Source organism: Poecilia reticulata, unplaced genomic scaffold (genome assembly GCF_904066995.2).
Source record: "Poecilia reticulata unplaced genomic scaffold, P_reticulata-male-v2 Scaffold_68, whole genome shotgun sequence".
NCBI classification, from domain to species: Eukaryota; Metazoa; Chordata; class Actinopteri; order Cyprinodontiformes; family Poeciliidae; genus Poecilia; species Poecilia reticulata.
The window spans coordinates 11,316-81,504 of record NW_027675166.1 but is presented as its reverse complement, the minus strand read 5'-3'; the positions used below and the strand labels follow the sequence as shown (position 1 = coordinate 81,504).

Genomic DNA, 70,189 nt, shown 5'->3' with positions numbered 1-70,189 from the left:
TATTCTTGAAATTGTAACACATCATGAAGTTACAAATCATTTATGACTGTATTGCAAAGAAAACTGTTTTTTATTCATTATTACTGACAGCATTGAAAATATTGGTAATTTTAAAACTTATACCAATATTTGCATTATTGGTCTTCAACTCCCAACATGGCTCAGAAAATCCACAGTACTTAATGTTTTTGTAACAATATTTTAATTAAAATGTGTGGATGGAACATACAGGGTGGAAAATCAAAGTCTTTGATTTTAAAATCTGATGATTTTTATTATTAGTTGCAGGATTGGCTTTTTCAAGTCAAAGTATAGGTAGAGTATTTGTCCTGGCTCTATTTGGAAAGAACATGTGATATCTATATGACTTAAAATTATTTCTTTTCACCCTAATTTCTTCCTTATTTGGTTCATGAACATAACAGGGTGGAACTTTTCTAACTAATTCACCTGTAGCTCTTTATGTGGTCAACATTTAGCTAGCTAACATTCAACCGAATAACAAACTTTTAGTGACTAAATCTAACATTATGTTTTTTAAATTCTACTGAATAACATTTTCACAATCTTTCCTAACAGGGTGGACATAACAGGTGGAACATAACATGGTGGAACTTTCTAACTAATTCACCTTTCTTTATGTGGTCAACATTTAGCTAGCTAACTTCAACAAAATAACAAACCTTTAATGACTAATCTAATATTATGTTTTTTTAATTCTACTGAATAAACATTTTTCACAATCTTTCCTAACAGCGTGGAACTTTAAGCTTTACATATACAGGTTTAACATATTTAATAAGAAAAAGTACAGAGATGGTGACAGTTGAAGCTACTTTGTTTTCCATGGTTGAATTCACATCAGAACCAATTGATGTCACTTACATTAAATGGTTTTTATGGAATTTTAGACTTTTTGAAGGCAGAATGAAACATCTAACAGGGTGGAAAGTTAGTACTGGCACATGTATAATAAGAAAATATCAAATGTGAAAATAGTTTCAGTAGATTAAATTGCATATTAAAATAAGTGTTAGTCCAGTCAATCAACTTATTGAAGAAAAACATAAATATAAATATATTTTATAGTTTAAATGTCATGAAAGTCTATTACGCTGCACTGGGGACACATGAAATTGAACATGTCATCAACAAAAAGGTGTGTAAAGAAAAATTATATTTAAAAGGCATTTTGTTTATATTTGAATAATGGTAAACATCTAATCCATCCATCCATCCATCCATTTTCTGCACCCTTTCCCTTAGTGGGTCGGGAGGGTGCCCATCTCCAGCTGGCAGCAAACATCTAAATGTATAATTAAATACTTTGTTGTACAATTTGGCACATTTTACAAAAAATAATTGTAAGCAAAACATGGGGACATGGAATGTTGCCAAAAAAGAATCAACTTACATATTTTAAATAAATCTTATCACATTTTGAACTCATGACCAAATCTGCTGCATTTTTAAAATTGTAACTGTTACATGTCATGAACACACTTTTAAATTGAACACAATTCCTCAATATTTTAATTAACTTTGCCATGACACTGCCATGTTGCTACACATCTGGTATTGATTTCCTTATTAGTGAGAAGACTGGCATCCTTATTAGTGAGAAGACTGGCATTGCATGCAGTTCACCAGTACTCCATAATCTGGTGTGTAACTTGAAACTGCAACTGTGAGTGCATCTTTCAGATGTGCATCAGTGAGACATGTTTCTGTATTTGTTCTTGATGAAGTTCATGTCAGAAAACGCTGATTCACAGAGATAGGTTGAACCAAACAGGCTGGTAACCTTCATAGCTGCTGTGCATACACCACTGCACCATCAATTTTACTTGACTTTCAACACCAGCGGGATCTAGTTTTAAATTGTATGTTTTATTTTTAAGCTGTATGTTTTAATTTTTTTATTATGTTGTGTTTTAATGTACAGCACTTTGTATCAGCTGTGGTTGTTTTAAAGTGCTTTGTAAATAAAGTTGGTTTGGTTTGATTCCACTTAACCTACAGGGCTAAGTGGAATCAAGTTATAATGTAGCTGTCGCATTCAGTCTTCAGTTGTTTCAGTGGCTACCTGTATTAGATGTGTGCAAGTTTTCCTGCCGTGTTGCCCGTACTGGACTGTGTTTGAGCTTCTCTTTATTAAATTATAATAAACATCATCATCATCACCTGGGTCTCAGTGTTCATCCTCACCACCAACAACCACAAATCATGACAGTTTAAGTTTTGGGAGAATGTATGTGCATCTGAACAGCTTGATTGATACTTTATCTTGTCACTTGTGTTGACATTAGCTGCATTGTGTTTACAGCAGCGCTCCCTGGTGCAGCCCACAACATCTCATGCAGATTGGCCAATGTAGAGATGAGATACAGCTGTTTGATTAACCTAGGGAGTGAAGTGGAGTCAAGTTATAATCTAATCTTTAGAGGCCACCAAAGTCGATCATAGAAAATCTGGTGCAAATTGGATGAAGCCTGGTTGATTTAGAGACGATCGTAGACATGGCTGGCATTGCTATTTGCTAATAAGGCATGCCCACATGCTTCAGCTAGCAGCCAACATACACAGAGTTCATCATCATGTCATTTTATATCAATTTGCACAGCATTGAACCCATTTGAGTCAGAGTAAAAGACTTCCGGCAGACAAAAACAGGTGACTTCCTGTTGGAGGGGGCGTGGCTAAGGTGATGTCATCATATGACCTTGTGAATGTGATCAAGGCTGGCCAATAATGAGACATGGAAAGTCTGATGAAGTTGTCACTTTTCCTGTAGAAGTTATTGCATTTTAGTATTTCATGGCACAAAGCCAAAGTTTGACACTTAGCCACGCCCACATGCTTTGATGTACGAGAATTCTTTTGATAACTTTTCATCTTCAATGTCTTAAGTGTGTGCTGAGCGAGTTTGAAGTCTGTATCTCAAAAGCTGTAGGAGGAGTTCGATCAGATGCGACGTCTATGAAAAACCGGAAATGGCGGCTTTGATCCAAAATGGCCGACTTCCTGTTGGGTTTGGACCATGGCTCCAAGAGACTTTTTTGTACATCCTGACAAGATACACATGTGTACCAAGTTTCATAATTCTAGGTTAAAGCATGGCTTGGGGCTGATGATTTAAACTCTTCTAGGGGTCGCTGTTGAGACATTAGGCCACGCCCACCAAATATTGCACTGGATTACTGTCCGGAGTTGGATAAGGATCCATCTCAGTGAGTTTGGTGCAGCTGGACTCAAAATTGTGGAATACAGAGCCAAACGTAAGGACAGGTATATTCGCCACGCCGCCACGCCCACCTGCTGCATCCAAAACAAACAGCGTTGGAAACCATAACACACCAACATGTCTTCTGTTTGTGGACACAGTTTCATGTTGATTAGGTTAAAGAGGTCAGATAGGGACCGATCAAAATAAAACATGACACTTCCTGTTCTAAGGGGGCGTGGCTTATGTGATCTCAAAATTTCACAACTGGGTGTCATAGGTCATCCAAAGGTGATCACACACAGAAAGGTTGGTGGCTCTGTGAGTTTCTTTGTAGGAGATATAACTGTTTATTATTTTATGGTGAGTCAGTGAACTTTGACCCCTAGTATCACCCCTTCAGCATGCACGAAAACTCACCGTTTTGATAACTTTTAATCGGGCATGCCTTCTGAACCAATTGACCAAGTTTGAAGCCGTTCCATCAAAAGCCCTAGGAGGAGTTCGATCAAATGCGACGTGTGTAAATGGCCAAAATGGGGTCAAATCTGAACTTCAATCCAAAATGGCCGACTTCCTAGGATATTGTACTATGATATAATTGTAAATTCAGAGTGCTTGGGGAGCTCTACAACTGTAGCGAATTTCAAGTCTCTACGATAAAGTAATGAATAGGAAAGGGTCTTTTGAAAATTTCTAGGGGGCGCTGTGAGCCATTTTTTTGCGATTTTTGCGTAGACCTTAAATACGTAAATTTTTCACAGTCTCTATGGGCCACAATTTTGGTGAGTTTTTGAATATGTTAAAGCCCCCAAAAAGGCAATTCATTTGAGGCGAGAAAAATAAAAAAAATAATTAAAGCTCCGCGGAGCCTCAAGCGGCCCGAGCAGCCAAGCGCCGCTCCGGCCTATAGCCACCGCGGAGGACCCAGCACCGCCGCTCGCCTTGCACCGCGTACCCTTTCGCAAAGTTGAGGCGCGCGTCCGCCAGGCAGTTCGCACCGTTTACTTCGGCATGGTTCCTGGCGACACACCACAAATTAGGTGCAGATCGGTCGATGTAGAGAGGAGATATTGGTGACGGGATAAACCTAGGGGGCGCTGAAGAGTAAAATCTCAATTCAAACCTGATGGGCTCTTTAGCATTGAACACAGCTCAAACGTATCCAGTTTGGTGCCAATCGGAAGACGCGTGTGTGATTCAGAGACAGTTGTATGCATATGGTGAAGAACAGACAGTTGGCCACGCCCCATGAGTCAGAGTTCATCCTCAAGTTCATCATCAGCTCATATTATGTCAGGTGGTAGAAGAATAATTCCATATGTATTACTCAGTAAAAATAAGACATACAGTAGAAAAAACAGCTGAAATTCCTTTAAAAGTGGGCGGAGCTAAGGTTCCGTCATCATCTGACCATGGATGAATGAGGGTTGGTCAGTAGTGAGACATAGGAAGTCGGAAGCAGCAGTGACCTTCTATGTGGAAGTTATGTCACTTTGATGTTTTATGGCGAATAGTCAAAGTTTGGCACTTAGCCACGCCCACATGCTTTGACATACCAAAATTCCTGTGATAACTTTAGACCTTTAATGTCTGAACTCTCTGCTGATTAGTTTGAAGTCTGTATGTCAAACGCTGTAGGAGGAGTTCGATCAAATACGACGTCTGTGAAAAACAGCAAATGGCGAATTTAATCCAAAATGGCCGACTTTCTGTTGGGTTTGGACCATGGCTCCAAGAGGCTTTTTTGTAGGTCCTGACACGATACACATGTGTACCAAGTTTCATAATTCTAGGTTAAAGCATGGCTTGGGCTGATGATTTAAATCTTCTAGGGGGCGCTGTTGAGACATTAGGCCACGCCCACCAAATATTGCATTGGATTACTGTCCGGAGTTGGATAGGGATCGATCTCAGTGAGTTTGGTGCAGCTGGACTCACAATTGTGGAATTAACAGCCAAACGTATGGACACGGCGTTACAGGTATATTCGCCACGCCGCCACGCACACCTGCTGCATCCAAAACAAACAGCGTTGGAAACCATAACACACCAACATGTCTTCTGTTTGTGGACACAGTTTCATGTTGATTAGGTTAAAGAGGTCAGATAGGGACCGATCACAATAAAACATGACACTTCCTGTTCTAAGGGGGCGTGGCTTATGTGATCTCAAAATTTCACGATTGGGTCTTGTAGGGCATCCAAAGGTGATCACACACAGAAGGTTTGGTGGCTCTGTGACCTTCTTTTTAGGAGATATAACTGTTAATTATTTATGGTGAGTCAGTGATCTTTGACACCTAGTATCACCCTTTCAGCATGCACGAAAACATACCGTTTTGATAACTTTTAATCGGGCATGCCTTATGAACAAACTGACCAAGTTTGAAGCCGATCCATCAAAAGCCCTAGGAGGAGTTCGATCAAATGCGAAGGCTATGAACGGCCAAAATGGGGTGAAATTTGCAAATTCAATCCAACATGGCCGACTTCCTGTTGGACATGCACTATGAGAACAATTATAAATTCTGAGTGGCTTGGGGAGTTCTACAAGTGTACCAAATTTCAGGTCTCTACAATAAAGTAACTGAATAGGAAAGGGTCTTTTGAAATTTTCGAGGGGCGCCGTTGAGCCAATTTTTTTGCAATTTTTGCGCGGACCTTAAAATACGTAAATTTTTCACAGTCTCTATGGGCCTACCAATTTTGGTGAGTTTTTGAATATGTTAAAGCCCCCAAAAAGGCAATTCATTTGAGGCGAGAAAAAAAAAAAAAAAAAAAAAAAAAAAAAAAATAATAAACATTTGAAAAACAATAGGCCTTCGCAGCGCTTAGCTGCTCGGGCCTAATAATTTACAGCACGATTACAATAGGCCTTCGCAGCGCTTAGCTGCTCGGGCCTAATAATAAACATTTGAAAAACAATAGGCCTTCGCAGCGCTTAGCTGCTCGGGCCTAATTAAAGCTCCGCGGAGCATCGAGCGGCCCTCGCAGCCAAGTGCCGCTCGGCCTATAGCCACCGCGTGTTCCCAGCACCGCCTTCCCCCAGCCACCGCTGATGCTCTGACGGAGCAGCCGAACCCGCCCTCCTTGAATTTACTCAGTGTGTCATGTTTGGCTTTTCTCACAGACAAAGCACATAAATCTGTTGCTGATTTGCTGCAGTGAATAGATCAGGGGTCACCAACCTTTTTGAAACTGAGAGCTACTTCATGGGTACCGAGTCATATAAAGGCTACCAGTTTGACACGCTCTTCTGAAATAACAAATTTACTCAGTTTGCCTTATACATTATCAGTAATGATTAATGATACTGATCCATGAGAATACTCATCCACAAGAAGGCACTGTTCACGTTAATGATTTCTCACAACAATTAGCAACAAAAACAAGGTGGGAAAGAGATATCAATATTCAGCACTTTATCTCTTTTAATCTCAGTAATTGTGTGATTCTTTTTTGCAGCAACATTTCGGCCTCAGGATTTTTGAAAAAAAGTATTGTTTTAAGTTTTAAATATTTTGTTACAACACTGACATGTTTAACAATAAGAAATTAATAATGGGCAAGCTCAGGATTGGATAAATTAATTATTACATGTGGGTTTTTTTCACCATTGTCTCTGAATGTGTTCCACCCTGTTATGAACATTTAGATATGGACCACAAATAGTTAAACATTTAAATTTTGAAAAATAATGACATTTCTTACATAGAGTTTTTCCCTTTTACTATATAATATGTTTTATTCTTGAAATTGTAACACATCATGACGTTACGAATCATTTATGACTATTGTAAAGAAAAATCTGTTCTTTTACTCATTATTACTGACAGCATTGAAAATATTGGTAATTTTAAAAACTTATACCAATATTTGCATTTATTGGTCTTCAACTCCCAACATGCTTCAGAAAAATCCACAGTACTTAATGTTTCTGTAACAATATTTAATAAAAACTTTTGTGGAATGGAACATAACATGGTGTATTCTCCAATAACAGGGTGGAAAATCAAAGTCTTTGATTATAAAATCTGATGATTTTAATTATTAGTTGCAGGATTTGCTCTTTGAAGTCAAAGTATATGTAGAGATTTTTTCCTAGCTCTATTTAGCAAGAACATGTGATATCCCTGTAGTGGATTTTTCCATGACAGGTACTCATTGTTCCCCTCACAAGAGTCAATGGGGGTAACTAGTGAAATGAAAACAGACAAATGGCAAAGACATCTGATAATACCTCAGACTACTCTGCAACTCTATTCCATCATCTCAAAATTTTTTAATTGACAAAGTTATTTCTTTTCACCCTAAATTCTACCTTATTTGGTTCAAGAACATACCAGGGTGGAACATAAGAGGGTGGAACTTTTCTAACTAATTTACCTGTAGTTCTTTATGTGGTCAACATTTAGCTAGCTAACATTCAACCGAATAACAAACTTTTAGTGACTAAATCTAACATTATATTTTTTAAATTCTACTGAATAACCATTTTTCACAATCTTTCCTAACAGGGTGGAACATAACAGGGTGGAAAATAACATGGTGGAACTTTTCTAACTAATCTACCTGTTTCTCTTTGTGTGGTCAACATTTAGCTAGCTAACATTCAACCGAATAACAAACTTTTAGTGACTAAATCTAACATTATGTTTTTTAATTTCTACTGATTAAACATTTTCACAATCTTTCCTATCAGGGTGGATCATAACAGAGTGGAACATAACACTCTGGTATGTTCCAAACAGGAATTCTAGTTATAGGTAGATGTCTAACTAATCTATCTGTAACTCTTTATGTGGTCAACATTTAGCTAGCTAAACTTCAACAAAATAACAAAACTTTAATGACTAATTATAATATTAGGTTTTTTTAATTCTACTGAATAAACATTTTTAACAATCTTCCTAACAGGGCAGAACTTTAAGTTTACATATAAAGGTTTGACATATTTAAAATAAGAAAAGTACAGAGATGGTGACAGTTGAAGCTTAATTTGTTTTCCATGGTTGAATTCACATCAGAGCCAATTGATGTAATTTACATTAAATGTTTTTTATGGAATTTTAGACTTTTTGAAGGCAGAATAGAAACATCCTAACAGGGTGTAAAGTTAGTACTGGCACATGTATAATATGAAGAAAATATCAAATGAGAAAATAGTTTCAGTAGTTTAAATTGCATATTATAATAATGTTAAGTCCAGTCAACCAACTTATTGAAGAAAAACATAAATATATATATATATAATATTACAGTTTAAATGTCATGAGGAAATCTATTACGCTGCACTGGGGACACATGAAATTGAACATGTCAGTCAGCAAAAAGGTGTGTAAAAAACAAAATAATAATTAAAAGGCATTTTGTTTATATTTGAATAATGGTAAACATCTAAATCCATCCATCCATTTTCCTGCACCCTTGTCCATTAGTGGGCAGGGGAGGGTTGCTGGTGCCCATCTCCAGCTGGCGTGAAAACATCTAAATGTATAATTAAAATACTTTGTTGTACATATTTGGCACATTTTAGAAAAAATAATTGTAAGCAAAACATGGGGACATGGAATGTTGCCACAAAAAAAGAATCAACTTACATTTTTTTAAATAAATCTTATCACGTTTTGAACTCATGACCAAATCTGCCGCATTTTTAACAAAATTATAACTGTTATATGTCATGAACAATCTTTTAAATTGAACACAATTCCTCAATATTTTAATTGAACTTTGCCAAGACACTGCCATGTTGCCACTGAGATCTGGTATTGGTTTCCTTATTAGTGAGAAGACTGACATCCTTATTAGTGAGAAGACTGGCATTGCTTGCTGTTCACCAGTACTCCATAATGTGGTGTGTAACTTGAAAGTGCAACTGTGAGTGCATCTTTCAGATGTGCATCAGTGAGGCATGTTCTGTGTTTGTTCTTGATGAAGTTCATGTCAGGAAACGCTGATTCACAGAGATAGGTTGAACTAAACAGGCTGGTAACCTTCATAGCTACTGTGCTTACACAGCAGCTATTACTTTCAATACCAGCGGGATCTAGGTTTAAATTGTATGTTTTAATTTTTTATTGTTGTGTTTTAATGTACAGCACTTTGTATCAGCTGTGGTTGTTTTAAAGTGATTTGTAAATAAAGTTGGTTTGGTTTGATTCCACTTAACCTACAGGGCTAAGTGGAATCAAGTTATAATGTAGCTTTCACATTCAGTCTTCAGTTGTTTCAGTGGCTACCTGTATTAGCTGTGTGCAAGTTTTCCTGCCGTGCTGCCCGTACTGGACTGTGTTTGAGCTTCTCTTATTAAATTATAATTAACATCATCATCATTATCATCACCTGGGTCTCAGTATTCATCCTCACCACCAACAACCACAAATCATGACAGTTTAAGTTTGGGAGAATGTATGTACATCTGAACAGCTTGATAGACATTAGCTACATTGTGTTTTCAGCAGCTCTCTCTGGTGCAGCCCGCAGCATCTCATGCAGATTGGATATTGTAGAGAGGAGATGCAGCTATTTGATTAACCGAAGGGGGAAGTGGAGTCAAGTTATAATCTAATGCTATTGGGTCTTTAGAGGTTCACTGAAGTCAGCCATAAATATCTGGTGGAAATCACATGAAGCCTGGTTGATTTAGAGACAATTGTAGAAATGGCTGGTATTGCTATTTGCTAATAAGGCACGCCCACATACTTCAGCTAGCAGCCAGCATACACAGAGTTCATCATCATGTAATTTTATATTAATTTGCACAGCATTGAACCCATTTGAGTCAGAGTAGGGTAAAAGAAAGACTTCCGGCAGACAAAAACAGGTGACTTCCTGTTGGAGGGGGCGTGGCTAAGGTGATGTCATCATATGACCTTGTGAATGTGATCAAGGCTGGCCAATAATGAGACATGGAAAGTCTGATGAAGTTGTCACTTTTCTTGTAGAAGTTATTGCATTTTAGTATTTCATGGCACAAAGCCAAAGTTTGACACTTAGCCACGCCCACATGCTTTGATGTACGAGAATTCTTTTGATAACTTTTCATCTTCAATGTCTTAAGTGTGTGCTGAGCAAGTTTGAAGTCTGTATCTCAAAAGCTGTAGGAGGAGTTCGATCAGATGCGACGTCTATGAAAAACCGGAAATGGCGGCTTTGATCCAAAATGGCCGACTTCCTGTTGGGTTTGGACCATGGCTCCAAGAGACTTTTTTGTACATCCTGACAAGATACACATGTGTACCAAGTTTCATAATTCTAGGTTAAAGCATGGCTTGGGGCTGATGATTTAAACTCTTCTAGGGGCGCTGTTGAGACATTAGGCCACGCCCACCAAATATTGCATTGGATTACTGTCCGGAGTTGGATAGGGATCGATCTCAGTGAGTTTGGTGCAGCTGGACTCACAATTGTGGAATTAACAGCCAAACGTATGGACACGGCGTTACAGGTATATTCGCCACGCCGCCACGCACACCTGCTGCATCCAAAACAAACAGCGTTGGAAACCATAACACACCAACATGTCTTCTGTTTGTGGACACAGTTTCATGTTGATTAGGTTAAAGAGGTCAGATAGGGACCGATCACAATAAAACATGACACTTCCTGTTCTAAGGGGCGTGGCTTATGTGATCTCAAAATTTCACAATTGGGTCTTGTAGGGCATCCAAAGGTGATCACACACAGAAGGGTTGGTGGCTCTGTGAGTTTCTTTGTAGGAGATATAACTGATTATTATTTTAAGGTGAGTCAGTGAACTTTGACCCCTAGTATCACCCTTTCAGCATGCACGAAAACTCACCGTTATGATAACTTTTAATCGGGCATGCATTCTGAACCAACTGACCAAGTTTGAAGCCGATCCATCAAAAGACATAGGAGGAGTTCGATCAAATGCGAAGGCTATAAACGGACAAAATGGGGTGAAATTTGCAAATTCAATCCAAAATGGCGGACTTCCTGTTTGACATACACTATGAGAACAATTATCAATTATGAGTGTCTTGGGAGTTCTACAAGTGTACCGAATTTCAAGTCTCTACAATAAAGTAACTGAATAGGAAAGGGTCTTTTGAAATTTCTAGGTGGCGCTGTTGAGCCAATTTTTTTGCAATTTTTGCACGGACCTGAAAATACGTAAATTTTTCACAGTCTCTATGGGCCTACCAATTTTGGTGAGTTTTTGAATATGTTAAAGCCCCCAAAAAGGCAATTCATTTGAGGCGAGAAAAAAAAAATAAAAAAAAAAATAATAATAATAAACATTTGAAAAACAATAGGCCTTCGCAGCGCTTAGCTGCTCGGGCCTAATAAACAGCACGATTACAATAGGCCTTCGCAGCGCTTAGCTGCTCGGGCCTAATTAAAGCTCCGCGGAGCCTCAAGCGGCCCGAGCAGCCAAGCGCCGCTCCGGCCTATAGCCACCGCGGGGGATCCAGCACCGCCGCCCGCCTGCCACCGCGTACCCTTTCGCACAGTTGAGGCGCGCCTCCGCCAGGCAGTTCGCACCGTTCACTTCGGCATGGTTCCCTGAGGACACACCACAAATTTGGTGCAGATCGGTCGATGTAGAGAGGAGATATTGATGATGGGATAGTCTAGGGCCGCTGTAGAGTAAAATCACAATTCAATCCTTTTGGGCTCTTTAGCATTGAACACAGCTCAAACGTATCCAGTTTGGTGCCAATCGGAAGATGCATGTGTGATTCAGAGACAGTTGTATGCATATGGCGAAGGACAGACAGTTGGCCACGCCCCCATGAGTCAGAGTTCATCCTCACAGTTCATCATCAGGTGATATTATGTCAGGTGGTAGAAGATTAATTCCATATGTATTACTCATTAAAAATAAGACATACAGTAGAAAAAACAGCTGAATTCCTGTTAAAAGTGGGCGGAGCTAAAGTTACGTCATCATCTGACCATGAGAATGTAATGAGGGTTGGTCAGTAGTGAGACACAGGAAGTCTGAAGCAGCTGTGACCTTGTATGTGGAAGTTATGTCACTTTTATGTTTTATGGCGAATAGCCAAAGTTTGGCACTTAGCCACGCCCACATGGTTTGACATACAAATATTCCTGTGATAACTTTAGACCTTTAATGTCTGAACTGTCTGCTGACTGAGTTTGAAGTCTGTATGTCAAACGCTGTAGGAGGAGTTTGATCAAATATGCCGTCTCTGAAAAACAGCAAATGGCGGTTTTGATCCAACATTGCCGACTTCCTGTTGGGTTTGGACCATGGCTGCAAGAGACTTTTATGTAGGTCCTGAGAAAATACACAAGTGTACCAAGTTTCATAATTCTAGGTCAAAGAATGGCTTAGGGCTGATTATTTAAATTCTTCAAGGGGGCGCTGTTGAGACATTAGGCCACGCCCACAAAAAATCACACTGGATTCCTGTCGAGGGGCCCACAAGGATCAATCCTAGTGAGTTTGGTGCAGCTGGGCTTTAAACTTTGGAATTGAAGGCCAAACGTAAGGAGACGGCATTAAAGGTCACTTCGCCATGCCGCCACGCCCACCTGCTGCATCCAAACCAAACGGGGTTGGACACCCTGACACACCAACATTTCTTCTGTCTGTGGACAGTGTTTCATGTTGATTAGGTGAAAGGGGTCAGATAGTGAACGTTTGCAGTAAAACATGACACTTCCTGTTCTAAGGGGGCGTGGCTTAGGTAAACTCAAAATTTCACAACTGGGTGTTGTAGGGCATCCAAAGGTGATCACACACATAAAGTTTGGTTGCTCTGTGAGTTTCTTTGTAGGAGATATAACAGTTAATTACTTTCTGGTATGTCGGTGAACTTTGACCCCTGGAACGACCCCTTCAACATGCTCGAAAACTCACGAATTTGATAACTTAGAATCGGCCATGCCTTATGAACAATCTGACCGAGTTTGAAGCCGATCGATCGAAATCCCTAGGAGGAGTTCGATCAAATGCGACGTCTGTAAACGGCCAAAATGGGCTCAAAATCGGAACTTCAATCCAAAATGGCCGACTTCCTGGGATACTTGCACTATGACATTAATTGTAAATTCTGAGTGTCTTGGGAGCTCTACAACTGTACCGAATTTCAAGTCTCTACGATAAAGTAAGTGAATAGAAAAGGGTCTTTTGAAAGTTTGTAGGGGCGCCCTTGAGCAGTTTCTTGTGCGATTTTTGCGGTGACTTTAAAATACGTAAATTTTCACCAGGTTATATGAGCCCGCTAAGTTTGGCGAGTTTTGAATATGATAAAGCCCCCAAAAAGCCAATTTACTTTACGGAAGAAGAATAATAATTTACAGCACGATTAGAGGCCTTCGCAGCGCTTAGCTGCTCGGGCCTAATAAACAGCACGATTACAATAGGCCTTCGCAGCGCTTAGCTGCTCGGGCCTAATAAACAGCACGATTACAATAGGCCTTCGCAGCGCTTAGCTGCTCGGGCCTAATTAAAGCTCCGCGGAGCCTCAAGCGGCCGGAGCAGCCAAGCTCCGCTCCGGCCTGTAGCCACCGCGGGACCCAGCACCGCCACCCGCCTGCCACTGCCTACCCTTTCGCACAGTTGAGGCGCGCCTCCACCAGGCAGTTTGCACCGTTCACTTTGGCATGGTTCCCTGAGGACACACCACAAATTTGGTGCAGATCAGTCGATGTAGAGAGGAGATATTGATGATTGGATAGTCTAGGGGGCGCTGTAGAGTAAAATTACAATTCAAACCCGTTGGGCTCTTTAGCATTGAGCACAGGTCAAACGTATCCAGTCTGGTGCCAATCGGAAGATGCATGTGTGATTCAGGGACAATTTTATGCATATGGCGAAGGACAGCCAGTTGGCCACGCCCCCATGAGTCAGAGTTCATCATCACAGTTCCTCATCAGGTCATATAATGTCAGGTGTTAGAAGATTAATTCCATATGTATTACTCAGTAAAAATAAGACATACAGTAGAAAAAACAGTTAACTTCCAGTGAAAAGTGGGCAGAGCTATGGTTGCGTCATCATCTGACCATGAGAATGTAATGAGGGTTGGTCAGTATTGAGACATAGGAAGTCTGAAGCAGCTGTCACCTTGTATGTGGAAGTTATGTCACTTTGATGTTTTATGGCGAATAGTTAAAGTTTTGCACTTAGCCACGCCCACATGCTTTTACATACAAAAATTCCTGTGATAACTTTAGACCTTTAATGTCTCAACTCTCTGCTGACTGAGTTTGAAGTCTGTATCTCAAACGCTGTAGGAGGAGTTCGATCAAATATGATGTCTCTGAAAAACAGCAAATTGCGGCTTTTATCCAAAATGGCCGACTTCCTGTTGGGTTTGGACCATGGCTCCAAGAGACTTTTTTGTAGGTCTTCACAATATACACAAGTGTACCAAGTTTCATAATTCTAGGTTAAAGAATGGCTTGGGGCTGATTATTTAAAATCTTCAAGGGGGCGCTGTTGAGACATTAGGCCACGCCCACAAAAAATTACACTGGATTCCTGTCGAGGGGCCCACAAGGATCAAACCTAGTGAGTTTGGTGCAGCTGGGCTTTAAACTGTGGAATTCAAGGCCAAACGTAAGGAGACGGCGTTAAAGGTCACTTCGCCACGCCGCCACGCCCACCTGCTGCATCCAAACCAAACGGGGTTGGACACCCTGACACACCAACATGTCTTCTGTCTGTGGACACAGTTTCATGTTGATTAGGTCAAAGGGGTCAGATAGTGAACGTTCGCAGTAAAACATGACACTTCCTGTTCTAAGGGGGCGTGGCTTAGGTAATCTCAAAATTTCACAACTGGGTGTTGTAGGTCATCCAAAGGTGATCACACACAGAAAGTTTGGTGGCTCTGTGAGTTTATTTGTAAGAGATATAACAGTTTATTACATTCTGGTGAGTCGGTGAACTTTGACCCCTGGTACGACCCCTTCAGCATGCTCGAAAACTCACGAATTTGATAACTTTGAATCGGCCATGCCTTATGAACAATCTGACCGAGTTTGAAGCCGATCGATCAAAATCCCTAGGAGGAGTTCGATCAAATGCGACGTGTGTAAACGGCCAAAATGGGCTCAAAATCGGAACTTCAATCCAAAATGGCCGACTTCCTAGGACAGATGCACTATGACATTAATTGTAAATTCAGAGTGTCTTGGGAGCTCTACAAGTGTACCAAATTTCAAGTCTCTACGATAAAGTAAGTGAATAGAAAAGGGTCTTTGAAAGTTGCTAGGGGGCGCCCTTGAGCCGTTTCTTCTGCGATTTTTGCGAGGCCTTTAAAATACGTAAATTTTCACCGGGCTCTATGCGCCCGCCAAGTTTGGTGAGTTTTTGAATATGATAAAGCCCCCAAAAAGCCAATTAATTTTGCGGAAGAATAATAATTTACAGCACGATTTCAATAGGCCTTCGCAGCGCTTAGCTGCTCGGGCCTAATAATAATTTACAGCACGATTACAATAGGCCTTCGCAGCGCTTAGCTGCTCGGGCCTAATTAAAGCTCCGCGGAGCCTCAAGCGGCCCGAGCAGCCAAGCGCCGCTCCGGCCTATAGCCACCGCGGGGGACCCAGCACCGCCGCCCGCCTGCCACCGCGTACCCTTTCGCACAGTTGAGGCGCGCCTCCGCCAGGCAGTTCGCACCGTTCACTTTGGCATGGTTCCCTGAGGACACACCACAAATTTGGTGCAGATCGGTCGATGTAGAGAGGAGATATTGATGATGGGATAGTCTAGGGGGCGCTGTAGAGTAAAATCACAATTCAAAGCCGTTGGGCTCTTTAGCATTTAGCACAGGTCAAACATATCCAGTTTGGTGCCAATCGGAAGATGCGTGTGTGATTCAGAGACAGTTGTATGCATATGGCGAAGGACAGACAGTTGGCCACGCCCCCATGAGTCAGAGTTCATCCTCACAGTTCATCATCAGGTCAGATTAATTCCATATGTATTACTCAGTAAAAATAAGACATACAGTAGAAAAACCAGCTGAATTCCTGTTAAAAGTGGGCGGAGCTAAGGTTACGTCATCATCTGACCATGAGGATCTAATGAGGGTTGGTCAGTAGTGAGACATAGGAAGTCTGAAGCAGCTGTGACCTTCTATGGGGAAGTTATGTCACTTTGATGTTTTATGGCGAATAGTCAAAGTTTGGTACTTAGCCACGCCCACATGCTTTGACATACAAAAATTCCTGTGATAAGTTTAGACCTTTAATATCTGAACTCTCTGCTCACTGAGTTTGAAGCCTGTAAGTCAAACGCTGTAGGAGATCGATCAAACACGACATCTCTGAACAACAGCAGATGGCGGCTTTGATCCAAAATGGCCGACTTCCTGTTGGGTTTGTACCATAGCTCCAAAAGAGTTTTTTTAAATCTTTACAAGATACACCAGTGTACCAAGTTTCATAATTCTAGGTGAAAGCATGGCTTGGGGCTGATCATTTAAAAAAATCTCGGGGGCGCCGTAGAGTGAGATCACAATTCAATCCTTTTGGGCTCTTTAGCATTGAGTACAGGTCAAACGTATCCAGTCTGGTGCCAATCGGAAGATGTGTGTGTGATTCAGAGACAATTGCATGAATATGGTGAAGGACAGCCAGTTTTCCACGCCCCCATGAGTCAGAGTTCATCATCACAGTTCATCATCCTGTCGAGGGGCCCACAAGGATCAAACCTAGTGAGTTTGGTGCAGCTGGGCTTTAAACTGTGGAATTGTGCCTGTAACGTAAGGAGACGGCGTTACAGGCAGTGGTGGAGCCAGAGGGGAGGCTAGGGGGGCTAGTGCCCCCCCTGTCATCTGATTGGCCCCCCCAGTTGCCTCACCTGATGATTTACATGTAACAGCGCCAGGTTATTTCTGCACATTATTTGGAATCATTCTAAGCCAACCTAATATCTAAAGAAGAAAAACAATAATAATTAAAGCTCCGCGGAGCCTCAAGCGGCCCGAGCAGCCAAGCGCCGCTCCGGCCTATAGCCACCGCGGGGGACCCAGCACCGCCGCCCGCCTGCCACCGCGTACCCTTTCGCACAGTTGAGGCGCGCCTCCGCCAGGCAGTTCGAACCGTTCACTTCGGCATAGTTCCCTGAGGACACACCACAAATTTGGAGCAGATCGGTCGATGTAGAGAGGAGATATTTATGATGGATAGTCTAGGGGCGCTGTAGAGTAAAATCACAATTAAAACCTTTTGGGCTCTTTAGCATTGAACACAGGTCAAACGTATCCAGTTTGGTGCCAATGGGAAGATGCGTGTTTGATTCAGAGACAGTTGTATGCATATGGCGAAGGACAGACAGTTTTCCACGCCCTCAGCTGAATTCCTTTTAAAAGTGGGCGGAGCTAAGGTTACGTCATCACCTGACCATGAGAATGTAATGAGGGTTGGTCAGTAGTGAGACATAGGAAGTCTGAAGCAGCTGTGACCTTGTATGTGGAAGTAATTTCACTTTGATGTTTATGGCGAATAGTCAAAGTTTGGCACTTAGCCACGCCCACAGGCTTTGACATAGAAACTCAGTCATTCAAACTCAGTCATAGCTGACTGAGTTTGAAGTCTGTATGTCAAACGCTGTAGGAGGAGTTCGATCGAATACGACGTCTGTGAAAAACAGCAAATGGCGAATTTAATCCAAAATGGCCGACTTTCTGTTGGGTTTGGACCATGGCTCCAAGAGGCTTTTTGGAGGTCCTTACACGATACACAAGTGTACCAAGTTTCATAATTCTAGGTTAAAGAATGGCTTGGGCTGATTATTTAAAATCTTCAAGGGGGCGCTGTTGAGACATTAGGCCACGCCCACGAAAAATCACACTGGATTCCTGTCGAGGGGCCCACAAGGATCAAACCTAGTGAGTTTGGTGAAGCTGGGCTTTAAACTGGGGAATTCAAGGACAAACGTAAGGAGACGGCGTTAAAGGTTACTTCGCCACACCGCCACGCCCACCTGCTGCATCCAAACCAAACGGGGTTGGACACCCTGACACACCAACATGTCTTCTGTTTGTGGACACAGTTTCATGTTGAATAGATGAAAGGGGTCAGATAGTGAACGTTCGCAGTAAAACATGACACTTCCTGTTGTAAGGGGGCGTGGCTTAGGTAATCTCAAAATTTCACAACTGGGTGTCGTAGGTCATCCAAAGGTGATCACACACAGAAAGTTTGGTGGCTCTGTGAGTTTATTTGTAAGAGATATAACAGTTTATTACATTCTGGTGAGTCGGTGAACTTTGACCCCTGGTATCACCCCTTCAGCATGCTCAAAAACTCACGAATTTGATAACTTTGAATCGGCCATGCCTTATGAACGATCTGACCGAGTTTGAAGCCGATCGATGGAAATCCCTAGGAGTTCGATCAAATGCGACGTCTGTAAACGGTCAAAATGGGCTCAAAATCGGAACTTCAATCCAAAATGGCCGACTTCCTAGGATAGTTGCACTATGACATTAATTGTAAATTCTGAGTGTCCTGGGGAGCTCTACAAGTGTACCGAATTTGAAGTCTCTACGATAAAGTAAGTGAATAGAAAAGGGTCTTTTGAAAGTTTCTAGGGGCGCCCTTGAGCCATTTATTGTGCGATTTTTGCTATGACTTTAAAATACGTAAATTTTCACCGGGCTCTATGCGCCCGCTAAGTTTGGTGAGTTTTTGAATATGATAAAGCCCCCAAAAAGCCAATTTATTTTACGTTAGAATCATAATTAAAGCTCCGCGGAGCCTCAAGCGGCCCGAGCAGCCAAGCGCCGCTCCGGCCTATAGCCACCGCGGAGGACCCAGCACCGCCGCCGGCCTGCCACCGCGTAAGCTGTCAAATAGTTGAGGCGCGCGTCCGCCAGGCAGTTCGCACCGTTGAGTTCGGCATGGTTCCCTGGCGACACACCACAAATTTGGTGCAGATCGGTCGATGTAGAGAGGAGATATTGGTGATGGGATAACCTAGGGGGCGCTGCAGAGTAAAATCACAATTCAAACCTGATGGGCTCTTTAGCATTGAACACAGGTCAAACGTATCCAGTTTGGTTCCAATCGGAAGATGCGTGTGTGATTCAGAGACAGTTCTATGCATATGGCGAAGGACAGACAGTTGGCCACGCCCCCATGAGTCAGAGTTCATCATCACAGTTCATCATCAGCTCATATTATGTCAGGTGGTAGAAGATTAATTCCATATGTATTACTCAGTAAAAATAAGACATACAGTAGAAAAAACAGCTGAATTCCTGTTAAAAGTGGGCGGAGCTAAGGTTACGTCATCATCTGACCATGAGGGTTGGTCAGTAGTGAGACATAGGAAGTCTGAAGCAGCTGTGATCTTGTATGTGGAGGTTATGTCACTTTCATATTTTATGGCGAATAGTCAAAGTTTGGCACTTAGCCACGCCCACATGCTTTTACATACAAAAATTCCTGTGATAACTTTAGACCTTTAATGTCTCAACTCTCTGCTGACTGAGTTTGAAGTCTGTATCTCAAACGCTGAAGGAGGAGTTCGATCAAATATGACGTCTCTGAAAAACGACAAACGGGGCTTTTATCCAAAATGCCCGACTTCCTGTTGGGTTTGTACCATATCTCCAAAAGAGTTTTTTGTAAATCTTAACAAGATACACCAGTATACCAAGTTTCATAATTCTAGGTTAAAGAATTACTTGGGGCTGATTATTTAAAATCTTCAAGGCGGCGCTGTTGAGGCATTAGGCCACGCCCACAAAAAATCACACTGGATTCCTGTCGTGGGGCCCACAAGGATCAAACCTAGTGAGTTTGGTGAAGCTGGGCTTTAAACTGTGGAATTCAAGGCCAAACGTAAGGAGACGGTGTTAAAGGTCACTTCGCCACGCCACCACGCCCACCTGCTGCATCCAAACCAAACGGGGTTGGACACCCTGATACACTAACATGTCTTCTGTCTGTGGACACAGTTTCATGTTGATTAGGTGAAAGGGGTCAGATAGTGAACGTTCGCAGTAAAACATGACACTTCCTGTTCTAAGGGGGCGTGGCTTAGGTAATCTAAAAATTTCACAACTGGGTGTCGTAGGTCATCCAAAGGTGATCACACACAGAAAGTTTGGTGGCTCTGTGAGTTTATTTGTAAGAGATATAACAGTTTATTACATTCTGGTGAGTCGGTGAACTTTGACCCCTGGAACGACCCCTTCAACATGCTCGAAAACTCACAAATTTGATAACTTTGAATCGGCCATGCCTTATGAACAATCTGACCGAGTTTGAAGCCGATCGATCGAAATCCCTAGGAGGAGTTCGATCAAATGCGACGTGTGTAAACGGCCAAAATGGGCTCAAAATCGGAACTTCAATCCAAAATGGCCGACTTCCTAGGACAGATGCACTATGACATTAATTGTAAATTCAGAGTGTCTTGGGGAGCTCTACAAGTGTACCGAATTTCAAGTCTCTACGATAAAGTAAGTGAATAGAAAAGGGTCTTTTGAAAGTTGCTAGGGGGCGCCCTTGAGCCGTTTCTTCTGCGATTTTTGCGAGGCCCTTAAAATACGTAAATTTTCACCAGGCTCTATGCGCCCGCCAAGTTTGGTGAGTTTTTGAATATGATAAAGCCCCCAAAAAGCCAATTTATTTTACGTTAGAATCATAATAATAAACAGCACGATTACAATAGGCCTTCGCAGCGCTTAGCTGCTCGGGCCTAATAATAAACAGCACGATTACAATAGGCCTTCGCAGCGCTTAGCTGCTCGGGCCTAATAAAAATATATGAAAAGAAAATGTATAAAACTTTATATAAGTCCATGTGATGACATAAATAAATAGATTTAGATCAGGCACGATACCAGCCTTCTTTCTCATAAAAACAAGCTGATATGCTTCTCCTGGGTGTTTCAGTTTTGCTGTGCTGTTGTGCAACTCAAATGCTAAAGTACTTCATACCTGGTGGTGATGGTAAAACACCAATAAGTAATTTATTGATCCTTCGCAAAAAAGAGAAAAAACTGAAGAAGGGCTGACAATGTTCTAGTTTGGAGCAGAGGTTGGGTTGGAGTTTTTTCGTTGTCCGTCAATGAAAAAAATCATTTTATTTCCAATTTGCAGTCATCCAATGAAACATTGATTATTTCTCTGTTAGAACGTTTTTGAAATCAGGTAACATTTGACGAAATGACGTGATTAGAAGATGGCAGAACTCTTATTGTTTCCTGATCCCGCATCACTTCCCTCAGCGGGAGAAAAACTAGCAGAAGCAGATCAGCTGCGCTAGGAGCTCCAAAGTCTCTGGTCTGTTAAAGCGACCAGATCAGAGATGATTCTCTGACTGATATTGTTCTGAGTCTGATTAATAATGAGCTCCATGATGTTCTCTGTGTGTAAAGTTGAAATTCTTTGAGCACCAAGTGGTCAGCTGATCACAGTCTGGACAGAAACCAGCGGACTGCTCTCTGTTCTTATCAAGACGAGGTGAGGAGGGAATCTGGCATATTAACTAGGTTAAGTTTTTACTGGTTTTGTTTTTAAAACACCATTAACGTAATCAGTGTAACTATATATTGTATATTTTGCATTTTGTCATCTCATGTGTGATTAATTGGAGCATTTATTGTCCAGTGCTCTGCGCTTGTTTCTGCTTAACGGATCTGCACTTTAATTTCTTTCCTCTCTCAACAGTCAGCTGTTATTCCTCTACTTAAACTACAATAAGTAGATCACATTCTCTTTAGGTTTTCTCTGTGTGCTCCAAACTCATTATATGTAAACTCATTAGAAGCCTGAGCACCATCAGGCAAATAATTCTGGTCCGACCCGAACTATTTGTAGTTTTCAAATTACCTGTCAAAGCAGAGCTTCCTAACCAAGGTTTCCATAACTCTTCAACATGCTGTCAGCTCCAGGTCAGAAAGATGCATTTAGTTCAGTGTCCATGAGATGATATTCAGAAAGGATCTTTTATTTGATTGATTTTAGTTTCCTCTGCGATGAACTCTTTGTGTAAAGTCTATCATTTCTCCATGTGCGCCAGTCAAAGGTGTTAATTATAACATGTGAAATGACAGAGGGACTTAAAAACTAACCAAATATTCAGTTTGGTTATTTTTTTAAATAACCAAACTGGCCCCCCTTTTTGACCCCCCAACTTTAAAAGTCTAGTTCCGCCACTGGTTACAGGTCACTTTTCCACGCCGCCACGTCCGCCTTCTAAATGGAAAACAAACGGGGTTGGAATCCGTAACACACCAACATGTTTTCTGTCTGTGGACATAGTTTCATCTTTATTAGGTCAAAGTGGTCAGATAGGGATCGTTCAGTGTAAAACATTACATGTCCTGTTCTCAGGGTGCGTGGTCTAAGTGATGTCATCATTTCACCATTGATTATTCTAGGTGACCGGATGATGATCAATCACTGAAAGTTTGGCGTCTCTGAGTTTTTGTGTATGAGTTACAACAGTTTTTTCCAGTGGAGCATAGCACAAAATAATAGTTTTTACATTTCCAACTTTTTCCAAATGCTCAAAATTAACTTATGTAAAACAATAACATGCATGGAGTATATTCTGTGTATTATTTAGTCAGTTTCTCATCTGATATGCACCTCACTATTTCACTGGTTGTAGTTGGATCAATAATATGAGGTTCATGTCGTAAGGGTTAAAGCTAAAGTGGGCGTTATTAAGACAGGACAGACATAAAATTTATCCAGTTAAATTAGGGAAAGGGGCCGCGTATTTCTCTTAGTACCGCCCATTTGAGTTTTTGATCTATATATTCTCAGAGTCTCGACGGACATTTTCTTTTTCTTCAAGAGCAAAAGAAGTAGGTGTTTTATGATATTATTTGTACAACAAGCTAAATTTTTTATTGTGTTTCGTCATTATATTTGTAATTTATATATGTTCTTATTCTTAGAAAATGGAAAGTCCTTTGAAATTGCCTCAGTTGACGGACCCGGATTTGAAGGCCGTGCAGAACGCTGCACAGCTAGCTTGTGTAAGTATAGTAGTTGTTAATAAATGTTAAAAAAGTATCGGGTTTTGAAGGGTGTGTAGTTCGATTGATAGGTATTGTTATTGGATATAAAACATGCATTTTAAGTTAGAGACTGCCGTAAATTTGGTCATATGTGTACTACGAACGTTAAATGAAGGGGGAGGGAGTGCCCTTATCAGGGTAGATTTTCTGATGAAATAAATGCAGAATGTTTCGAATTTCAAGCATCATGTGCGTTTAGTATTAACGTAGGCTTACATTTCTTTTATGTAACACTTACTTCATTTGAAATTAAGTCTTAAAATTTTTTATTGATATTGCATAAATATACTATTACTATATTTTGTTCAAGGCATTTATGAGAGCACAATGCACTGCTTTGCTCTAACCTTCCTAAATATCACCACGACAGTAAATGTAATGTAAAAATTGATATGTAATATACTATTTTCGTTTTTATGTAATTGTGATAAGAAAAAGTGAAGCAAAAAATAATACGTATCAAAACAGAAAACAGTTTGTGTGCATGACTGTGCATTGCTGGCTCATAGAGTCATCGTTTTTTCCCTTGGATTGGAAGCTCTTTTTATCTTAGTATGCCCGACTTTATGTTATTCTTATATCAATTTGATACAGTAAAGGCTTTTGTACTTTTCATATTTGTGTCCTCTATTGATGTTTTCAGTAGTTACAGCTGTTTAATCCGTTAATGCGTCGTAAATTGTTTTTCCTAGCCGCTTTTAAATGCAACACGAGCCTTCGTGTTGTGTGTATACCGGTGTTGCTATAGAGATTTTCTGCTGCAATGTAGTTATGCAGGAGCTGCTAGAATTATGTAAACAAACCAGCATAATGCCAAGAACTATGCAGTTTCCTCCGAAACTAACCGACTAACTTAAGTAATGGTGGATGCAGGTAATGTTAGCTTAATTAAGTTCAGCTAATATTAATGCAGCACCTTAAGCTTAACAACTAGCATGTAGGCTACTGATGTTGTTCTGTATGATCAACGTAGATAAATTAATAAATTAGTGATATTTTTAAATAGTTTATTTTATTTTAATGTCATGTAATTTTATGTAATTAATGTTTGGTTCATATTCTTGAAGTTATACAGGTTGTTTTGGTGAAGTTTTCCTATTATTGTAATTGTTTTAGTGATGGAAATTGAAAATAGTACCCTTTTTTATTATTCAATATTATTTTGTATTTTATTGAGGGCAGGTGTTCATGTAACATACTTGTAACTTTGCTGGTGTGATTCATGGCATATATACTTATACTGTTTACCACATTATGGTATTTTTGTTTTTGTATTCCTGATTAGTTTAAATGGATTACAATGTTTCTTCATAGCACAGTCTTACATTTTCCCCTTGTTTTTGATTTCTGTTATAGAATTTAAGCTTGTCCAAATTTTATAGATTTGATTGCACTGTATTATAATATTAGTCTGCATTAGCAAAGAGGAATTGTTTTGAATTTTAAATTGCTTTTCATTAGTCCAAATTATGTTAATTGAGATTTTTTATTTGAGGAAGAAAAATAAACTATTTTTCAATAGTTTATTAAATGCAGTTTACCAATTGTTAGAAAGTTATTGTAGATGATATTTGATCAATGAAAGTATTTCACAATCACTTGTACTTTTCAATTATGACTGTTTTGAAATTTACAATCATGTGTTTTGTTTTGGTCACATGCATGATGGAATGATAATTTCCACATCAACAAAGGGACATTGTAGCAGCTTTAAGTAAAATTATTTCCTTTTTTATACACATTACAACTGCAGAATTAGTTGTCATGTATTTAATATGTGACTGTCTTCTTCAAATATTTGTAATTTTTTTGTTTCAATTTTTAAGTTTTCTTTTGATGTTTTCTTTGCTTTAAACTTGTTTAGAAACTAAGAATGCTTGATATGAAGCATTTAGAATGATGGAATATTTTCCATATCAGTTCAATAAGATTTATTTATGGTGCTGTTCAATTAAGTATTAGTGTTAATTGTAAAATATGTTTAAGAGTGATTTTTTTTCTCTTACAGTATCATTGTAGCGACCCGACAGCTTCTCGGGAGACTGTAAAAAGAAGCATACATGAGGCTTTTCAGCTCAGTCTGGAAACTCTGGAGAAAAAGGCGAGGCAGCTCAGAGCCACAGAGAAAAGGGCCAATTTTCTGCAGACACAATTTGAAGATGTGTCTAAAAAGTTGATGGCTGCAAATTTGAAGATAGACATTTTGGAAGGTTGTTCCACTTTTTACACTGAAGGTAGGTATATTTATAATATATCATTTAAAAGGGCAATTCCACTTAATTTTTCACTACAGTCTGTATCTTTAATCCACTCTATTTTAAAAACTACTACACCTAAAGACTTGAAACTTTGATAGGATTATTCTCTGCTTCAACCGGAATGAATAAAGCCATGCTTGTGATTTGTGAAACCTCTTTCACAAATCATTTTGATTGAAGCTTAGAATAAACGTGTCCAAGTTTCAAGTCTTTAGGTGTAGTAGTTTTTAAACTAGAGTCAATTAAAGATGCGGACTCTAGTGAAAAATTAAGTGGAGCTTTTGGAAGCTAAAATGGAAACCAACTTCAGCTTTGTTCATTTTAGCAGATAGTTTGCATGTACATTTTGTGAGGCTTCTTATCAGAGCATTCTAGTTTTCTGCACATTCTTCCTGCTAAGTTGTTATTTTGTAAGATATTTGTGCCATAATTTGAGAACCAATACTTTCAATTTGAAAGCAAGATTGTATTTTTTTTATATTATATATATATATATATATATATATATATATATATATATATATATATATATATATATATATATATATATGCTTGTATTCCAAACTTTCTTTGTGTCGTTTTGCAGAACTTTGTGCTCATCATAAAATATCCTCTGCTTTCTTTTTGAACAAAGGTGTAATGTTGTGTATTGGGTGTCTTTGTTTCCTTCTAACGTGTGTACCTGTGTGTTGATTGCCATAAATGAAGAGTATACAGTTTCAGGTTGGCTTGATATTATATCATCACTTTGTTGTAACAGAGTTTATTAGATTTCTGTTATCATCAGTAGNAATTGATGTTGGGTATTTAGTTTATCATGGAGCAGAAAGCAGAAGCTATTGTTTCTTCCTACATCTATTGAGTGGTGCAGGTTGCCACATTCACCCATTCACAGCTTAACTGGTGCTAAAAGGAAACATGCATCCAGTACACTGTTTTTGATTCACTGAACGGTTGTCAGGTTATTGTGTTTTTTTTTTGTTTCAAAAGCAAGCAGAAAATATTTTGTAAGTAAGTATGAGTAGGAGGTTGAGGAGCAAGGTTTGAGTCCAAACACTACAAGTTTTGAGATGAAATATATGAAGTCCTCCAGGTGCTCCAGGTTTTTCTTGCTGTCAGTTTAACTTTGTTTTCTAAAATTCTCCTTTGGTGTGTTTATGATTGTGCTTCCTGTCTGTGATGCACTGTGACAGACTTTCTAGGGCATATCAGTATTTTCTAGTCATTTATTGCTCATGGTGTGGATTGTCCTAAGAATTTAATTATTTTACTATATTCAGTTTGAAATGCTAAATGTGTTTTGATATTTTTTTTCATGTTAAAATCTTTCAGAAAAAGAAGATGCTGTCACTCAGACAGAGGAGCAGCCAGCTGGGGAAGAGGAGGAAAATATGAGCTGGGCGGACGACAATTGATTTCTTTTTTTTTTTAAGTTCATGTCTTTTGTAAAAATATTTTTACATTTATAAAGATTTTAGTTTGTTCATTTTTTCCAAATATTTTTATTAAAGAAGAGTTTTACTTTGTTAATGGATTAATTTTACATTTTTCTTACATGATAAAACAAGAAGACACTTCTTGTGGTAAAGGTACTCTTCTGTGAAGTTGAGTTAAAATTTAATGGAAGGACTAAGTAGAATTTTAGCAGACAAAATTTTGATTCAACTCTCTGTTCTCTTACAACAGAGCTGAGTTGTAAGGGAAGATTTTAGTTGTATTCTTGTTATCTATTTTTACTGTTGAACAACATGGATGATGGCTAATTGTGTCAATCCCAAGAACCAACATCAGAATTTATTATAGCAAGGATTTTGAGGAGAGAGAGGGTTGAGGATTATGGTGTAGGAACATCTGGAAAGTTACATCCAATACACACATAACAAGCAAGAGGGTAAGACACAGAAATAACTTTCTGAATGAATAGGCTGTTCTCAGAGTGCTGTATCAAGACACCTCAGTGGGAAGGAAAAGTGTGGCAGGAGATGCTGCACAATGAGAAGAGGTGACTGGACCCTGAGGAAGATGGTGGAGAAGGTCCGATTCCAGACTTTGGGGGAAGCAGTGGACCGAGTCTGGAGTAGAAACATTAAGAGCCACCGAGCACAGGCGTTTGCAGGAAATGGGCTACAGGTGCTGCATTCCCAGGTCAAAGGTCAAGCCACTTTTGAACCAGAAACAGGCAGAAGCGCCTGACCTTGGCTACAGAGAAGCAGCACTGGACTGTTGCTCAGTGGTACAAAGTACTTTTTTAGGATGAAAGCAAATTTTGCATATCATTCGGAAATCAAGGTGCCAGAATCTGGAGGAAGACTGGGGAGAAGGAAATGCCAGAATGCCAGAAGTCCAGTGTCAAGTACCCACAGTCAGTGATGGTCTGGAGAGCCATGTCAGCTGCTGGTGTTGGTCCACTGGGTTTTATCAAGGGCAGGTCAATGTAGCAGCTATCAGGAGGTTTTGATTAAATCTAATTCTTAATTCAGATATATGTAGAAATATAATTTGGAGTATTCATAATTATGTTTAAGATGGTTTAAGTTATAATAATCTACATTTCTCTTGTAACATGACAGAAGAGGTGGTATTATTTGAGATATCTTGAAATGAATAGTAACTTAAAATGAAATGTAAGAAATCTTTAATTATTGTTTTTACTAGTTGTAATGTAAATTCAAATATCTTAACCTTTTTGAATAGTAAAAATTTACTCTTTTCTAGAATATAAATTTGTAGAAATCAATAATTCCAGATACTTACAGAAAATCCCATATATGTTAAAGTGGTTTGCCATAAAACAACATTCTGCAGGCAACTGTTTGGATAGCTTAATGGCAGCACAGAGGGATTTACAGGTCATTTTTAATTTAGATATTAAAAATGTAATTACAACTAGTCATATGCATTTTCACATGTTTTAAAGAAAAATTTATTATTTTTTCAAGTCAAAATGTATTTGTAATTACTGATACTTAGACTAAACCGAATTTATGTTAAATTGGCTTGCCATAAAGCTTAACATTCTGCAGGCAACTGTTTGGACAGCTTACTGGCAGCACATAAAAGCTTAAATGCAACTCTTAATTTAGATATTAAAATGTAATTGTGAATAATCATAAGTATTTCGAGTTATTTTAAATAAAAATGTAGTTTTGTATAGTCAAAGTGCACTTTTAGATATCTGGAATATAATTAGTTATAGTTGGACAAAACAGAATTTATATTAAAACGGCCTGCCGTATCGATGTTTATGCTTTTATCTTCAGAGATGGCGCCGAGCCACTGCGTAAGACGTAAACGTCCCACGACGTCATACGCAGTGAGGTTGGTTCCAAAGCGGTCATTGGTTGAATTACATTCATCTTTGTATCTTTTAAACCCATTGGTTGATTGGCTTCTCTAACGTTCTGCGGACAGTGAATTGAATCAGTCTTTCACAGACCCACTTTCAGCACACTTGCCGTACTCAGAGTTTCAACCAACCTTCCAAACGCCAGGAGACGTGTATTGGAACAGCTATCAACCATATTCCGCTGATTCACTGATTGCAGGAAGCTATTTCCGTCGAGGTAAGTTTTTTAAATATGTTTTATAAAGACGTTATGACTGTGAGTTTGTTAAAATACAGCTTTTTATTATGGTCAAAATATGAGGTACTGCACAATTATGTAGCCTTAGTGTAGCTATTGTCATTTCTGCTGCTAACGTGAATAATTATAAGCCTGGAATAGTTCCCAAACGTTACGTTACGACCTGGACTGATGGTAAGCTTCCCGCGTGAAAATATGTTTCACCTGTGTCGGGAGCGCGCTTTGCAGCCAGAGGGGCAGATCGTTAATTTTCATGGTGCTGATCGATTTTTCTGTAAAACAACTCATATTATCATGTCAAAGTTGTAACATTTAGTTTAATGGGCAGCTGCTATTTAAAAAAGAAGCAATAACAGATTTGTAAAATAACTAAATGAGGTCTTGTGTGGAGGTCTTCTAAAGCCGTTTTCGCACATCACGGAACGGGTTGAAAGTAGGACCGACCGTCTTTGCATTAGAACTTCCGATCTGGTTCCACCGAACTCCTTGGAACCACAAGAGCTGAGGTTCCAATCGGACAGAACAAGCGGGGCTGCTTAGAATCAGCAGCTAATTGGTTTACAGCCAGTCGTAGGTTGTTTTGCAGTCAGCCGTTGATCGGGTCCAGCTGGCTGTCACTAAACTGTTCTTACTGTATTTTGTAAAGAGCGCTCTTTTTAATTCATTAATTAATATTTTTATTATTATTTTTAATTTGCGATGAATTCTTCTCAATATTCTGCTGTTACTTGGTCCTATGATGAGATATTTTTTTCCTCCGCTCGCTTACTCCCTGATGAACAAATACAGAAGCTAGATCGGTCAACAAGCAATCAGTTTTCCGCCGCATTTTTTTCCAGAGTTATTACGGGAAACCATATATTTTAGCTGACTGAAATAATCTGTTACCCCTCTATTTCATAGGAACAAATTAATTTTACAGCAAGTCTTTAACTTTGTTTATTCCTCTCATCAATAAGTCCAGACAATTTAGTAACATTTGCTCTTTATTTACCAGTTATGAGGAGGTAACCATATATTTTAGTTGCCTGAAATATGTTCTACCTAAAAAAAATTAGGCTATTTCAGGTGGCTAAAATACTTGGTTCACCCTCATAACTTTGTCAAATAAAGAGCAAATGTTTTCAAACTTGCATGATTTGATGTTAATGATGAAAGGAATAAACACAGTTATATACTTGCCCTTAAAGATGTACTTTCATATCTGCAGAAATGTGAAAGGTGTACTCACTTTTATGATGCATTATAAAATGTATATTGCTATGATTATCAATAAATATGAATTCTTTCCACTGAATTCTTTCATGTTGAAATGTAGATGCCTCGAGGAAAGTCCCATCGCCGATCCGAAGCTGCAAGAAGAAGGGTAGAAGCAGTTCAAATTGGGCGTGTAGGGATACCCAATGCCTCTAGTGATTTTGTTTCACGTGAGTGTTTAATTATATTATTTTAAATTGAATGCCTTATTTCTATGTCACTTGAAGTATCCAGAGTACATATTTTATATTAATTCTTATATATTCTTTCATTTATGTTTTTTAATAGGGTGTGGCACCGGCTGGCGCCATTCTGTGAATAAATGGCCAGCTAGTGAAGTGACCAATCACTGTCACAAGCTGGTCATTCCTGAGGGTTGCCCTGATAAGAAAGTAAGTACAATCTGCAATGATTTCAAATAGAATATGTAGGCATAGTTTTTATGTTTCTGTGTTTTGTACTATTTTAGTTTGTCCTTCTCATCGGAGCATCCATTTGCGGTCCTTTGCGGACGGCATTGTTAAGATGCCAAGTGGCTGCTTACAGTTTGGCTTCATGTCTACCCCTGGAGCCTGTGCAGCTGACTTGCGTCTTGAGGTAATGAAAGCCAATGTACCTCGGGAGCCTGACGCTGTCTGCATCATGGCTCCGTCAAACAACCTTACGGCCAGTCGCCATCCAGAAGAAGCCGGACAGGAATTTGAGCGGTACCTGTTGACCGTCTGTAGTCGTTGGCCTAAGGTGGGCACTGTTGTTGATTAAAAACCAGTGTTTCTCAATCCCAGTTCACAGATACCACTGCTCTGCATGTTTTAGAAATTTCCCTTCTGCTACACATATAAAGCATGCAGAGCAATAGTCTTTGAGGACTGGAATGTAGAAACAGTGATATAAACATCAACTTTTTAATTATTTTCCTAGGTCTTTTGAATATAAATTTCAAAATCGGTTATTTATTCTAGGTGTTTTGTACCGGCTTTGTCCCCCGCTTGACTGAGTCCAGAGAGAAGCAGAACTTGTTCCAGCAAGAATTCCACCGCAGGTCGGCAAAGCTAGGTAGGTAGTAAAATATTGATAATTATGTCTTTGGTTGGTAAATGTATTGCAACTTTTTTCATTTTATCTTTGGTGATTTGGTGTTTGCAAAATGTAATTTTATTTTGTCATTATGTTTTCAGGGATTCCCTATTTTTCCACTGCTGACCACTTTCCTCTGGACCGTCTCACTCTGTGGTGCCATGATGGCGTAAGTACATTTTCATTTTAAACACGGTAAGCAACAAATTTGCATTAATATGAAGTGTTAATTTGATCTCTGATTACTGTTTAAATGTGCAGATCCACCTTAGCGATGACCACGGGATGCACATCCTCAGGAATCTGATTTGGAATGCTGGCTATCAGTTCCTGGAGTTGTCAGCACCAAAGCCACTGGTGCAGAGTCAGGCAACTCGTCCGTATAAACCGAGGTTTGTGCCCCGTGTGGTAGTGAAGGGAGTGGAGAGTCCTCGTCATTCTCCTCCTTCTCCACACCCTTCTGAGTGGAAACTCGTGAGATCCGGCAGGAAGGTATTGATCTTTTATTGGCTTGCAATGAAAGAAAGGTGTTCCTTTAACTATTGATAGTCATCATAAAAGTCTAATATGTGCTCTACCTTTACAGAGGAACCACTCGGGGGAATTGGACTCTTTCTCTGATTCACCCAAGAAAAGAGTGGTTCATTACCAAGTTTGTGAAGCTTGTAGCTATTCATGAAATGTAATTTTCAATTTCACTGGTATCTTAATAATTCAAATTTTGCTTTTATAGAGCGATGGGACTCCTGTGGTTTTGAAGGAATGTTTCATCCAATTAAATCCTGTCCGTTTCTCACCTGCTATCTTGGTTGCCATGGAGACAGTCTCTCCATCGGCTCTTCCAGATGTTCACACAGGCACTGAGGTAATTTGCAGAATACTCCAACTGCTAACATTCTTAGTGTTTTATTTTATAAATAACACAAACTGCCAATATTCTTTGCGGTGTTGTAGTCAAAGCCTGTGGAACATAAACAGAAACCAGCTGTCCCAAAGAGAAGGCGTGTGACACGGGAGGTTTGTACAAGCATAAGCTAATTTATCATTTGTAGTACAGATTATTTTATTTAACTGTTTCTTTATTTTTCTTTTAGGTTTCAGTTGCGTCACGTGTGACTTCTGTCAGAGGCGTTGAATGTGTGCCGCCTGAAAACACTGTAAGTGTTTTTCACATTAAGGTTAAATGTGTAATTTAGAATGAATTACTAAGTGTTTTATTGAAAACATTTGACATTGCATCTTTGTTGATTTTGTGCCAAATCAGCTTGATATGTTTTTTGTGTCATTTATTTGTAGGTCAAGCTTACGCTGCAACCTGCTTGTCCTCGGGAGGCGTCTGACTGTCCTGATGTGGGGTGCGTCTGTCCTTTGGAGGTTCCTGCTGGCCAGGGGGTTTGTATAATGTGTTCCACAGTGTGTATTAATAAATAAAAAATGTTGCGTGAGTGTTGTTCTTTTCAGTCTCCAATTTTCATAACGTATACAATTTTCTAATTTTTGACATTGCAAATATTGTTGGAAGTTTATTTTATTCTTTTGCAGTAACAATTTGGTATCTTTCCTGTTGTAAATACTGAGTTAATGGATCAGAGGAGGTGGTATTTTACTGTAAATGAGTGGTTCAAAGCAAAAACAATGTTGTTAGCTTCTCTGCTTGCATGGATATTACATCCAAGAGCTACATAGACTGTGTACAATTTCCAAATCTTTCTTAGAAGTTTTTTTTGACAAAACTCTTAGTAACATCATTGGAGTTTTAACATTAATACTTTAAAAGGAATTTAAATAGAATCTACTTCAATTTTATTGTTTTCTAGGTTTTATAAAAAGAATAATAAAAGTATCAAAATAAATACAGACAGCAGTAAAAATAATTAAATTTCTCTACAGCACCCTCAGATGGTTCACAGAAAATATAGCAGGTTATGTAATCTCATGGAAATCCATAAGTGTGCAAAAGAACTAGTTTAAAATTTATTTACTTAATTCTTAACATTTTAGTGTAATACAATTCAGAGCAAAAATAATGTGTTTACCTTTTCTGCTAGCATGAATATCTAGAGGAAAAGTATTTTTGAATTTAGCATCCTGCAAGTAACATAAAGGTAATTTGGTGGGATAGCATGCTAAATGAGTTTCAGTATTATAAAAAATCCTCTTCATAGATTTGTAATATACATTATATTTGGCAGAGAAGCAGATTGCATGAATTACCTTTACCAAATGAGGATGTAGAGATGTTATGTTTTTCACATTTTCACTCTAGATGCCTGAGATGGGTGACTTCAAGTGCACACAGACATCACCCAAAGGTCAGGCTGCTAACCCCGTTGTTTGCAGGTGTTCAGAGGGGTTTCCACCGTCTCTTGTTCCAGGGACATATCTTGGTACTAATCAGACTAGTCCTGATACCTTGATGTCATGTAGTGTTACAGCAGCCATAAAACACCACATTTCTCCCATTTGTACCTGGAAGACTGCGAATGTAGATGAAGTCCGAGTAGAGGGTCAGAAGTTGGCAGGATATATTGCGCGAGAAAGACCAAGCACAGGTTCAAAACCAGAGTTGTGCAAGCTGGTTCAAAATCAGGCTATTTTTGGTCGACATTGGAAAGTAGGTCTTGGTGATATGGTAAACGGGACATTTGATCTCAACCAGGAGGGGGAACTGTATGAGCTATTGCAAGTGTATTTAATGAGAAACGGAATGTGTATCTTTGGTCTTCGTGATGCAACCACCTTGGTCATCCAGCATGGAGAGTACTTTGCTGTTGCGGATTTTGGAACACGGAATTCAGAGGGTTTAGCATCAGAATCTGGCACGCCTGTTGTCGTATTTAACACGTGTTTAAATGATTTAATGGTTCACTTGAACAAACTTAGGGAATCATTACATGCAACTGAGTTTTCACTCTGCGGTATTTCTGTCAAAGAGCTGTCCAGTAACATGGACACATCTGGAGCACTGACTGAGGACATGCACGCAACAGATGCGTGCCATGCTTCCAGTAGCCATGTTGCATCAGTCAGTGGGTCATTTCATCAGGGCGATGCTCGTTTTACATATGGCGGACTTCAGTGTGCAGCCATTAGTCTTGTTGCTTTAACAAAGCACACACTGAAAAGCGTTTGTTCATGGAATGCTGACATACTGGACGATGTACTGACTGTAGGTGATAAACTGTACACATCTTTGCATGACGGGAATTTAATCAGTACTGGACATGAGCTTCTTTGTATTCCAGACTTGCCTAAAAATATTAGTGTTGATGGACAACATTTTGAATGTTTTTATGGAAATTATGCTTCTGGAGATGTTGATATAGTAGAAGGAGAGTTAATTGACAATGGTGTGTATGCTACTCTCTGGGATGGATTGAGTAAGATCTGTGGAAGGTATGAAACATGCTTTGTGACATTATGTGGGAGTACTTGTGCCCTTATCGGTCATAATGGACGTTATGCTCTTGTAGACTCCCATGCAAGAAACCACGAGGGGATGATAGATGCACATGGGAAGAGCGTTGTTCTCCACTTTAATTCTCTTGATGATGTCTTTGCTCATCTTACCAGGTTTTCTGGTGAACTGAATGTACATCCCAGGGTATTTGAGATCAGTGGAGTTGAAATTGTTCAGATTGACTCAAGTAGCAGCACATGTAAACATGTAGCTGCTGTTCCAAGTAGTAGTCCTCTTTCTGAACAGAGCCATGTGGATATGCAGGATTCTTATGTAGAGCATCCATTTGTTCTTCAAACATCAAACGGGGATGATGGTGATGACAATGTGTGGGTATTTTACAAGATAACCAAAAAACTTTACTATTTACTCCTCTTTGTGAAGGTAATGCTAGAACTCTGTGTAAGAAATTCAAAATAGACTTTGAAGAACATAATTGCCAAAAAGTAATATTGCGTGGGCCTTTGGGAAATGTGTGTAAGACTAAAAATATTGTAAATGACGGTAACAGTTTTTTCAGAGCTGTAGCTTATGCACTTAGTGGTTCTGAGAAAAATCACCGTAAAATTAGACTTGCTGTTATTTCACACATGACCAATAATAGAGAAGAATGTGAAAAAAGTTTGACTAAATATTTTATTTCTGTGACAGAATATGTTAAACAGTCACAGATGAAGTACGTGGGTCACTATGCTACTGAAATTGAGTTTAAATCTGCCGCCAATATGTTAGGATTGGATATATGTGTATTTAATGGCACACAGTGGACCAAATATAGTTCAAACAATTGTAATTTGACCAATGAAGCTATATATTTGCAGAACCTTAATGAGCATTTTGATGCTGTTATTTGTGCAAAGCAGGGTGATAAAGACTCTTGCTTTGAACTTTGTGAAGAAAATGTTTTGTTAAAAACCCAAGACATTCATACAAGATCTTCACAAGGTAAGAAAAATGCAAAGCAAACCATTTTAAGCAGTAAAGGAAATTACAGTTTTTCAAAGTATTTAAATCATAAAAGGAATGTGATGGAAATCATTCAATATAAAAATCAATTAATATTTAAACAAAAGAGAAAATCTAATTCCCAGAAAACATATACAAATAATTTACTCTATAAGGAAAGGAAAAAAAACTTGATTAAAATTAAATACAAAGAAGATGAGTCTCATCGAATAAAACTTAAGCAAATGAGTATTGCAAAATATAAAGAAGATGAGAGTCATCAAGAAAAACTAAAGCAAATTAGTAGAGTTAAATATAAAGAAGATGAGAGTCATCAAGAAAAACTAAAGCAAATTAGTAGAGTTAAATATAAAGAAGATGAGAGTCATCAAGAAAAACTAAAGCAAATTAGTAGAGTTAAATATAAAGAAGATGAGTGTCATCGAGAAAAACGTAAACAAATTAGTACTGCTAAATATAAGGAAGATTAGTCTCATTGAGTAAATCTTAAACAAACCAGTATTGCAAAATATAAGGAAGATGAGTCTCATCGAGTAAAACTTAAGCAAACCAGTATTGCAAAATATAAGGAAGATGAGTCTCATCGAGTAAAACTTAAACAAACCAGTATTGCAAAATATAAGGAAGATGAGTCTCATCGAATAAAACTTAAGCAAATGAGTATTGCAAAATATAAAAAAGATGAGTCTCACAGAGAAAAAGTTAAGGACTTCAGTAGAAGGCAAAACCTTGATCCTGAACATAAGATACGTGTAAAAGCAGCTGTAAATCTAATGAGATGGGATATTAAAGAAAAGTCCAAAGAGTTTGATTTTGTTGTTGAGCGATTTTTGGATAAAGTAAAAGAGGGGCCCAATTTTGTGTGTTGCGTATGCTTTCGGTTGTTATTCAAACATCAGGTGTTAAATTGTTGTAAAGATTCCTATAGGAAAACTAAAGAAATGTTTTTAATTGCAGATAGATGTATACGTGATGATTATCTGCATAGATGTAACAGCGCATGCATATCACAATGCAATCTTAAAACCTGTCGAAATAAATTGTATATATGTTATTCTTGCCATTATAAAATCAGCAGAGGTCAAATGCCACCAGAAAGTTCATGCAATAATTTGACAGTTGATCCCATCCCACATGAGTTGGCATGCTTGAATACTCTGGAGCAACATTTAATAGCTTTACATATACCGTTTATGAAAATGTTGGCGTTGCCGAAAGGTGGGCAAAATGGAGTGCATGGTCCAGTTACATGTGTCCCTGCAAATATTGTTGAAACATGCAGTTTGCTACCTCGTAGTAATATGGAGGGGTCTTTGTTACCTGTTAAGTTAAAGCGTAAATTGACGTATAAAGGTCACTATGATTATCAGTATGTTGACACATTACATGTCCAGGAAGCTCTTTGGTACTTGAAACATTGTAACTTTCATTATAAAGATGTAGAGTTCAATGAATCTTGGATCAATGAGTTTTCTCCAGAAGAAAATAGTTCTGTTTTAAAGAATGAAAGTGTTAAAGAAGATGAGGACATGTCCATAGATGAAAATGATGATGACCTTTTACATGACAGACAGCAACACTGCATGTTTCAGGACAGTTGTCTTATGCCGGTAGATATAGGCCAATAAGCTTTGGATGTGTATGTTGATAATGTGTTAAATGTAGTGCCAGGTGAAAATAATAACCCTATAAAACTGCTTTCAGATTGTACCAATGAAGCGAAATGTTTCCCTGTATTGTTCCCATCTGGTTTTAACACATACCATGAAAAGCGGCAATATCGTTTGACTTTGAGTCGTTATTTTAATAACCGACTTCTTCATGCCGATGGTAGATTTGCGCGTAATGTGGAATATATATTCTTTGCACAGTACATGTCAGAACTGGAACAGGTTGTCTCTAAAGTGTCAATAGCTTTACGTAAAGGCACAAGTTCTACATCTCAAAATATGACTGAGGTTTTGAAGGATGAAAACTCGTTAAATAAGTTGTTGGAATTTGATGAGGGATATCGCTTCTTGAAACCCATTCGAGGCACACCTGCTTTCTGGCAGTCGGCTCAACGCGACTTGCTAGCTTGTGTTAGAATGTTGGGAAAACCCACATGGTTTGCCTCATTTTCTTCTGCTGATATGAGATGGACAAATCTACTTTATAGCATTTTAAAGCAGGAAGGGCGAACACAGACTTTGGAACAGTTGCAGTGGGCAGATAAGTGTGAATTGCTGCGTCGTAACCCTGTTACTGCTGCCAGAATGTTTGATTTTAGATGGCATGTTTTTGTAAAGGAAGTTTTAATGTCTCCTGCAAATCCAATTGGAAAAATTGAAGACTACTATTATCGTGTAGAATTCCAGCAGCGTGGTTCTCCCCATTGTCATTGCCTTTTTTGGATTTCTGGTGCTCCAATTCTCGACAAGAACACAGATGAAGAGGTTACTGCATTTATTGATAAGTATGTTTCATGTGAAATTCCAACTGAAGAAGATGCATTGTTTGAAGCGGTTACATCTGTACAGCAGCATTCAAAACGACATTCAAAAACTTGTAAGAAGAAAAAAACTGTCTGTCGTTTCAATTTCCCACGGCCTGCATCTTGTCGAACCTTTATTTGTCGCGGTGAAAAATATCATGATCCCGTTGAGACTTGTACGTGCAATTTGGATAAAACGGACGATAAAGCACATTGCGTATGTAAGGATAAAACTAGGAAAAAAATGGACAGAGATGTAGCAAGTGAGATTTTAACAAATGTCAAGAAAGCAATCTCAGATGAGAACTGTCCATACAGTACTGTTGAAGAAATGTTTAAAGCTTTGAATATAAATCAAGATTTATTTGAAATGGCATACAAGCGATCCAGTAGGAATACTCATGTCGTATTGAAAAGACAAATTAACGAAATCTGGATTAATCAATATAGCAGGCCGCTGTTAATAGCCTGGAATGCAAATATTGATATCCAGTATTGTGTTGATGCGTATGCTTGTTGTGTTTATATAGTCTCTTACATGTCCAAAAGTGAGCGTGAAATTGGCCTTCTTTTGGGAAATGCACAAAGAGAAGCAGCCAAAGATGGAAATGTTAGTGCTAAAGAGGCTTTAAAGAAACTTGGTAGCGTGTATTTACATAACCGGGATGTTTGTGCGCAAGAAGCAGTATACCGACTAACCAACATGCATTTAAAGGAGTGTTCTCGGAAAGTTGTTTTTGTTCCTACGGGTGATAATGTCACAAAAATGAGTTTACCAATATCTATTTTGAGACAAAAAGCTGCATCCCAGGATCTTACCTCAGAAGACATGTGGATGACTGGTATGGTTGACCGGTATAAGAACAGACCAAATGATGGTGTCTTTTCTGATATGTGCCTGGCTAAGTTTGCTTCAGAGTATCGTGTTTTGACCAAAAATGAAAAGTGTAGAAATTCAGTAAAGTTGAATAAGGATTTTGGGTTTGTTGCAAAAAGAACTCGGACAAAACCAGCAGTTGTTCGATATGCACGTTTCTCTGAAACAAAACAGCCAGAAAAGTTTTATCAAAGCATAATGCAGTTATTTCTGCCTTACCGCTTTGATAGTGAACTTAAACCTGCACATTGTGAAACCTATGGTGACTTTTACAGGACTGGTTTTATTGGATTTGTTGATGGAACAAAACATTCTGTAAAGTCTGTTGTAGATTTAAATAGGAGTGAATTTGAGTTGGAATCTGATCATTTTGAGGCTGTTGACAATGTTACTGGGGATGTAATGCTGGAAGATGCATGGGCTGAGTTGTGTCCTGAGGTTGAATTGGAACGCTTGGAGTGTGTTGAATTAATAAAAGAAAGAACAATAGATAATGATGGTCATGAACATATTCCTGATTTAAGTTCTAACCGTAAAGAAATGTCAGTATTTGAGAAAAAGCAAATTAGTAGATCTGAAGGCCTTGCATTGATTAGATCTTTGAATGAAAAACAGTTTTCTGTTTTTTATCAAATACGGCAGTGGTGTTTAGAGAAAGTTAATGGAAAAAATCCAGAACCATTGCACATATTTATTACGGGGGGCGCCGGTACAGGGAAAAGTCATTTAATCAAAGCAATTGAATATGAATCCAAACGGTTATTGTCCACTGTGTGTAGGTTTCCTGATAATACATGCGTATTACTCACAGCTCCCACTGGCATTGCAGCGTATAATTTAGAAGCGACAACAATCCACACCACTTTTTCTATTGGAAAGGATGTACGTCTACCGTATACTCCTTTGGGCGAAGATAAAATAAATTCCTTGCGTGTAAAATACTGTGATCTGCATCTTCTTATTATAGATGAAATATCAATGGTTGATCACAATCTCTTATCATATGTCAACGGTCGATTGCGTCAGATTAAACAAACCACGAATGTCTATGGCGGTATCAGTGTCATAACAACAGGGGATCTCTTCCAACTCCCCCCCGTTAGAGGGAAGCCGATATACACGGAGGGTGTTGCTACAAATATATGGTCAGAGTTATTTCAAATTGTAGAATTAACTGAAATTGTGAGGCAAAAAGATGCTGTATTTTCTCAACTGCTTAACAGGATGAGAACTCGCTCCAAAGATAAACCAATCCTTGCTGATGATTTAAAGATTTTAAAACGTTGTGAAACAGGTGAGGTTAGGTCAGCCTTGCACATTTTTGCAACTAATAACCAAGTAAATGAGCACAATATTAATCGTTTATATGAGATTTGTCCTGAATTTTTAAGGATTGGGGCACAGGATTATGTAAATGACAAAAAAACAGGAAAACTGAGGTTGTTAGACGGGAGTCATGTAAAAGCTTCAAATACTTGTTTATCGGAAGTGCTATTGCTGGGTAAAGGAGCACGTGTTATGCTGTGTAAAAACGTGGACATTAGCGATGGTCTGGTTAATGGTGTCAGCGGTACTGTTACAGAAATATTAATACCAGAAAAGGCAAAGTTTCCCAAAGTTATCTATGTTAAATTTGATGATGATCGAGTAGGCATGAAGAAGAGGAAGAGCCGTGTCAACACATCATCAGATTTGGCTGGATCCACACCTATTGAACCTGAGGAGGACAGAGCCACTGTTAAAGGTGGCTTGCGGCGGCAATTTCCTCTCAAGTTAGCATGGGCATGTACTGTACACAAAGTTCAAGGAATAACTGTTGATGAAGCTGTTGTTTCTTTTAGTAAAATATTTTCACCGGGACAAGCTTATGTCGCTGTAAGTCGTGTTAGAAGTCTTTTAGGTTTGACGATTCAAGATTTTTATGAAAAAAGGATATATTGTAAAGATGACATTGCTGTTGCTCTAAAGAGTATGACGCCCCTTTCGAGTGGATCTTTTCGGTTGGATAGATTTAAAACATCTCTTTTTACTGTATTCTTGATGAATGTGCAAAGTTTAAATCTGCATGTAAAAGATTTGGCCTGCTTTACAGAACACTGGAAACCTAAATGTGTTACTGTCACAGAAACATGGTTGTCTTCAACCCAAACGGATACAGTAATGATAGATGGTTATAGTTTTTCCAACCGCCCACGACATTTGTCATATACCAGAATGCATCCTGAATTGATTGCATTGCAAGACCAACAGCATGGTGGTGTTGGCATGTATTGTGCACATGATGTGGAATTTGAAATTCTACCACAACCAGAGCTAAATTTGGAATGTTTAGTATATCGGTTTTGTCGTTTTAACATGGTCCTCGGGGTGATTTACAGACCACCATTATATCCTTTGTCACTATTTAAGAAAAATTTAGCAAAGTTACTTGATTGGCTTGAGAAACAAAATGACACAATAGCACTGATTGGAGATTTTAATGATGATATTTTGAAGTCATCAAGTATATCAAAATTTGTTTCTGATAAAGGATACCAACAAATGGTTGGGGAAGCAACCACTGAAAAAGGTACTTTGATAGATCATGTTTATATTAAATCTCAGATATATGAAGTTGAGGCAGTAGTTGTGCCAACATATTTCAGTGATCATGAGGGTATAATGTGTGGTTTTACATCATCATAATTTTAGTAATCTGAGGGTGTAATGTGTGGTTTTAAGCTGTTGTAATCATGTAACATAATGAACATTAAAAAAGGTTTTGTTTTCTTGATTCGAATGAACATATTTATAAGACATTGAAAATGTCAATATATTATGAAATTTTATTTATAAAATATAAATACAATACGTTATTAGTGAAATATTTCTATTCCAATCTATTTAAAAGTATAATAGTAGTTGTTAAAGCATCTTTATGTGAAAAGTTAACAAAACCTTTGTAGTTATTTAAAATTAATTTACTTTAAGGGTTTCGTTTCTTGCATTAAGACAGCATTTTTGAAAGTAGACAGTTAAAGTGTTGGATACATACCCAATCTAATAATGAGACATTAAGATTACATGATTTTAGCAATTGGTATATTGTCATTTACATTGATATCTCATTTCCCATTGGGATCAATAAAATATTATGGAAATTCAATAGTTAATATATATGTTTATTATCTTTGAAGCTGTTCTTAATGCAGGGTTTGCTTTACCTTGTCACATAGCACAAAAAAAGCAAAGGCAGGTGTAATGGTACTTCCACTTGGAACAAGGTTCGATTCCTTGAGCTGCCCTACTATTTGTGCTGACAATTTAAGGTAAAAGTATGAAACCTCTTATGCTTTCTTCATTTTCTTGAATTTTTTACAAATGTAGTTTTAGTTTTCTTCAATTTAAATATAGTATTTAAATAGAAAAATGTGAGATCTTTAAAGCTCCTCATATGTTAATATAAAAAAAATGTGTTGGGAACTTGGGTTTTGGGGATTGTTCTCTGCTGTTTTCTGTAGTTATCCACAAGATGCAGCCAGGGGACCACAATTACCTGGAGGATGGACCTTACTCCTGAACCTTTACACAGCTGTAAGTTCTTTACTCCCATCAGTGTTAAGTATAAGAGAAGCAGTCTGCTACCACGTCAGTGCCTGAGTGTTAACCTATCTAGGTACCTTGCACCGCTCTGAGTTTTTATGTGACATCACATAGAAAATCTGGAAATTTAGTTCTCTTGTGGAATTCCCCTGTGGCACCCTGGACCATTCCCTTTTTGTAATTTTTGCATCTCAGCTTCCAATCCAGTAAGCTATCCAGTGTGGTCATCAGATTCCTCTGAAAAACAGCAAATGGCGGCTTTGATCCAAAATGGCCGACTTTCTGTTGGGTTTGGACCATGGCTCCAAGAGACTTTTGTAGGTCCTGACACGATCCACAAGTGTACCAAGTTTCATAATTCTAGGTTAAAGCATGACTTGGGGCTGATCATTAAAAAAATTCTAGGGGGCGCCCTAGAGAAATTAGGCCACGCCCACAAAAAATTACACTGGATTCCTGTCGAGGGGAACACAAGGATCAAACCTAGTGAGTTTGGTGGAGCTGGGCTTTAAACTGTGGAAATAAAGGCCAAACGTAAGGAGACGGCGTTAAAGGTCACTTCGCCACGCCGCCACGCCCACCTGCTGCATCCAAACCAAACGGGGTTGGACACCCTGACACACCAACATGTCTTCTGTCTGTGGACACAGTTTCATGTTGATTAGGTCAAAGGGGTCAGATAGTGAACGTTCGCAGTAAAACATGACACTTCCTGTTCTAAGGGGGCGTGGCTTAGGCAATCTAAAAATTTCACAACTGGGTGTCGTAGGTCATCCAAAGGTGATCACACACAGAAAGTTTGGTGGCTCTGTGAGTTTATTTGTAAGAGATATAACAGTTTATTACATTCTGGTGAGTCGGTGAACTTTGACCCCTGCTACGACCCCTTCAGCATGCTCGAAAACTCACGAATTTGATAACTTTGAATCGGCCACGCCTTATGAACAATCTCACCGAGTTTGAAGCCGATCGATCAAAATCCCAAGGAGGAGTTCTATCAAATGCAATGTCTGTAAACGGCCAAAATGGGCTCAAAATCGGAACTTCAATCCAAAATGGCCGACTTCCTAGGATAGTTGCACTATGACATTAATTGTAAATTCAGAGTGTCTTGGGGAGTTCTACAACCGTACCGAATTTCAAGTCTCTACGATAAAGTAAGTGAATAGGAAAGGGTCTTTTGAAAGTTTCTAGGGGGCGCCCTTGAGCCGTTTCTTGTGCGATTTTTGCGAGGACCTTAAAATACGTAAATTTTCACCAGGCTCTATGCGGCCGCCAAGTTTGGTGAGTTTTTGAATATGATAAAGCCCCCAAAAAGCCAATTTACTTTACGGAAGAAGAATAATAATAATTAAAGCTCCGCGGAGCATCGAGCGGCCCTCGCAGCCAAGCGCCGCTCGGCCTATAGCCACCGCGTGTTCCCAGCACCGCCTTCCCCCAGCCACCGCTGATGCTCTGACGGAGCAGCCGAACCCGCCCTCCTTGAATTTACTCAGTGTGTCATGTTTGGATTTGCTCACAGACAATGCACAAAAGTCTGTTGCTGTTTGGCTGCAGCGATTAGATCAGGGGTCACCAACCTTTTTGAAACTGAGAGCTACCTCATGGGTACTGTGTCATATAAAGGCAACCAGTTTTACAGGCTCTTCTGAAATAACAAATTTACTCAGTTTGCCTTATACATTATCACTAATGATTAAAGATTCTCATCTATGAAGAAACTGATCACGTTAATGATTTCTAACATTAACTTTAAGCTTTACATATACAGGTTTAACATATTTAAGATAAGAAAAAGTACAGACTGTAACTGTTGAAGCTCACTTTGTTTTCCATGGTTGAATTCACATCAAAACCATTTGATGTCACTTACATTAAATGGTTTTTGTGGAATTTTAGACTTTTTGAAGGCAGAAATGAAACATCATAACAGGGTGGAAAGTTAGTACTGGGACATGTATAATATGAAGAAAATATCAAATGTGAAAATAGTTTCAGTAGATTAAATTGCCTATTAAAATAAGGTGTATTCCAGTCAATAAACTTATTGAAGAAAAACATAAATATAAATATATTTTATAGTTTAAATGTCATGAGGAAGTCTATTACGCTGCACTGGGGACACATGAAATTGAACATGTCCTTCAACAAAAAGGTGTGTAAAGAATAAAATAATATTTACAAGGCATTTTGTTTATATTTGAATAATGGCAAACATCTAAATCCATCCATCCATCCATTTTCCTGCACCCTTGTCCCTTAGTGGGGTTGGGAGCGCTGCTGGTGCCCATCTCCAGCTGGCATGCAAACATCTAAATGTATAATTAAAATACTTTGTTGTACATATTTGGCACATTTTACAAAAAATAATTGTAAGCAAAACATGGGGACATGGAATGTTGCCACAAAAAAGAATCAACTTACATATTTTTAAATAAATCTTATCACATTTTGAACTCATGACCAAATCTGCTGCATTTTTTACAAAATTGTTACTATTACAAGTCATGAACACACTTTTAAATTGAACACAATTCCTCAATATTTTAATTCAACTTTGCCATGACACTGCCATGTTGCCACTGACATCTGGTATTGGTTTCCTTATTAGTGAGAAGACTGGCATTGCATGCTGTTCACCAGTACTCCATAATCTGGTGTGTAACTTGAAACTGCAACTGTGAGTGCATCTTTCAGATGTGCATCAGTGAGGCATGTTCTGTGTTTGTTCTTGATGAAGTTCCTGTCAGAAAACACTGATTCACAGAGATAGGTTGAACGAAACAGGCTGGCAACCCTCATAGCTGCTGTGCATACACCACTGCACCATCAATTTTACTTGGCTTTCAACACAAGCGGGATCTAGTTTTAAATTGTATGTTTTTGTTTTTAAGATTTATGTTTTAATTTTTTTATTATGTTGTGTTTTAATGTACAGCACTTTGTATCAGCTGTGGTTGTTTTAAAGTCCTTTGTAAATAAAGTTGGTTTGGTATTGTTTGATTCCACTTAACCTACAGGGCTAAGTGGAATCAAGTTATAATGTCGCTGTCACATTCAGTCTTCAGTTGTTTCAGTGGCTACCTGTATTAGATGTGTGCAAGATTTCCTGCTGTGTTGCCCATACTGGACTGTGTTTGAGCTTCTCTTTATTAAATTATAATAAACATCATCATCATCATCATCATCATCATCATCATCATCATCATCTGGGTCTCAGTGTTCATCCTCACCACCAACAACCACAAATCATGACAGTTTAAGTTTTGGGAGAATGTTTGTGCATCTGAACAGCTTTATTGATACTTTATCTTTTCACTTGTGTTGACATTAGCTACATTGTGTTTACAGCAGCGCTCCCTGCTGCAGCCTGCAACATGTCATGCAGATTGGCCAATGTATAGAGGAGATACAGCTATTTCATTAACCAAAAGGGTGCAGTGGAGTCAAGTTATAATCTAATCTTTAGAGGTCCACCAGAGTCGATCATAGAAAATCTGGTGCAAATCACATGAAGCCTGGTTGATTTAGACGATTGTAGACATGGCTGGCATTGCTATTTGGTAATAAGGCATGCCCACATGCTTCAGCTAGCAGCCAACATACACAGAGTTCATCATCATGTCATTTTATATCAATTTGCACAGCATAGAACCCATTTGAGTCAGAGTAAGACTTCCGGCAGACAAAAACAGGTGACTTCCTGTTGGAGGGGGGCGTGGCTAAGGTGAGGTCATCACATGACCTTGTGAATGTGATCAAGGCTGTCCAATAATGAGACATGGAAAGTCTGATGAAGTTGTCACTTTTCCTGTAGAAGTTATTGCATTTTAGTATTTCATGGCACAAAGCCAAAGTTTGACACTTAGCCACGCCCACACGCTTTGATGTACGAGAATTCTTTTGATAACTTTTCATCTTCAATGTCTTAAGTGTGTGCTGAGCGAGTTTGAAGTCTGTATCTCAAAAGCTGTAGGAGGAGTTCGATCAGATGCGACGTCTACGAAAAACCGGAAATGGCGGCTTTGATCCAAAATGGCCGACTTCCTGTTGGGTTTGGACCATGGCTCCAAGAGACTTTTTTGTAGGTCCTGACACGATACACATGTGTACCAAGTTTCAAAATTCTAGGTTAAAGCATGGCTTGGGGCTGATGATTTAAACTCTTCTAGGGGGCGCTGTTGAGACATTAGGCCACGCCCACCAAATATTGCACTGGATTACTGTCCGGAGTTGGATAGGGATCGATCTCAGTGAGTTTGGTGCAGCTGGACTCACAATTGTGGAATTAACAGCCAAACGTATGGACACGGCGTTACAGGTAAACTTGCCACGCCGCCACGCCACTTGCTTCCTCCAAAACAAACAGCGTTGGAAACCATAACACACCAACATGTCTTCTGTTTGTGGACAGTTTCATGTTGATTAGGTTAAAGAGGTCAGATAGGGACCGATCACAATAAAACATGACACTTCCTGTTCTAAGGGGGCGTGGCTTATGTGATCTCAAATTTCACAATTGGGTCTTGTAGGGCATCCAAAGGTGATCACACACAGAAAGGTTGGTGGCTCTGTGAGTTTCTTTGTAGGAGATACAACTGTTTATTATTTTATGGTGAGTCAGTGAACTTTGACCCCTAGTATCACCCTTCAGCATGCACGAAAACTCACCGTTTTGATAACTTTTAATCGGGCATGCCTTCTTAACCAACTGACCAAGTTTGACGCCGATCCATCAAAAGCCCTAGGAGGAGTTCGATCAAATGCGAAGGCTATAAACGGCCAAAATGGGGTGAAATTTGCAAATTCAATCCAAAATGGCTGACTTCCTGTTTGACATACACTATGAGAACAATTATAAATTCTGAGTGTCTTGGGGAGTTCTACAAGTGTACCAAATTTCAAGTCTCTACGATAAAGTAACTGAATAGGAAAGGGTCTCTTGAAATTTTCTAGGGGGCGCTGTTGAGCCATTTTTTAATAACATTGTGGAAAGTTAGTACTGGCACATGTATAATATGAAGAAAATATCAAATGAGAAAATAGTTCCAGTAGATTAAATTGCATATTAAAATAAGGTGTAGTCCAGTCAATCAACTTATTGAAGAAAAACATAAATATATATATATATATATATATTACAGTTTAAATGTCATGATTAAGTCTATTACGCTGCACTGGGGACACATGAAATTGAACATATCCATCAACAAAAAGGTGTGTACAGAACAAAATTATATTTAAAAGGCATTTTGTTTATATTTGAATAATGGTAAACATCTAAAACCATCCATCCATCCATTTTCCTGCACCCTTGTCCCTTAGTGTGGTCGGGAGGGTTGCTGATGCACATCTCCAGCTAGCGTGCAAACATCTAAATGTATAATTAAATACTTTGTTGTACAAATTTGGCACATTTTACAAAAAATAATTGTAAGCAAAACATGGGGACATGGAATATTGCCTCAAAAAAGAATCAACTTACATATTTTTAAATAAATCTTATCACATTTTGAACTCATGACCAAATCTGCTGCATTTTTAAGAAAATTGTAACTCTTGCATGTCATGAACACACTTTTAAATTGAACACAATTCCTCAATATTTTAATTCAACTTTGCCATGACACTGCCATGTTGCCACTCACATCTGGTATTGGTTTTCTTATTAGTGAGAAGACTGGCATTGCTTGCTGTTCACCAGTACTCCATAATGTGGTGTGTAACTTGAAAGTGCAACTGTGAGTGCATCTTTCAGATGTGCATCAGTGAGGCATGTTCTGTGTTTGTTCTTGATGAAGTTCATGTCAGAAAACGCTGATTCACAGAGATAGGTTGAACTAAACAGGCTGGTAACCTTCACAGCTGCTGTTCATACACTTCTGCACCATCTATTTTACATGACTTTCATCACCAGCGTGATCTAGTTTTAAATTATATGTGTTTGTTTTTAAGCTGTATGTTTTATTTTTTTTATTATGTTGTGTTTTAATGTACAGCACTTTGTATCAGCTGTGGTTGTTTTAAAGTGATTTGTAAATAAAGTTGGTTTGGTTTGATTCCACTTAACCTACAGGGCTAAGTGGAATCAAGTTATAATGTAGCTGTCGCATTCAGTCTTCAGTTGTTTAGTGGCTACCTGTATTAGATGTGTGCAAGTTTTCCTGCCGTGTTGCCCGTTCTGGACTGTGTTTGAGCTTCTTTTTATTAAATTATAATAAACATCATCACACCTGGGTGTCAGTGTTCAGCCTCACCACCAACAACCACAAATCATGTCAGTTTAAGTTTTGGGAGAATGAATGTGCATCTGAACAGCTTGGTTGATACTATCTTGTCACTTGTGTTGACATTAGCTGCATTGTGTTTACAGCAGCGCTACCTGCTGCAGCCCATAACATCTCATGCAGATTAGCCAATGTAGGAATACGATACAGCTTTTGATTAACCTAGGGAGTGAAGTGAAGTCAAGTTATAATCCAAGCTTTAGAGGATCACCACAGTCGATCATAGAAAATCTGGTACAGATTGGATGAAGCCTGGTTGATTTAGAGATGATCGTAGACATGGCTAGCATTGCTATTTGTTAATAAGGAAGGTCCACATGCTTCAGCTAGCAGCCAACATACACATAGTTCATCATCATGTCATTTTATATCAATTTGCACAGCACTGAACCCATTTGAGTCAGAGTAAAAGAAAGACTTCCAGCAGACAAAAACAGCTGATTTCCTGTTGGAGGGGGGCGTGGCTAAGGTGATGTCATCATATGACCTTGTGAATGTGATCAAGGCTGGCCAATAATGAGACATGGAAAGTCTGATGAAGTTGTCACTTTTCCTGTAGAAGTTATTGCATTTTAGTATTTCATGGCACAAAGCCAAAGTTTGACACTTAGCCACGCCCACATGCTTTGATGTACGAGAATTCTTTTGATAACTTTTCACCTTCAATGTCTTAAGTGTGTGCTGAGCAAGTTTGAAGTCTGTATCTCAAAAGCTGTAGGAGGAGTTCGATCAGATGCGACGTCTATGAAAAACCGGAAATGGCGGCTTTGATCCAAAATGGCCGACTTCCTGTTGGATTTGGACGATGGCTCCAAGAGACTTTTTTGTACATCCTGACAAGATACACATGTGTACCAAGTTTCATAATTCTATGTTAAAGCATGGCTTGGGGCTGATGATTTAAACTCTTCTAGGGGGCGCTGTTGAGACATTAGGCCACGCCCACCAAATATTGCACTGGATTCTGTCCGGAGTTGGAAAGGATCCATCTCAGTGAGTTTGGTGCAGCTGGACTCAAATTGTGGAATACAGAGCCAAACGTAAGGACAGGTATATTCGCCACGCCGCCACGCCACCTGCTGCATCCAAACCAAACGGGGTTGGACACCCTGACACACCAACATGTCTTCTGTTTGTGGACACAGTTTCAGGTTGATTATGTTAAAGAGGTCAGATAGGGACCGATCACAATAAAACATGACACTTCCTGTTCTAAGGGGGCGTGGCTTAGGTAATCTCAAATTTCACAACTGGGTTTGTAGGTCATCCAAAGGTGATCACACACAGAAAGTTGGTGGCTCTATGAGTTTCTTTGTAGGATATATAATGTTATTATTTTATGGTGAGTCAGTGAACTTTGACCCCTGGTATCACCCCTTCAGCATGCACGAAAACTCACCGTTTTGATAACTTTGAATCGGGCATGCCTTATGAACCAACTGACCAAGTTTGAAGCCGTTCCATCAAAAGCCTAGGAGGAGTTCGATCAAATGCGAGGTGTAAACGCCAAAATGGGGTCAAAATCGGAACTTCAATCCAAAATGGCCGACTTCCTAGGATACTGCACTATGACATTAATTGTAAATTCTGAGTGTCTTGGGGAGCTCTACAACTGTAGCAAATTTCAAGTCTCTACGATAAAGTAAGTGAATAGGAAAGGGTCTTTTGAAATTTCTAGGGGCGCTGTTGAGCCATTTTTTATGCGATTTTTGCGTAGACCTTAAAATACGTAAATTTTCACAGTCTCTATGGGCCCACCAATTTTGGTGAGTTTTGAATATGTTAAAGCCCCAAAAAGGCAATTCATTTGACGAGAAAAAAAAAAAATAAAAAAAAAAACAATAGCTCGACCTTAGCTCGGCATAAACAGCACGATTACAATAGGCCTTCGCAGCGCTTAGCTGCTCGGGCCTAATAAACAGCACGATACAATAGGCCTTCGCAGCGCTTAGCTGCTCGGCCTAATTAAAGCTCCGCGGAGCCTCAAGCGGCCCGAGCAGCCAAGCGCCGCTCCGGCCTATAGCCACCGCGGGGTCCAGCACCGCCGCCCGCCTTCCACCGCGTACCCTTTCGCACAGTTGAGGCGCGCCTCCGCCAGGCAGTTCGCACCGTTCACTTCGGCATGGTTCCCTGAGGACACACCACAAATTTGGTGCAGATCGGTCGATGTAGAGAGGAGATATTGATGATGGGATAGTCTAGGGGGCGCTGTAGAGTAAAATCACAATTCAAACCCGTTGGGCTCTTTAGCATTTAGCACAGGTCAAACGTATCCAGTTTGGTGCCAATCGGAAGATGCGTGTGTGATTCAGAGACAGTTGTATGCATATGGCGAAGGACAGACAGTTGGCCACGCCCCCATGAGTCAGAGTTCATCCTCACAGTTCATCATCAGGTCATATTATGTCAGGTGTTAGAAGATTAATTCCATATGTATTACTCAGTAAAAATAAGACATACAGTAGAAAAAACAGCTGAATTCCTGTTAAAAGTGGGCGGAGCTAAGGTTACGTCATCATCTGACCATGAGAATGTAATGAGGGTTGGTCAGTAGTGAGACATAGGAAGTCTGAAGCAGCTGTGACCTTGTATGTGGAAGTTATGTCACTTTGATGTTTTATGGCGAATAGTCAAAGTTTGGCACTTAGCCACGCCCACATGCTTTGACATACAAAAATTCCTGTGATAACTTTAGACCTTTAATGTCTCAACTCACTGCTGACTGAGTTTGAAGTCTGTATCTGAAACGCTTTAGGAGGAGTTCGATCAAATATGACGTCTCTGAAAAACAGGAAATGGCGGCTTTGATCCAAAATGGCCGACTTCCTGTTGGTTTGGACCATGGCTCCAAGAGCTTTTTGTAGGTCCTGACAGATACACAAGTGTACCAAGTTTCATAATTCTAGGTTAAAGAATGGCTTGGGGCTGATTATTTAAAATCTTCAAGGGGCGCTGTTGAGACATTAGGCCACGCCCACAAAAAATACACTGGATTCCTGTCGAGGGGCCACAAGGATCAAACCTAGTGAGTTTGGTGCAGCTGGGCTTTAAACTGTGGAATTAAGGCAAACGTAAGGAGACGGCGTTAAAGGTCACTTCGCCACGCCCCACGCCCACCTGCTGCATCCAAACCAAACGGGGTTGGACACCCTGACACACCAACATGTCTTCTGTCTGTGGACACAGTTTCATGTTGATTAGGTGAAAGGGGTCAGATAGTGAACGTTCGCAGTAAAACATGACACTTCCTGTTCTAAGGGGGCGTGGCTTAGGTAATCTCAAAATTTCACAACTGGGTGTCGTAGGTCATCCAAAGGTGATCACACACAGAAAGTTTGGTGGCTCTGTGAGTTTATTTGTAAGAGATATAACAGTTTATTACATTCTGGTGAGTCGGTGAACTTTGACCCCTGGAACGACCCCTTCACATGCTCGAAAACTCACAATTTGATAACTTTGAATCGGATGCCTTATGAACAATCTGACCGAGTTTGAAGCCGATCGATCGAAATCCCTAGGAGGAGTTCGATCAAATGCGACGTCTGTAAACGGCCAAAATGGGCTCAAAATCGGAACTTCAATCCAAAATGGCCGACTTCCTGGATACTTGCACTATGACATTAATTGTAAATTCTGAGTGTCTTGGGGAGCTCTACAACTGTACCAAATTTCAAGTCTCTACGATAAAGTAAGTGAATAGGAAAGGGTCTTTTGAAAGTTGCTAGGGGCGCCCTTGAGCCGTTTCTTGCGATTTTTGCGAGGACCTTAAAATACGTAAATTTCACACGGGCTCTATGCGCCCGCCAAGTTTGGTGAGTTTTTGAATATGATAAAGCCCCCAAAAAGCCAATTCATTTGGCACAAGAATAATAATTAAAGCTCCGCGGAGCCTCAAGCGGCCCGAGCAGCCAAGCGCCGCTCCGGCCTATAGCCACCGCGGGGGACCCAGCACCGCCGCCCGCCTGCCACCGCGTACCCTTTCGCACGTTGAGGCGGCCTCCGCCAGGCAGTTCGCACCGTTCACTTCGGCATGGTTCCCTGAGGACACACCACAAATTTGGTGCAGATGGTCGATGTAGAGAGGAGATATTGATGATGGGATAGTCTAGGGGGCGCTGTAGAGTAAAATCACAATTCAAACCTTGGGCTCTTTAGCATTGAGCACAGGTCAAACGTATCCAGTTTGGTGCCAATCGGAAGATGCGTGTGTGATTCAGAGACAGTTGTATGCATATGGGAAGGACAGACAGTTGGCCACGCCCCCATGAGTCAGAGTTCATCCTCACAGTTCATCATCAGTCATATTATGTCAGGTGGTAGAAGATTAATTCCATATGTATTACTCAGTAAAAATAAGACATACAGTAGAAAAAACAGCTGAATTCCTGTTAAAAGTGGGCGGAGCTAAGGTTACGTCATCATCTGACCATGAAATGTAATGAGGGTTGGTCAGTATGAGACATAGGAAGTCTGAAGCAGCTGTGACCTTGTATGTGGAAGTTATGTCACTTTGATGTTTTATGGCGAATAGTCAAAGTTTGGCACTTAGCCACGCCCACATGCTTTACATACAAAAATTCCTGTGATAACTTTAGACCTTTATGTCTCAACTCTCTGCTGACTGAGTTTGAAGTCTGTGTCTGAAACGCTGTAGGAGGAGTTCGATCAAATATGACGTCTTGAAAAACAGCAAATGGCGGCTTTGATCCAAAATGGCAGACTTCCTGTTGGTTTGGACCATGGCTCCAAGAGACTTTTTTGTAGGTCTTGACAATACACAAGTGTACCAAGTTTCATAATTCTAGGTTAAAGAATGGCTTGGGGCTGATTATTTAAAATCTTCAAGGGGGCGCTGTTGAGACATTAGGCCACGCCCACAAAAAATCACACTGGATTCCTGTCGAGGGGCCCACAAGGATCAAACCTAGTGAGTTTGGTGCAGCTGGGCTTTAAACTGTGGAATTCAAGGACAAACGTAAGGAGACGGCGTTAAAGGTCACTTCGCCACGCCACCACGCCCACCTGCTGCATCCAAACCAAACGGGGTTGGACACCCTGACACACCAACATGTCTTCTGTCTGTGGACACAGTTTCATGTTGATTAGGTGAAAGGGGTCAGATAGTGAACGTTCGCAGTAAAACATGACACTTCCTGTTCTAAGGGGGCGTGGCTTAGGTAATCTCAAAATTTCACAACTGGGTGTCGTAGGTCATCCAAAGGTGATCACACACAGAAAGTTTGGTGGCTCTGTGAGTTTATTTGTAAGAGATATAACAGTTTATTACATTCTGGTGAGTCGGTGAACTTTGACCCCTGGAACGACCCCTTCAGCATGCTCGAAAACTCACGAATTTGATAACTTTGAATCGGCCATGCCTTATGAACAATCTGACCGAGTTTGAAGCCGATCGATCGAAATCCCTAGGAGGAGTTCGATCAAATGCGACGTCTGTAAACGGCCAAAATGGGCTCAAAATCGGAACTTCAATCCAAAATGGCCGACTTCCTAGGATAGTTGCACTATGACATTAATTGTAAATTCTGAGTGTCTTGGGGAGCTCTACAACTGTACCAAATTTCAAGTCTCTACGATAAAGTAAGTGAATAGGAAAGGGTCTTTTGAAAGTTGCTAGGGGGCGCCCTTGAGCCGTTTCTTGTGCGATTTTTGCGAGGACCTTAAAATACGTAAATTTCACACGGGCTCTATGCGCCCGCCAAGTTTGGTGAGTTTTTGAATATGATAAAGCCCCCAAAAAGCCAATTCATTTGGCACAAGAATAATAAACAGCACATTCAATAGCCTTCGCAGCGCTTAGCTCGGCATAATTAAAGCTCCGCGGAGCCTCAAGCGGCCCGAGCAGCCAAGCGCCGCTCCGGCCTATAGCCACCGCGGGGGACCCAGCACCGCCACCCGCCTGCCACCGCGTACCCTGTAGCACAGTTGAGGCGCGCGTCCACCAGGCAGTACGCACCGGTCACTTCAGCATGGTTCCCTGGCAACACACCACAAATTTGGTGCAGATCGGTCGATGTAGAGAGGAGATATTGGTGATGGGATAATGTAGGGGGCGCTGTAGAGTAAAATCACAATTCAAACCTGTTGGGCTCTTTAGCATTTAGCACAGGTCAAACATATCCAGTTTGGTGCCAATCGGAAGATGCGTGTGTGATTCAGAGAAAGTTATATGCATATGACGAAGGACAGACAGTTTGCCACGCCCCCATGAGTCAGAGTTAATCCTCACAGTTCATTATAAGCTCATATTATGTCAAGTGGTAGAAGATTAATTCCATATGTATTACTCAGTAAAAATAAGACATACAGTAGAAAAAACAGCTGAATTCCTGTTAAAAGTGGGCGAAGCTAAGGTTACGTCATCATCTGACCATGAGAATGTAATTAGGGTTGGTCAGTAGTGAGACATAGGAAGTCTGAAGCAGCTGTGACCTTGTATGTGGAAGTTATGTCACTTTGATGTTTTATGGCGAATAGTCAAAGTTTGGCACTTAGCCACGCACACATGCTTTAACATACAAAAATTCCTGTGATAACTTTAGATCTTTATTGTCTGAACTCTCTACTGACTGAGTTTGAAGTCTGTATGTCAAACGCTGTAGGAGGAGTTCGATCAAAAACGACATCTGTGAAAAACAGCAAATGGCGAATTTAATCCAAAATGGCCGACACCCTGTTCGGTTTGGACCATGGCTCCAAGAGACTTTTTGTAGGTCTTAACAAGATACACAAGTGTACCAAGTTTCATAATTGTAGGTTAAAGAATGGCTTGGGGCTGATTATTTAATATCTTCAAGGGGGCGCTGTTGAGACATTAGGCCACGCCCACAAAAATTACACTGGATTCCTGTCGAGGGGCCCACAAGGATCAAACCTATTGAGTTTGGTGCAGCTGGGCTTTAAACTGTGGAATTCACGGCCAAACGTAAGGAGACGGCGTTAAAGGTAAGTTCGCCACGCCGCCACGCCCAGCTGCTGCATCCAAACCAAACGGGGTTGGACACCCTGACACACCAACATGTCTTCTGTCTGTGGACACAGTTTCATGTTGATTAGGTGAAAGGGGTCAGATAGTGAACGTTCGCAGTAAAACATGACACTTCCTGTTCTAAGGGGCGTGGCTTAGGTAATCTTAAAATTTCACAACTGGGTGTCGTAGGTCATCCAAAGGTGATCACACACAGAAAGTTTGGTGGCTCTGTGAGTTTTTTGTAGGAGATCTAACAGTTTATTACTTTCTGGTGAGTCGGTGAACTTTGACCCCTGCTACGACCCCTTCAGCATGCTCGAAAACTCACGAATTTGATAACTTTGAATCGGCCATGCCTTATGAACAATCTGACTGAGTTTGAAGCCGATCGATCGAAATCCCTAGGAGGAGTTCGATCAAATGCGACGTCTGTAAACGCCAAAATAGGCTCAAAATCGGAACTTCAATCCAAAATGGCCGACTTCCTAGGATAGTTGCACTATGACATTAATTGTAAATTCTGAGTGTCTTGGGGAGCTCTACAACTGTACCAAATTTCAAGTGTCTACGATAAAGTAAGTGAATAGGAAAGGGTCTTTTAAAGTTGCTAGGGGGCGCCCTTGAGCCGTTTCTTGTGCGATTTTTGCGAGGACCTTAAAATACGTAAATTTCACACGGGCTCTATGCGCCCGCCAAGTTTGGTGAGTTTTTGAATATGATAAAGCCCCCAAAAAGCCAATTCATTTGGCACAAGAATAATAAAAACAGCACGATTACAATAGGCCTTCGCAGCGCTTAGCTGCTCGGCCTAATAAGCTCCGCGGAGCCTCAAGCGGCCGAGCAGCCAAGCGCCGCTCCGGCCTATAGCCACCGCGGGGACCCAGCACCGCCGCCCGCCTGCCACCGCGTACCCTTTGCACAGTCCGCCAGGCAGTTGCACCGTTATTCGGCATGGTTCCCTGGCACACACCACAAATTTGTGCAGATCGGTCGATGTAGAGAGGAGATATTGATGATGGGATAATCTAGGGGCGCTGTAGAGTAAAATCACAATTCAAACCGTTGGGCTCTTTAGCATTGAGCACAGGTCAAACGTATCCAGTTTGGTGCAATCGGAAGATGCTTGTTGATTCAGAGACATTTATGCATATGGGAAGGACAGCCAGTTGGCCACGCCCCCATGAGTCAGAGTTTCATCACAGTTCATCATCAGGTCATATATGTCAGGTGGTAGAAGATTAATTCCATATGTATTACTCAGTAAAAATAAGACATACAGTAGAAAAAACAGGTAACTTCCAGTCAAAAGTGAGCGGAGCTAAGGATGCGTCATCATCTGACCATGAGAATGTATTGAGGGTTGGTCAGTAGTGAGACATAGGAAGTCTGAAGCAGCTGTGACCTTGTATGTGGAAGTTATGTCACTTTGATGTTTTATGGCGAATAGTCAAAGTTTGGCACTTAGCCACGCCCACATGCTTTGACATACAAAAATCCCTGTGATAACTTTAGACCTTTAATATCTCAACTCTCTACTGACTGAGTTTGAAGTCTGTATCTGAAACGCTGTAGGAGGAGTTCGATCAAATATACGTCTCTGAAAAACAGCAAATGGCGATTTAATCCAAAATGGCCGACTTCTGTTGGGTTTGGACCATGGCTCCAAGAGCTTTTTTGTAGGTCTGACAGATACACAAGTGTACCAAGTTTCATAATTCTAGGTTAAAGAATGGCTTGGGGCTGATTATTTAAATCTTCAAGGGGGCGCTGTTGAGACATTAGGCCACGCCCACAAAAAATCACACTGGATTCCTGTCGAGGGGCCCACAAGGATCAAACCTAGTGAGTTTGGTGCAGCTGGGCTTTAAACTGTGGAATTCAAGGCAAACGTAAGGAGACGGCGTTAAAGGTCACTTCGCCACGCCACCACGCCCACCTGCTGCATCCAAACCAAACGGGGTTGGACACCCTGAACACCAACATGTCTTCTGTCTGTGGACACAGTTTCATGTTGATTAGGTGAAAGGGGTCAGATAGTGAACGTTCGCAGTAAAACATGACACTTCCTGTTCTAAGGGGGCGTGGCTTAGGTAATCTAAAATTTCACAACTGGGTGTCGTAGGTCATCCAAAGGTGATCACACACAGAAAGTTTGGTGGCTCTGTGAGTTTATTTGTAAGAGATATAACAGTTTATTACATTCTGGTGAGTCGGTGAACTTTGACCCCTGGAACGACCCCTTCACATGCTCGAAAACTCACAATTTGATAACTTTGAATCGGCATGCCTTATGAACAATCTGACCGAGTTTGAAGCCGATCGATCGAAATCCCTAGGAGGAGTTCGATCAAATGCGACTTCTGTAAACGGCCAAATGGGCTCAAAATCGGAACTTCAATCCAAAATGGCCGACTTCCTAGGATACTTGCACTATGACATTAATTGTAAATTCTGAGTGTCTTGGGGAGCTCTACAACTGTACCAAATTTCAAGTCTCTACGATAAAGTAAGTGAATAGGAAAGGGTCTTTTGAAGTTGCTAGGGGCGCCCTTGAGCCGTTTCTCATGCGATTTTTGCAAGGACCTTAAAATACGTAAATTTCACACGGGCTCTATGCGCCCGCCAAGTTTGGTGAGTTTTTGAATATGATAAAGCCCCCAAAAAGCCAATTCATTTGGGATGCAGAATCGTAATAATAATAATAATAATAATAAACAGCACGATTACAATAGGCCTTCGCAGCGCTTAGCTGCTAATAAATAAACAGATACAAGGCCTTCGCAGCGCTAGCTGCTCGGCCTAATAAAGCTCCGCGGAGCCTCAAGCGGCCCGAGCAGCCAAGCGCCGCTCCGGCCTATAGCCACCGCGGGGACCCAGCACCGCCACCTGCTTCCACCGCGTACCCTGTAGCACAGTTGAGGCGCGCGTCCGCCAGGCAGTTCGCACCGTCACTCGGCATGGTTCCCTGGCAACACACCACAAATTTGGTGCAGATCGGTCGATGTAGAGAGGAGATATTGATGATGGGATAATTAGGGGCGCTGTAGAGTAAAATCACAATTCAAACCTGTTGGGCTCTTTAGCATTTAGCACAGGTCAAACATATCCAGTTTGGTGCCAATCGGAAGATGCGTGTGTGATTCAGAGAAGTTTATGCATATGCGAAGGACAGACAGTTGCCACGCCCCCATGAGTCAGAGTTATCCTCACAGTTCATATAGCTCATATTATGTCAGTGGTAGAAGATTAATTCCATATGTATTACTCAGTAAAAATAAGACATACAGTAGAAAAAACAGCTGAATTCCTGTTAAAAGTGGGCGGAGCTAAGGTTACGTCATCATCTGACCATGAGAATGTAATGAGGGTTGGTCAGAGTAGACATAGGAAGTCTGAAGCAGCTGTGACCTTGTATGTGGAAGTTATGTCACTTTGATGTTTTATGGCGAATAGTCAAAGTTTGGCACTTAGCCACGCCACATGCTTTACATACAAAAATTCCTGTGATAACTTTAGACTTTATGTCTGAACTCTCTACTGACTGAGTTTGAAGTCTGTATGTCAAACGCTGTAGGAGGAGTTCGATCAAAACGACATCTGTGAAAAACAGCAAATGGCGAATTTAATCCAAAATGGCCGACCCCTGTTGGTTTGGACCATGGCTCCAAGAGACTTTTTTGTAGGTCTACAAGATACACAAGTGTACCAAGTTTCATAATTTAGGTTAAAGAATGGCTTGGGGCTGATTATTTAAATCTTCAAGGGGGCGCTGTTGAGACATTAGGCCACGCCCACAAAAAATACACTGGATTCCTGTCGAGGGGCCCACAAGGATCAAACCTATGAGTTTGGTGCAGCTGGGCTTTAAACTGTGGAATTCACGGCCAAACGTAAGGAGACGGCGTTAAAGGTAAGTTCGCCACGCCGCCACGCCCAGCTGCTGCATCCAAACCAAACGGGGTTGGACACCCTGACACACCAACATGTCTTCTGTCTGTGGACACAGTTTCATGTTGATTAGGTGAAAGGGTCAGATAGTGAACGTTCGCAGTAAAACATGACACTTCCTGTTCTAAGGGGGCGTGGCTTAGGTAATCTAAAATTTCACAACTGGGTGTCGTAGGTCATCCAAAGGTGATCACACACAGAAAGTTTGGTGGCTCTGTGAGTTTATTTGTAGAGATATAACAGTTTATTACATTCTGGTGAGTCGGTGAACTTTGACCCCTGGTACGACCCCTTCAGCATGCTCGAAAACTCACGAATTTGATAACTTTGAATCGGCCATGCCTTATGAACAATCTGACCGAGTTTGAAGCCGATCGATCGAAATCCCTAGGAGGAGTTCGATCAAATGCGACGTCTGTAAACGGCCAAAATGGGCTCAAAATCGGAACTTCAATCCAAAATGGCCGACTTCCTAGGATAGTTGCACTATGACATTAATTGTAAATTCTGAGTGTCTTGGGGAGCTCTACAACTGTACCAAATTTCAAGTCTCTACGATAAAGTAAGTGAATAGGAAAGGGTCTTTTGAAAGTTGCTAGGGGGCGCCCTTGAGCCGTTTCTTGTGCGATTTTTGCGAGGACCTTAAAATACGTAAATTTCACACGGGCTCTATGCGCCCGCCAAGTTTGGTGAGTTTTTGAATATGATAAAGCCCCCAAAAAGCCAATTCATTTGGCACAAGAATAATAATAATAAACAGCACGATTACAATAGGCCTTCGCAGCGCTTAGCTGCTCGGGCCTAATAAAGCTCCGCGGAGCCTCAAGCGGCCCGAGCAGCCAAGCGCCGCTCCGGCCTATAGCCACCGTGGAGGACCCAGCACCCGCCCGCCTGCCACCGCGTACCCTTTCGCACAGTTGAGGCGCGTCCGCCAGGCAGTTCGCACCGTTTACTTCGGCATGGTTCCCTGGCGACACACCAAAATTTGGTGAGATCGTCGATGTAGAGAGGAGATATTGGTGATGGGATAACTAGGGGGGCTGTAGAGTAAAATCACAATTCAAACCCGTTGGGCTCTTTAGCATTGAGCACAGGTCAAACGTATCCAGTTTGGTTCCAATCGGAAGATGCATTTGATTCAGAGAAATTCTATGCATATGGGAAGGACAGCCAGTTGGCCACGCCCCCATGAGTCAGAGTTCATCATTACAGTTCATCATAAGGTGATATATATCCGTGGTAGAAGATTAATTCCATATGTATTACTCAGTAAAAATAAGACATACAGTAGAAAAAACAGGTAACTTCCAGTCAAAAGTGGGCGGAGCTAGGTTGCGTCATCATCTGACCATGAGAATGTAATGAGGGTTGGTTATATTGAGACATAGGAAGTCTGAAGCAGCTGTGACCTTGTATGTGGAAGTTATTCACTTTGATGTTTTATGGCGAATAGTAAAGTTTGCACTTAGCCACGCCCACATGCTTTGACATACAAAAATTCCTGTGATAACTTTAGACCTTTAATGTCTCAACTGCTGCTGACTGAGTTTGAAGTCTGTATGTCAAACGCTGTAGGAGGAGTTCGATCAAATATGACGTCTGTGAAAAACAGCAAATGGCGGCTTTATCCAAAATGGCCGACTTCCTGTTGGTTTGGACCATGCTCCAAGAGACTTTTTTGTAGGTCTTCACAATATACACAAGTGTACCAAGTTTCATAATTCTAGGTTAAAGAATGGCTTGGGGCTGGTTATTTAAAATCTTCAAGGGGGCGCTGTTGAGACATTAGGCCACGCCCACAAAAAATTACACTGGATTCCTGTCGAGGGGCCCACAAGGATCAAACCTAGTGAGTTTGGTGCAGCTGGGCTTTAAACTGTGGAATTCAAGGCCAAACGTAAGGAGACGGCGTTAAAGGTCACTTCGCCACGCCACCACGCCCACCTGCTGCATCCAAACCAAACGGGGTTGGACACCCTGACACACCAACATGTCTTCTGTCTGTGGACACAGTTTCATGTTGATTAGGTCAAAGGGGTCAGATAGTGAACGTTCGCAGTAAAACATGACACTTCCTGTTCTAAGGGGGCGTGGCTTAGGTAATCTCAAAATTTCACAACTGGGTGTCGTAGGTCATCCAAAGGTGATCACACACAGAAAGTTTGGTGGCTCTGTGAGTTTATTTGTAGGAGATCTAACAGTTTATTACATTCTCGTGAGTCGGTGAATTTTGACCCCTGCTACGACCCCTTCAGCATGCTCGAAAACTCACAAATTTGATAACTTTGAATCGGCCATGCCTTATGAACAATCTCACCGAGTTTGAAGCCGATCGATCGAAATCCCTAGGAGGAGTTCGATCAAATGCGACGTCTGTAAACGGCCAAAATGGGATCAAAATCGGAAATTCAATCCAAAATGGCCGACTTCCTAGGATACTTGCACTATGACATTAATTGTAAATTCTGAGTGTCTTGGGGAGCTCTACAACTGTACTGAATTTCAAGTCTCTACGATAAAGTAAGTGAATAGAAAAGGCTCTTTTGAAAGTTGCTAGGGGGCGCCTTTGAGCCGTTTCTTGTGCGATTATTGCGAGGACCTTAAAATACGTAAATTTCACACGGGCTCTATGCGCCGCCAAGTTTGGTGAGTTTTTGAATATGATAAAGCCCCAAAAAGCCATTTCATTTGGGGGCAGAATCGTAATAATAATTAAAGCTCCGCGGAGCCTCAAGCTGCCCGAGCAGCCAAGCGCCGCTCCGGCCTATAGCCACCGCGGAGGACCCAGCACCGCCGCTCGCCTTGCACCGCGTACCCTTTGCACAGTTGAGGCGTGCGTCCGCCAGGCAGTTCGCACCGTTTACTTCGGCATGGTTCCCTGGCGACACACCACAAATTTGGTGCAGATCGGTCGATGTAGAGAGGAGATATTGATGATGGGATAATCTAGAGGGCGCTGTAGAGTAAAATATAATTCAAACCTTTTGGGCTCTTTAGCATTTAGCACAGGTCAAACGTATCCAGTTTGTTGCCAATGGGAAGATGCGTGTGTGATTCAGAGACAGTTGTATGCATATGGCGAAGGACAGACACTTGGCCACGCCCCCATGAGTCAGAGTTCATCCTCACAGTTCATCATCAGCTGATATTATGTCAGGTGGTAGAAGATTAATTCCATATGTATTACTCAGTCAAAATAAGACATACAGTAGAAAAAACAGCTGAATTCCTGTTAAAAGTGGGCGGAGCTAAGGTTACGTCATCATCTGACCATGAGAATCTAATGAGGGTTGGTCAGTAGTGAGACATAGGAAGTCTGAAGCAGCTGTGACCTTATATGTGGAAGTTATGTCACTTTAATGTTTTATGGCAATATTCAAAGTTTGGCACTTAGCCACGCCCACATGCTTTACATACAAAAATTCCTGTGATAACTTTAGACCTTTAATGTGTCAAGTCTCTGCTGACTGAGTTTCAAGTCTGTATGTCAAATGCTGTAGGAGGAGTTCGATCGAATATGACGTCTGTGAAAAACAGCAAATGGCGAATTTAATCCAAAATGGCCGACTTCCTGTTGGGTTTGGACCATGGCTCCAAGAGGCTTTTTTGTAGGTCCTGACACGCTACACAAGTGTACCAAGTTTCATAATTCTAGGTTAAACAATGGCTTGGGGCTGATTATTTAAAATCTTCAAGGGGGCGCTGTTGAGACATTAGGCCACGCCCACGAAAAATACACTGGATTCCGGTCGAGGGGCCCACAAGGATCAAACCTAGTGAGTTTGGTGCAGCTTGGCTTTAAACTGTGGAATTCAAGGCCAAACGTAAGGAGACGGCGTTAAAGGTCACTTCGCCACGCCGCCACGCCCACCTGCTGCATCCAAACCAAACGGGGTTGGACACCCTGACACACCAACATGTCTTCTGTCTGTCGACAGTGTTTCATGTTGATTAGGTCAAAGGGGTCAGATAGTGAACGTTTGCAGTAAAACATGACACTTCCTGTTCTAAGGGGCGTGGCTTAGGTAATCTCAAAATTTCACAACTGGGTGTCGTAGGTCATCCAAAGGTGATCACACACAGAAAGTTTGGTGGCTCTGTGAGTTTATTTGTAAGAGATATAACAGTTTATTACATTCTGGTGAGTCGGTGAACTTTGACCCCTGGAACGACCCCTTCAGCATGCTCGAAAACTCACAAATTTGATAACTTTGAATCGGCCATGCCTTATGAACAATCTGACCGAGTTTGAAGCCGATCGATCGAAATCCCTAGGAGGAGTTCGATCAAATGCGACGTCTGTAAACGGCCAAAATGGGCTCAAAATCGGAACTTCAATCCAAAATGGCCGACTTCCTAGGACAGTTGCACTATGACATTAATTGTAAATTCAGAGTGTCTTGGGGAGCTCTACAACTGTACCGAATTTCAAGTGTCTACGATAAAGTAAGTGAATAGAAAAGGGTCTTTTGAAAGTTGCTAGGGGGCGCCCTTGAGCTGTTTCTTCTGCGATTTTTGCGAGGCCCTTAAAATACGTAAATTTTCACCGGGCTCTATGCGGCCGCCAAGTTTGGTGAGTTTTTGAATATGATAAAGCCCCCAAAAAGCCAATTTATTTTACGGAAGAATAATAATAATAATTTACAGCACAATTACAATAGGCCTTCGCAGCGCTTAGCTGCTCGGGCCTAATAATAAACAGCACGATTACAATAGGCCTTCGCAGCGCTTAGCTGCTCGGGCCTAATAATAATAATTTACAGCACGATTACAATAGGCCTTCGCAGCGCTTAGCTGCTCGGGCCTAATAAAGCTCCGCGGAGCATCGTGCGGCCCTCGCAGCCAAGCGCCGCTCGGCCTATAGCCACCGCGTGTGCCCAGCACCGCCTTCCCCCAGCCACCGCCGATGCTCTGACGGAACAGCCGAACCCGCCCTCCTTGAATTTACTCAGTGTGTCATGTTTGGCTTTGCTCACAGACAATGCACAAAAATCTGTTGCTGATTGGCTGCAGCGAGTAAATCAGGGGTCACCAACCTTTTTGAAACTGAGAGCTACGTCATGGGTACCAAGTCATATACAGGCTACCAGTTTGACACGCTCTTCTGAAATAACAAATTTACTCAGTTTGCCTTATACATTATCAGTAATGATTAATGATACTGATCCATGAGAATACTCATCCATGAGAAGGCACTGTTCACGTTAATGATTTCTCACAATAATTAGCAACAAAAACAAGGTGGGAAACAGATATCAATATTCAGCACTTTATCTCTTTTAATCTCAGTAATTGTGTGATTCTTTTTTGCAGCAACATTTCGGCCTCAGGATTTTTGAAAAAAAGTATTGTTTTAAGTTTTAAATATTTTGTTACAACACTGACATGTTTAACAATAAGAAATTAAAAATAATGGGCAAGCTCAGGATTGGATAAATTAATTATTACATGTGGGTTTTTTTCACCATTGTCTCTGAATGTGTTCCACCCTTTTATGAACATTTACATATGGACCACAAATTGTTAAACATTTAAATTAAAAAAATAATTATTTTTTTCTTAGAAAGAGTGTGTCCCTTTTACTATATAATATGTTTTTTTCTTGAAATTGTAACACATCATGAAGTTACGAATAATTTATGACTGTATTGCAAAGAAAACACTTTTTGACAGCATTGAAAATATTGGTAATTTCAAAAACTTATACCAATATTTTCATTTATTGGTCTTCAACTCCCAACATGGCTCAGAAAAATCCACAGTACTTAATGTTTCTGTAACAATATTTAATAAAAACATGTGTGGAATGGAACATAACATGCTGGATTGTACCATAACAAGGTGGAAAATCAAAGTATTTGATTCTAAAATCAGATGATTTTCATTATTAGTTTCAGGATTGGCTCAGTCAAAGTACAGGTAGAGTGTTTTTCCTGGTTCTGTTTCGCAAGATCATTTGATATCCCTGTAGTTGATTTTCCCATGACATGTACTCATTGTTCCCCTCACATGAGTCAATGGGGGTAACTAGTGAAATGAAAACAGACAAATGGCAAAGACATCTGATAATACCTCAGACTACTCTGCAACTCTATTCCATCAACTAAAAATTTTTTATTTGACTTAAAATTATTTCTTTTCACCCTAATTTCTACCTTATTTGGTTCATGAACATAGGGTGGAAGATAACAGGGTGGAACTTTTCTAACTAATTTACCTGTAGCTCTTTATGTGATCAACATTTAACTAGCTAACATTAAACCGAATAACAAACCTTTAGTGACTAAATCTAACATTATGTTTTTTTAAATTCTACTGAATTAACATTTTTCACAATATTTCCTAACAGGGTGGAACATAACAGGGTGGAACTTTCTAACTAATTCATCTTTAGCTCTTTATGTGGTAAACATTTAGCTAGCTAACCTTCAACAAAATCACAAACCTTTAATGACTAAATCTAACATTATGTTTTCTAAATTCTACTGAATAAACATTTTTCACAGTCTTTCCTAACAGGGTGGAACTTTAAGTTTTACATATACTTAATTCTGTTTTGCTTTCATCGCTGTGCTACAATCCGCAGAGGTCTCCTTCTATCCCTAGAAAAATACCACCCTGGGTGGTTGCTCATATTGCCCATGTCAGAAACCACAACTGTTGTGACTTTTTACACTCATATGTTGTTCAGTATAAATGACTGATTTACAATTATATGTTAAGCATAGAATACATGATTATTATTAATTTAATTGAACATGATTGTATAAATACAAGGATGAAGTGAAATATATTTAAGTGCAAGACATGATTTATTTGAATAAAAGAAGTCTTTTATTTTGAAGAATGCTTAAGTATCTGGTTCTGTTTTGTTACTATCTTGCTTTGTTGATATTTTGGTTGTCTTGATTACGAACAGCTGTTGCCGTTATCAGCTGTCGCCGTTTTCTCCAATAAAAAACTGAACAGAAAGGTTCAGTAAAAGACATACGAGCCTCCGTTTTGTTTGAAGAAGCTTCACTCCGTAAATATCGCAAGTAACGGTAAATAACGTTCAACTATGAACACTGTCCAATGGCGCAACAAGAAACCAAGCAGGAGCAGCGTAACTGTTTTCACCCTCCCTCCCACTGCAGTTTGCCACCATGATAGGAGATGAAATCAATTAGCAATGAGCATGCTCTGTGTTCATACGTTCAACTTTTACTTATTCAGTGATTAAATAAATGTGTGTATATATATATATAGCTACCGCAGTGTACACAAGAACAAAGAACGGCTCTAAGTGAGGCTTCAGTCCTTAGTGCTTAGTAAAGATCCGTCCAAAAGAATCGGATCGTTCCTGAATGTTATATCACTATATTGCAGACTTAGTTCACAGCGTTGTCCCATATATGCCACACCTCAGTCAACACCTCCACACAATAATTCAGCGCACGAGTGACATCTTTTTTCATCGCAGATGCAACATGTGTTTCAGTCAATACAACTAGCTTTGCTAGCATCACGTCCACATTTCTTACCTTTCTTTAAGCTTTCCTTCCAAGAGACGCTAAAAGTTGGACGAAGTCCCACCGTCTGTGAAAGCGAAGCGCTGCTGATTTTACATGTCGCCATATATTATGATTTATGCAGCGCTATTATATTACTGACGATTAGACAGCTTCTCCAGCTCAGAGGAAACCACTGCGCATGTGTGGAGCTCCGCGTGCAAGTAAAGGTGGAGCTGATGGGTGACAACAGACACTAAGTCACGTTATTGCTTGGATTTTACGGCGCCACCTTAAATCCCTGAACTTCACATTTTAACGGAAGAAAAGAGCAACGCGACTTGGATGTTAACAGTAACGCTGCAGTTTTGTAGAAATGTAGTGAAGTAGAAAGTACAGATACTTACTGTAAAATGTAGTGGAGTAAAAGTAGAAGGTACCTATTATTAAATCTACTTAAGTGAAGTACAGATACACCAAAACTCTACTTAAGTGCAGTACTTCCCACCACCGTTTACAGCAGCGCTCCCTGCTGCAGCCTGCAACATCTCATGCAGATTAGCCAATGTAGAGAGGAGATGCAGCTATTTGATTAACCGAAGGGGCGAAGTGGAGTCAAGTTATAATCTAATGCTATTGGGGTCTTTAGAGGTTCACTGAAGTGAGCCATAAATATCTGGTGGAAATCACATGAAGCCTGGTTGATTTAGAGACGATTGTAGACATGGCTGGTATTGCTATTTGCTACCCACATGCTTCAGCTAGCAGCAAACATGCACAGAGTTGATCATCATGTCATTTTATATCAATTTGCACAACATTGAACCCATTTGAGTCAGATTAAATGTAAGACTACAGAGATAGTGACAGTTGAAGCTCACTTTGCTTTCCATGGTTGAATTCACATCAAAATCAATTGATGTCACTTACATTAAATGGTTTTTATGGAATTTTAGACTTTTTGAAGGCAGAAATGAAACATCATAACAGGGTGGAAAGTTAGTACTGGGACATGTATAATATGAAGAAAATATCAAATGTGAAAATAGTTTAAGTAGATTAAATTACATATTAAAATAAGGTGTAGTCCAGTCAATTAACTTATTGAAGAAAAACATATATATATATATATATATATATATATATATATATATATATATATATATATATATATATATATATATATATATATATATATATATATATATATATATATATTAAAAGTGATTGGAAAGTCTATTTTACTGCACTGGGGACACATGAAATTGAACATGTCCATCAACAAAAAGATGTGTAAAGAACAAAATAATATTTAAATGGCATTTTGTTTATATTTGAATAATGGTAAACATCTAATTCCATCCATTTTCCTGCACCCTTGTCCCTTAGTGGGGTTGGGAGGGCTGCTGGTGCCCATCTCCAGCTGGCGTGCAAACATCTAAATGTATAATAAAAATACTTTGTTGTTCAGTTGTTTCAGTGGGTACCTGTATTAGCTGTGTGCCAAGTTTTCCTGCCGGTATTGCCCGTACTGGACTGTGTTTGAGCTTCTCTTTATTAAATTATAATAAACATCATCATCATCACCTGGGTCTCAGTGTTCATCCTCACCACCAACAACCACAAATCATGACAGTTTAAGTTTTGGGAGAATGTTTGTGCATCAGAACAGCTTTATTTATACTTTATCTAGTCACTTGTGTTGACATTAGCTGCATTGTGTTCACAGCAGCGCTCCCTGCTGCAGCCCACAACATTTCATGCAGATTAGCCAATGTAGAGATAAGATACAGCTTTTTGATTAGCCTAGGGAGTGAAGTGAAGTCAAGTTATAATCCAATCTTTAGAGGATCACCACAGTCAATCATAGAAAATCTGGTGCAAATTGGATGAAGCCTGGTTGATTTAGAGACGATTGTAGACATGGCTGGCATTGCTATTTGCTAATAAGGCATGCCCACATGCTTCAGCTAGCAGTAAACATACACAGAGTTCATCATCATGTCATTTTATATTAATTTGCACAGCATTGAACCCATTTGAGTCAGAGTAAAAGCAAGACTTCCGGCAGACAAAAACAGGTGACTTCCTGTTGGAGAGGGGCGTGGCTAAGGTGATGTCATCATATGACCTTGTGAATGTGATCAAGGCTGGCCAATAATGAGAAATGGAAAGTCTGATGAAGTTGTCACTTTTCTTGTAGAAGTTATTGCATTTTAGTATTTCATGGCACAAAGCCAAAGTTTGACACTTAGCCACGCCCACATGCTTTGATGTACGAGAATTCTTTTGATAACTTTTCACCTTCAATGTCTTAAGTGTGTTGAGCGAGTTTGAAGTCTGTATCTCAAAAGCTGTAGGAGGAGTTCGATCAGATGCGACGTCTATGAAAAACCGGAAATGGCGGCTTTGATCGAAAATGGCCGACTTCCTGTTAGGTTTGGACCATGGCTCCAAGAGACTTTTTTGTACATCCTGACAAGATACACATGTGTACCAAGTTTCATAATTCTAGGTTAAAGCATGGCTTGGGGATGATTATTTAAAATCTTCTAGGGGGCGCTGTTGAGACATTAGGCCATGCCCACCAAATATCGCACTGGATTACTGTCCGGAGTTGGATAAGGATCCATCCCAGTGAGTTTGGTGCAGCTGGACTCACAATTGTGGAATTCGAAGCCAAACGTATGGACACGGCGTTACAGGTATATTCGCCACG

The 70,189-nt window shown here is 40.2% G+C and overlaps 1 protein-coding gene and 1 long non-coding RNA gene across 3 annotated transcripts; both read left to right on the top strand.

Annotated features, from left to right (window-relative positions):
- The first annotated feature begins 22,677 nt into the window (after window positions 1–22,677).
- On the top strand, window positions 22,678–26,912 carry LOC103460271 (uncharacterized). 2 transcript variants are annotated; one of them, XR_014086406.1, is made up of 3 exons: window positions 22,678–23,181; window positions 25,232–25,457; window positions 26,814–26,912. It is a non-coding gene; the product is annotated as an uncharacterized LOC103460271 (long non-coding RNA). The 2 variants fall into 2 exon arrangements; XR_014086407.1 differs by lacking the exon at window positions 22,678–23,181 and adding an exon at window positions 24,007–24,096.
- Window positions 26,913–30,835: 3,923 nt separating this feature from the next.
- On the top strand, window positions 30,836–32,025 carry LOC145550517 (uncharacterized). Its single transcript, XM_081604418.1, has 4 exons — window positions 30,836–31,063; window positions 31,285–31,378; window positions 31,501–31,568; window positions 31,661–32,025. Exons 1-4 carry the CDS (start codon window positions 30,848–30,850, stop codon window positions 31,943–31,945), a joined length of 663 nt encoding a protein of 220 aa, XP_081460544.1. The 5' UTR covers window positions 30,836–30,847; the 3' UTR covers window positions 31,946–32,025.
- The last annotated feature ends 38,164 nt before the right edge of the window (window positions 32,026–70,189 follow it).

Coding starts and splice junctions, on each gene's coding strand:
- LOC145550517 (XM_081604418.1), top strand. CDS start 30,848: ATGCCAAGTGGCTGCTTACAGTTTGGCTTCATGTCTACCCCTGGAGCC. Junction 31,064..31,284: donor TCTGTAGTCGTTGGCCTAAG/GTGGGCACTGTT, acceptor TATTTATTCTAG/GTGTTTTGTACCGGCTTTGT. Junction 31,379..31,500: donor CCGCAGGTCGGCAAAGCTAG/GTAGGTAGTAAA, acceptor TTATGTTTTCAG/GGATTCCCTATTTTTCCACT.